General features: G+C 38.6%; 1 protein-coding gene across 1 annotated transcript; it reads left to right on the forward strand.

Annotated features, from left to right (window-relative positions):
• The first annotated feature begins 24,304 nt into the window (after positions 1-24,304).
• FBXO47 (F-box protein 47) lies at positions 24,305-41,564 on the forward strand. Its single transcript, XM_024746008.1, has 10 exons — positions 24,305-24,485; positions 24,917-25,087; positions 27,950-28,026; positions 29,347-29,424; positions 31,017-31,125; positions 35,720-35,896; positions 37,340-37,486; positions 38,166-38,308; positions 40,631-40,802; positions 41,455-41,564. The coding sequence occupies exons 1-10, from the start codon at positions 24,305-24,307 to the stop codon at positions 41,562-41,564; spliced, it is 1,365 nt and encodes a 454-aa protein (XP_024601776.1).
• Positions 41,565-54,621: the final 13,057 nt, after the last annotated feature.

Here is a 54,621-nt window from a genome sequence, read left to right on the forward strand (position 1 = left end):
TCTTCTTTGGAGAAATGTCTATTTAGGTCTTCTGCCCATTTTGGGATTGGGTTGTTTGTTTTTTTGATATTGAGCTGCATGAGCTGCTTGTATATTTTGGAGATTAATCCTTTGTCAGTTGCTTCTTTTGCAAATATTTTCTCCTGTTCTGAAGGCTGCCTTTTCATCTTGTTTATGGTTTCCTTTGCTATGCAAAAGCTTTTAAGTTTCATTAGGTCGTATTTTTTTATTTTTGTTTTTATTTCCATTTCTCTAGGAGGTGGGTCAAAAAGGATCTTGCTGTGATTTATTTCATAAAGTGTTCTGCCTATGTTTTCCTCTAAGAGTTTTATAGTGTCTTGCCCTACACTTAGGTCTTTAATCCATTTTGAGTTTATTTTTGTGTATGGTTTTAGGAAGTGTTCTAATTTCATTCTTTTACATGTAGCTGTCCAGTTTTCGCAGCACCACTTATTGAAGAGGATGTCTTTCTCCATTGTATATTCTTGCCTCCTTTATCAAAGATAAGGTGACCATACGTGCGTGGGTTTATCTCTGGGCTTTCTATCCTATTCCATTGAGCTATATTTCTGTTTTTGTGCCAGTACCATACTGTCTTGATTACTGTAGCTTTGTAGTATAGTCTGAAGTCAGGGAGCCTGATTCCTCCAGCTCCATTTTTCTTTCTCAAGATTGCTTTGGCTATTCAGGGTCTTTTGTGTTTCCATACAAATTGTGAAATGTTTTTGTTCTAGTTCTGTGAAAAATGCCATTGGTAGTTTGATAGGGATTGCATTGCATTCTTAGCTTTCTATAATTATCTTCAAAACACTAGCTCAGGCTTCCCTGGTGGCGCAGTGGTTGAGAATCTGCCTGCCAATGCAGTGGACACGGGTTCGAGCCCTGGTCTGGGAAGATCTCACATGCTGCGGAGCAAATAGGCCCATGAGCCACAACTACTGAGCCTGCACGTCTGGAGCCTGTGCTCCGCTACGAGAGGCCATGACAGTGAGAGGCCCATGCACCGCAATGAAGAGTGGCCCCCGCTCGCCGCAACTAGAGAAAACCCTTGTACAGAAATGAAGACCGAACACAGCCAAAAATAAATAAATAAATAAAATTTTAAAAACCCAAAGAAGACATACATCTTTAAGTTGAAAAAAAAAAAACACTAGCTCATTTTTATGTCCTTTAAGGGAAAAAAGGAATATGAGAAAGGGGTATTGCAGAAATCAAACCCTGGAAACTTCCCTCAGCGATTAATTCTGAAGGAAGGTCTCAGTACTCAAGGCTGACTGTTTTTTTAAGTGGACCAGATGAGGCACTGGGTTGAGTTTTCCATTTCCTTTTTTTTTTAATTTAACTTTTCTATTTCCTTTTAAACTTAAATTAGATTAATTGTTGCAATTCCTTTTTAAAAACAGGTTAATAGAGCACCTACAATGAATACTAACAGGCACTTTGCATATTTGTAGAAAAGATACATGTAGAACAAGACGCATGGCTCTTATCTGGAAACTCTTCTTTTCCTCACCTGAGAAATCCCTCTCAGGGATATTTTGATGGAAAGGAAAAAGGTGAAAAGACTTCCATATTATTTCAAAGCCTTGTCACACGAGGCCAAGACAAGCCCAGATGTGGCTCTCCTGCAGGCTTGTGCGTGCGGATGGGTAACAGGCCTGAGGAAGGGTGGGATGAATCCCCATGCCTGGCTGAAGAGGGAGCCTTTGATCTCTAGGCCCACGGAACAACCAGAAAACCCACATTTCTCCTCTTGCTTGCTTCCTCTCCTTCACGAGGGGAGACTGTTAAGTTCCCGGCAACCCTGGAAGCAGGACAATGGGTCAGTGGACATGGAAGCATTTCCCACTCACACAGGCCCCAGGGCTGGGTCTGCCAGTTTCTGGTTATTTGGGGGGAAAAGGCACACATTAACTCTCAGACCTCAGCACCCAAATATATGACTCATAGGCAGCCTGCTGCATAAAGAAAGGACACAAAATGAGGAAATGCAAAGTGTCAGAGACGTTTCTGGAACAAACTCCTTCCTGCCCAGGTCTTCCTAATCCAGATTTTCAATTTCTGGGGAAAATCGCTCTCTGCAGTGGAAACCCCCTAGCAGAGTAGGAGGCATGGAAGGGTTCATGGCCCCGGGCAGGTCAGAATCAAGTACCAAAGGGCTACAAAGGAATATCCCCTTTTCTGTGTTTATGAAGATTTACTGAAAAGTCCCTTTGAGGAAGTCATTCTGCCTCTCAGAGCTCAGAGAAGCAGAAAAGCTCCCATGGGCCTTCTATAAGTTTTCTCCTAGTTCTTCTACTTGGAAGTGATGGTTGAAGATATATCCACCACAGTGATTTCTGTTAGTTCCATGAGTTCCTTCTTTTCAGGCTGTAGATTTGACAACCAGCAATTATAAGAACCTAAATGAGTACAGCTCTCACAGCACTTGTATTTCCCTATGCTCTAATAAAACAAAGTTCCTCACCAGTTTGACATACAAGGGGCTCCCTCTCCCGCCTCCACTCTCACTCGTAATGAAAGGATCGCTCCTTTAGGGCTTTACAGATCTCAAAACACTTTCACTTATTCAAGTCATGCCACAGGGGCGTTGGGACCTCCTGATGCCATTCCTCCCCCCAGCCCAATGCCAAACAAGATGCCGAGTTCAGTACTAGAATAACCATACTTTATATTGATAGATCTTCTTAGTGTTCAAAACACTTTCTCAATATGGCATCTCATCTGAGCATACTAGTTCTCCTTTGAGATTAACAGGGTGGAAACCTACATCTCATACTAAGGATAAAGGAAACTGAAGCTCAGAGCACTGAATGATTTTCCCAGGCCCCACTGCCTCGGACCAGGAGATCACATCAGAACTTCAACTCCACCCACCACTAATAATATACCAGTGACAGCTAAAGTTTATGGAGCATATTTCGTAGTCCAAGCACTACTAAGCATCTCATAGGCATTTCAGCCAGAAAGTGGAAAGGAAGGCAGTGTGACCTTCACTCACTGCTGGATTCCCAAGGACATCAATCAAACTGCACTTTTTAGGCATCAACCTGGGCCCAGCAAAGCAGGAGCTTTAGAAATACAGAATATAGGGAATTCCCTGGAGGTCCAGTTGTTAGGACTCAGTGCTCTCACTGCCAGGGGCCGGGGTTCAATACCTAGTCAGGGAGCTAAGATCCCACAAGCTGTGTGGTGCAGCCACAAAAAAAAACAGAGCATAGGAGATAGTTGCCTTTATGGTACTCATGGTAGAGTCAGTCAGACAAGATAAGATCCTTCCAGACAGAAAACAATAAAATCTAATCCATATTTATGACCTAAATTGGTAAGCTGACTAAACTCTCAAAGTTATAGTAGCTCAAAGGAGAACTAAGATGGAAGATTTAGAGCTGCACTATTCAGTCTGGTAGCCACTAGCTACATGCTACTGTTGAGCACTTAAAATGTAGCTGGTCCAAACTGAGATGTACTATAAATTCAGTCTGCACTCTGGATCTTAAAAATTTAGTACCAAAAAAATTATTGTAAATATATCGCATTAATAGTTTTTAGGATTACACATCAACATTATAATGTTTTGTGTATGTTGGGTTAAATAAATTAATAAAATTAATTTCACTTTTTAAATGTGACTACTAGAAAATTTAAAATTACATATGAGACATGCATTATATCCTCTTTTTTTAATTCAAGTATCATTGATTTACAACATTCTGTTAGCTTCTTGTGTACAGCAAAGTGATTCAGTTATACATTATATATACATATTCTTTTCCATTACAGGTTATTACAAGATATTGAATATAATGCTGTATAGTAAGGCCCTGTTTATCTATTCTATATATAGTAGTTTGTATCTGCTAATCCCAAACTCCAAATTTATCCCTCCCATAAGTTTGTTTTCTAGTCTGTGAGTCTGTTTCTGTGCTGTAACATTGTGTCATATTTTAGAGTCCATATATAAGAGATATCATATGATATTTGTCTTTCTCTCTGACTTACTTCACTTAGTATGATCATGTCTAGGTCTATCCATGTTGCTGCAAACAGCATTATTTTATTCTTTTTATGGCTGAGTAGTATTCCATTGTGTGTGTATAGCTATACACACACACACAATGGAATATATATATATATATACCACATCTTCTTTATCCACTTATCTAAATGTCAATGACACTTAGGTTCCATGTCTTGGCTATTGTAAACAGTGCTGTTATAAACATTGAGGTGCCTGTGTCTTTTTTTTTAATTAATTTATTTATCTTTTATTTATTTATATTTGGCTGCATTGGGTCTTTCTTGCTGTGCGTGGGCTTTCTCTAGTGAGCGGGAAACACTCTTCATCTTCATCGCGGTGTGCGGGCCTCTCACTGACGTGGCCTCTCTTGTTGTGGAGCGAAAGCCCCTGACATGCAGGCTCAGTAGTTGTGGCTCACGGGCCTAGTTGCTCCATAGCATGTGGGACCTTCCCATACCAGGGCTCGAACCCGTGTCCCCTGCATTGGCAGGCAGATTCTCAACCACTGCGCCACCAGGGAAGCCCCTGCCTGTATCTTTTTGAATTAGAGTTTTCTCTGGATATATGCCCAGGTCCCATTTGTTTATTTTTGCTTTTATTTCTATTGCCTTGGGAGACTCACCTAAGAAAACATTGCTACAATTTATGTCAGAGAGTGTTTTGCCTATGTTCTCTTCCAGGAGTTTTATGGTGTTCTGTCTATATTTAAGTCGTTAAGCCATTTTGAGTTTATTTTTGTGTATGGTGTGAGGGAGTGTTTTAACTTCATTGGTTTACATGAGGCTGTCCAGATTTCCCAACACCACTTGCCAAAGAGACTGTCTTTTCTCCATTGTATTGAATATATTCTTGCCTCCTTTGTTGAAAGTTAATTGACTGTTGGTGTGTGGGTTTACTTTCAAGCTCTCTCTTCTGATCCATATGTTTGTTTCTGTGCCAATACCACACTGATTTGATTACTGTAGTTTTGTAGTATTGTCTGAAGTCTGGGAGTGTTATGCCTCCAGCTTTGGTTTTTTTTCCTCAGGATCGCCTTGGCAATTCTAGGTCTTTTTTGGTTCCATATACATTTTAGGATTATTTGTTCTAGTTCTGTTGAAAATGTCATGGGTAATTTGATAGGGATCACATTAAATCTGTAGATTGCTTTGGGTAGTATGGCCATTTTAACGATATTAATTCTTCCAATCCAAGAGCATGGTATATCTTTCTATTTCTTTAAATCATCTTCAATTTCCGTTATCAATGTTTTATAGTTCTCAGCATATAAGTCTTTCACCTCCTTGGTCAGGCTTATTCCTAAGTATTGTATTCTTTTTGATGCGATTTAAAAAAGGATTGTTTTTATACTTTCCGTTTCTGATATTTCATTGTTAGTGGAAAGAAATGCAACAGATTTCTGTATGCTAATCTTGTATTCTGCTACCTTACTGAATTCGTTTATCAGTTCTACTAGTTTTTGTGTGGAGCTTCACATTATATTCTATGGGACAGTGCTGGTTTCAAACAATGATTAGTCCTCATGTTTTAGATGCCTAACTAAATGCTAAGCACTTTATGTGCATTCCTTATTTAATCTTTTCATCATCTCCACAATTTCATTGTTATTCTATTGAATATTTTACAGAGGAGGAAGCCATGGCTTAAAGGAGTTAAGTATATAACTATGAAAAAGGGTAAGTTAAAACTAAATGTGGGACTTCCCTGCTGGTCCAGTGGCTAAGACTCTGTGCTCCCAATGCAGGGGGCCCAACTTCAATCCCTGGTCAAGAAATTAGATCCCGAAAAAAAAAAAAAAGGAATTAGATCCCGCATGCCGCAACTGCTGCAACTAAAAATCCCACATGCCGCAATGAAGATCCTGCGTGCCGCAACTAAGACCCGGTGCAGCCAAATAAATGAATTAAATAAATAAATATTTAAAACAAAACAAAAAAACTAAATGTATTTCAATGGAAAGTGTCCACAATAAATTGTGTTTGCTTTTTCTTTTAAACAGTGATCAACCATTATCAGAAAAATAAAATATGCTTATATCACTTATTTTAAATAAGACATTAAGTGACTTGCCCATGGCCATCTAATTGCAGGGCCAGGACTTGAATCCTGGGCCTGGGATGACTCCAAGTTCATGCTCTTATCCCCATGAGAACTCGTAGAGGTAAAAAGGCTTTGGAGGGCAGAGTAGCTAAACTCCCACCCATGACAGGTCTTCTCTCTGTAATATTCCTGGAAAGCAGCTAAGTAGTGCCTGCTTGAATAGCTATAGTAATGGGGAGTTCATTACCTTGCTAGGCAGCATGCCCCATTGTTGGCTACATGGTTATTAAGATTTTCCTCCATTAAATGAGGAGGAATCTGTTCATCCTAAGTTCTGTCCTTGAGTTTGGGATCCTCTTAGTGGAGGTGGCCTCCTTGAGCTAGGCTGAAAGGATGGGCTGGTTTGCACTGGTCTCTAAGGAGAGACCTCAGGAAAGGGTCCAGCAGGTTACCCACTGCTTCACAGGGAAGGGAGCCCAAACCTGGCTACACCCCTCCTCGCACCTCCGAGGCCCAGCACTTACTGCAGACTGACCCAGGTAAAACATGCCTGCTTGGTGTGCACCGCCTCCCTGATGTGGGACCACAGATGGAGCGAACACCTGAATTTCCATTCACGGTAGAGCCTCCATCCGCTGAAAGGATGATCATCTGCCTGCTGCTCTGACAGGGTCTCATCGGGTGAGGGCTGAATGCTGGGTCTTTAGAAAAGACACAAGAAACGGCAAGCTCCTGTCCTGGCTTTGGCAGCTTCCCTCAGCTACTCTAAAGGGAAGAAAAGAAATTGCTGGGGTAGAGGTTGGGGGTGGGAGTAGGCACAGAGAGGGAAGAAGAAGAAGAATTTGGGATGCTAATGAATTCCTTGTGATCTCACTTTTCTTCTTCCAGCGCAGGTCCCTCTGCAAAAATTGATGGGGCTGCTTTGCCAGCCAGAGCCTGAAAATGTGCCCAGGTAGACAGAACCCCAAGTCCCAGGACAGCCTGTGAAATGCTGGCTGCCTACAAACATATAAAAGGGCAGGACAGGGCTTCCCTGGTGGCGCAGTGGTTGAGAGTCCGCCTGCCGATGCAGGGGAACACCTACAGCCCATGCTCCGCAACAAGAGAAGCTACCACAATGCAAAGCCCGGGTACCGCAACGAAGAGTAGCCCTAGCTTGCCACAACTAGAGAAAGCCTGTGTGCAGCAATGAAGACCCAACGCAGCCAAAAATAAATAAATTTATATTTAAAAAAGAGAGAATTTAGCAAGCAAGTGTATTAGAAACAAAATCAATAAATGAAAATCAAGCGCATTTCTATACACCAGCTACTAATAGATTAAAAATATGAAATACCCAGGAATAAATCTAGCAAAAGGTGTACCAGATCTCTATCGGGAAAAATTATAAAGCTTTATTAAGAGATATTAAAGAATACCAAAATAAACAGAGGGCTTTGCTATGTTCATAGACTGTAAGATTTGCATTAATAAAAATGTCAGATGTCCTCAAATAGATCTATAGATTCAATGCAATCCCATTCCACAGATGAATTTAAACCTTTTTTTAAGAGGAAGGAAATTGTAACATATGTTACAACATGGATGAAGCTCAAAGACTTTATGTTAAATTAAATAATCCAGACACAAGAGGACAAATAATGTATGATTCCACTTACATAAGGCACTAGGGTAGTAAAATTCTCAGAGGAAGTGGAATCATGGCTTCCAGGATCTTGGGGGGAGGAGGGAATGAAGAGTTAGTATTAATGAGTACAGAGTTTCAGTTGGAAGATAAAAGAGTTCTGGAGATGGATGGTGGTGACGTTGCATGACAACAGTAACGCCCTTGATGCCACTGCGCCGTACACATAAGGGTAGTTAGAATGGGAACTATCATGTGTGTTTTACCGCAACAAAAAACGGTTAATCTAAAATTCCAGATAATATTCATCTCTGGGAGGAAGAGAGGAGATGCAGTTGGAGAGAAGTAGGCATGGGTCTTGACAGTGTTCTATCTGGGCCTGGTAATAGATTCACAGGTATTCATTGTTGTTGTTTAAACTACACATATATCTTTTCACACCTGATTTTGTATGCATGCCGTATTTCTCTTAAAATTTTAAGCGCATATATACATATAAATACGAGGAAAATAAATGTATGTGGTAAACCTGTAATGAAAAGCAAGGGAATTTATAAACACCAATTCAAGATAATGGTTCCCTCTGAGGGAGAGGGAAGGACAGGGATCTGGGAGGGGACCCTAGGGGACTTCAGAGGTCATGATGATGTTTTGTTTTGTTTCCTAAAACTGAGTGGTGAAGTATACACAGGAGTCTGTTGCATCACGATTCTTTTATCCTCACACATATTTTTCAAATATTCTTTTAAATTTATTCAGTGTTTAATAAATGTAATTTTTACCGAGATCCCTAACAATATATATTTTAGAGTTTTGGCTTTATTTGTAAGTTTGGCACAGTGTCAAACACCGAGGCCAGTTACTTGGCTAGATTTGTCTAGGCTACTTCTTTCCTAATACCTTTGTGGTTCCGTGGTCTAAAGAAGTACTTGTGATGTGATGAACAGACAACTTTAGTATATAATAAACCATAACTCTCCTTTATGCAAGTGGTTAAAAGGAGAACGTGCCCTCCTTTGGGGTATATTAAAATTTTGCTGCAGCTCCTCCAGTTCCTTGCAGGGTAGAAATTGGGCCACTATGTCCCTTGGCTGCATTCATCCCATTAGCTTTCTCTGCCTTTTTCCCCAGCATCAACAAAGGAATAATATATAAAATACAACCACATAAAAGATCCTGTCATTTTTGACAAAGGAAACATTTTTCCAGGATAAAGTACGAAGCATCTCTACTATTATATTAGAAAGTGAGTAAGGCTAATTATGGGGGCTCAGAGGGCTGTTTGGCAGAGCCCTCATAGCCACAAAGAACCCCAAATTTAGATCTTTGACCTCATCTCCAAATGAGATTACAATACAGTCACAAAGGCACACAAAAAAGACATTTGTTATGTAGTTTGAAGTGCATGTCCCAATACCAGACCATGATTCCTGTAGTGCCCTGTGAGTTGATATTTATTATAAGTCCCACCATTATCTTCTGACTAGCAGTTATATTGCAATATATTTCTTGGTTTAGCATTCTAACTTATTAAATGTAAATATGTTAAAATTTACCACTAATTGTATAACACTGCTTTGGTGTTTCTTCATTTTGTAATAAATCAGAAGCCTTTAAAAATTAGGGCTGCCAGGTTTAGCAAAGAAAAATACAGGATACCCAGTTTAATTTTAATTTCAGATAAACAACAAGTAATTTTTAGTATGAGTATGTCCCATGCAAAAACGGACACTTTTTTAGTGTATGTACGTCCCAGATTTTGCATGGGACATACACATACTAAAAAATTACTTGTCATTTACCTGAAATTAAAATTTAACTGGGTGTCCTGTATTTTACCTGGCAGCCCCGTTAATGGAAGTACCCAGCTTCTCCACCTCTGAGTGCCTCGGAGTGGGTAGAAAAAGGAGGTAATATTTATTGAGTGTCATATGTTATGAGCCAAGCGCATTGCAAGTGTGATCTCATTTAAACCTTGCAACAACCCTATGGGATAGTTATTATCACCCCATTTAAAAGTGAACAGTATAGCACAGGGAACTATACTCAATATTTTGTAATAACCTAGAAGGGAAAAGAATCTGAAGAAAAGTAGATATATATGTAGGTATAACTGAATCACTTTGCTGTACACCTGCAACTAATACAACATTGTAAATCAACTATACTTCAATTAAAAATTTGTTTAAATATATAAAATAATTTTAAAGGAAATTTTTAAAAAGTGAACACAAAGCTTGAATAATTTGTTCAAGGTGAGACAATAGAAATGAGATGGATGAAGAATCAAATTCAGGTTTGCTTCCCAAATCTGTACTTTTTCCCTGTCAGTGCACCTCCCATCAGAAAGCTTTCAGATGGCCCCTCTTTTTTTTTTTTAAGGTTTAATCAAAAAGGGAAATACTCCAAAAGCTTTTCTATCAAACCTTAATATTTCACGTGAAATATTATATTTTTCATATCTAATTAAATTTGTTTGCTTTGAGTATAATGTAATTATAAGTGAAATTTGCATAGCCTGATGTGTTTCGAGGAATTTATGTTAGCGAAGAGTTTTGCCTTAGGAAGGTCAGGTAATCTTTTGTAGCTCAGTTTCTTCATCTATAAACTGAAGGTGTTCTGTGACAACTAAAGCTCTTTCTAATTCCCCACCTTGAGGATTTCCACTCCTCATTTAAGAAAACTTTAAATTTTACACAGCTCTCTGCTGTCACCTGCTGGAAAATTAGAGAACCTATTTCTACTTGAAATGTACTCTATTCAGTAGCCAGTGAGCTCTCTAGATCCTGTGGCTTGTTTACTTAGTAATTTCAGTCATTAATGAGAATTATAGATTCCTGAGTTTCCCCAATTTCAGTGTTTTCCCAATTTCAGTGTTTTCAATTTCTAAAACATTCCAGATGAATCAAGCCATCTGAGTTGACCATCTGGAAATTAAGTTTTTAGCAGTTTTTTTCCCCCACAGGGGAGTATTTTCCATACTTGTCCCGTGTTTTGTAATGACTGTCCCCCCAAAACTACGCACACAAAATTTGCTTTAATAATCGCTGTTAGTGTCGCATTCATGAGATCTGATAAGAAGTACTTAATAGAACAGAAAAAAATTTAAGTATCTTTTAAAGATTTCTGCAACATTCAATTTTTGTCTTCTAAAAGACAAGGGTACAAATGCTCATCTACTTTCACACCCTCACACACAACCTGGAATGCAAGTACATTTTTTTTTTTTTTACCTGACTGCTTTATACCTGGAAAGTCTAGTTTTTTAACTGGGAAAGTGTTCCTGAATTAAAGACTAAGTGCTGGCCTTAACTTTTTAATTTTTTTTAGAGCAGCTTTAGGTTCACAGCAAAATTGAATGGAAAAGAGTTTCCATCTGCCCCCACCCCCCCATCCAACCCCCAGCATCAACATCCCGCACCAGAATGTTGCATTTGTTAAACTTGATAGACACAGTATTGTCACCCAAAGTCCAAAGTACATTAGGTTTCAGTTTTGGTGTTGTACATTCTAAGGGTTTTGACAACATATAACGACATGTATCCAGTATTACGGTATCATACAGAATAGTTTCCCTGCCCTAAAAATCCTCTGTGCTCTGCCTGTCCATTCCTTCCTCCTCCCTAGCCCCTGGCAACCACTGCTCTTTTTACCGTCCCCATAGTTTTGCCTTTTCCACATGTCATATAGTTGGAATCATACAGTATGTAGCCTTTTCAGATTGGCTTCTTTCACTTAGCAATATGCGTTTAAGGTTCCTCCATGTCTTTTTGTAGCTTGATAGCTCATTTCTTTTTAACACTGAATATTCCATTGTCTGGATATACCACAGTTTATTTATCTATCACCTACTGAAGGACTTGGTTGCTTCCAAGTTTTGGCAGTTATGAATAAAGCTGCTATAAACATCCATGTGCAGGTTTTTGTGTGGACATAAGTTTTCAACTCCTTTGGGTAAATACCAAGAAGCATGATTGCTGGATCATATGGTAAGAATATGTTCAGTTTTGTAAGGAATTGCCAAACTGTCTCCCAAAGTGGCTGTGCCATTTTGTGTTCCCACCAGCAATAAATGACAGTCCCTATTACTCCACATCCTCCCCAGCATGTGGTGTTGTCAGTGTTTTGGAATTTGGCCATTCTGATAGGTGTGTAACGGGATCTGAATGTTGTTTAAATTTGCGGTTCCCTGAAGACATATGATGCATGGCATCTTTCATATGTTTATTTTCCATTTGTATATCTTCTTGGGTATCTGTTCAGCTCATTGTTTAATTGGGTTGTTCATTTTCTTACAATTTTAAGAGTTTTTCGTATATTTGGGGTAACAATCCTTTATCAGACATGTCTTTTGCAAATATCTGCTCCCAGTTTGTGACTTATTGGCGTTAATTTTTTTTTTTTTTTTTGCGGTATGCGGCCCTCTCAGTGTTGTGGCCTCTTCCGTTGCGGAGCGCAGGCTCAGCGGCCATGGCTCACGGGCCCAGCCGCTCCGCGGCATGTGGGATCTTCCCGGACCGGGGCACGAACCCGTGTCCCTTGCATCGGCAGGGGGGGCCTCCACCACACCCCCCCCCCGGAAGCCCCGCCCTTCTTTTTTTTTTTTTTGCGGTATGCGGCCCTCTCAGTGTTGTGGCCTCTTCCGTTGCGGAGCGCAGGCTCAGCGGCCATGGCTCACGGGCCCAGCCGCTCCGCGGCATGTGGGATCTTCCCAGACCGCGGCACGAACCCATGTCCCCTGCATGGGCAGGCGGACTCGCAACCACCGCGCCACCAGGGAAGCCCCGGCCTTAATTTTTAAAACAAAAACATTTTCCAGAATTCTCAACACAATGCTAAAAGTACAGCCCAAATAATTCAATTATAAAATATAAAAGATGGGATTAAATTTATTGCCAGTTGGACATGAAAAGATGCTCAACATTGCTAATTATTAGAGAAACACAAGTCAAAATCACAGTGAGATATCACTTCACACAGGCCAGAATGGCTATCATCAGAAAGTCTACAAATAATAAATGCTGGAGAGGGTGTGGAGAAAAGGGAACCCTCCTACACTGTTGGTGGGAATGCAAATTGGTGCAGCCACTATGGAGAACAGTATGGAGGTTCCTTAAAAAACTAAAAAATATAGCTACCATATGATCCAGCGATCCTTCTCCTGGGCATATATCTGGAAAAGATGAAAACTCTAATTCAGGGAATTCCCTGCCTGTCCAGTGGTTAGGACTCCATGCTTCCACTGCAGGGGACACGGGTTTGAGATCCCTGGTCCGGGAATTAAGATCCCACAAGTCATGCGGCCAAACAACAACAACAAAAAACAACCTCTAATTCAAAAAGATCCATGCACCCCAATGTTCACAGTAGCACTATTTACAACAGCCAAGACACGGAAGCAGCCTAAGTGTCCATCAGCAGATGAATGGATATATACAATGGAATATTAGCCATAAAAAGAATGAAATAATGCCCTTTGCAGCAACATGGATGGATCTAGAGATTATCATACTAAGTGAAGTCAGACAGAGAAAGACAAATATTATATGTCATTTATATGTGGAATCTAAAAAATAATACAAATGAATTTATTTACAAAACAGAAACAGATTCACAGACATAGAGAACAAACTTATGGTTACCAAAGGGGAAAGCCGGGGGAGGGATAAATTAGGAGTATGGGATTAACAGATACACACCACTATATATAAAATAGATAAGCAACAAGGATTTACTGGATAGCACAGTGAGCTATATTCAATATCTTTTAATAACATATAATGGAAAATAATCTGAAAATATATATATAATTGAATCACTTAGCTGTACACCTGAAACTAACACAATATTATAAATCAACTATACTTCAATTTTTAAAAAATTTATTGCCGGTTGGGGTTGAGTTGGTTTCTGAGAGTGGGAGCCAATAGCCAGTCCCTTCATATCTGAATTCTCACTATCTCAGGGGTTTTTTTGTATAGCTGCCTGGAGCTTGATACAATCTAAGGGGTAATAAAATCAGAGTCCTGGGGAATTCCCTGGTGGTCCAGTGGTTAGGACTCTGTGCTCTCACTGCCCAGACTAACATCCCACAAGCCATTAGGCCAAAAAAAAAAATTCAGAATCCTACACCTTTCTAAAAACTAATCTTGAGGGAGGGCTCCTTTTGAAAGGAGATCAGAAAAAGATTTTGGGAAAAGGGCATAGTGCCCACTAACTGCTGTGCTATTTGTTCCTTGGCCTCATAATTTCCCAGACAGAGCTATCAACTGGCTTAAATATTTGAGTACATTTATTTATTGCTATATTTCAGTTTATGACAATACTCGTTTAGAAATATCCAAAACACCTTTTCAACCCTTCTCCATCTCTTCCATTTGTGCTACAGTAATATACAACAGTGTACATTTTAAATATTTTTTCTAATAATGCAAATAATATGGACTCAATACAGAGAATTTGGGAAATCCCGAAATGCACACAAAAAAGAACTTACTTAAATCTCCCTTAATATTGCCATGCAAAAATAACTACTGCTGGGCTTCCCTGGTGGCACAGTGGTTGGGAGTCCGCCTGCCCATGCAGGGGACACGGGTTCATGCTCCGGTCCGGGAAGATCCCACGTGCCGCGGAGCGACTGGGCCTATGAGCCATGGCCGCGGAGCCTGTGCGTCCGGAGCTTGTGTTCCGCAACGGGAGAGGCCACGGCAGTGAGAGGCCCGTGTACCACACAAAAAACAAAAAACTACTGCAGACATATTACTAGTGTCATTCCTCCTGTTACCTGAAAACTGGGTTCGCCTCTTAGTGGGTGTTGAGTCAAAAGACACACCCAGGCCAAAGATAGGGAGAAAGAGGGATTTATTACTTGCAGCAAGTGGAGAGCACTAGGGATCTTTCCCAAAGCAGTATCTCCCCAAACAGCAAAATTGGGTAAGAGTTTAAGCTAAGGGTACATGCATATTCATGAAGGGGTCTGAGCAGAGAAGTCAGCATAGAATAGGGACAAAGGTCAACAGAGTTCAAGCTTTAGTTGATTAAAGCCAAGAGGGTCAGAAGATGTCAACATCATCATCCCTTAAGATTCCAGTTGATCTGATGAGCGCTTGACGGGGGAGGGTGGGGGGCGTGGGGGTGGTTTGAATTCGGGGTTTGAATTCTGCAAAACAGCTCAAGAAAGTGCTTCAGGCCAATCTTTACCTTTGAAACAGAACCTGGAGTATTTACAACTGATTTATTATCTTTAATATTGCTACTTATCTTGCCTGATAACAGTTTGTTCTTTTGTTCCCTTAAGATCATTATTACCGAGACCTGTTCAAGGGCAAGCACTGTGACCAGACTTAGATCGCAAAATGACTTAAGCCTCAAAGGGCTTCTCGTGTCAAAAGGCTGTATCTGGTTCTCTTTCTCTGGGGACCCCCCTACCCTATCAGCTTACACTTCCAGTATTTTATATACTTATATATACATTTTTTTATTTTAAAATAGTATAATACCACACGCATTACTTTAAAATAGACTTTTCTTTTCTCTCTTTTTTTTTCCTTCTTTTTATATAGTAGACTTTTTAACATAGCACTTTTCCAGGCAAAATTTGACATGACCCAAACGTAATCACTAAAACTGGCTTCATGCCGGGAAGGACACTGGAGTTGAAAATCTTGGGAAAGACACAACTTGTTGGGCCTTGGTGTCCTTGTCTGAAAAGTGAAGAATTTCTTGCTATTCTCCTGCCAAAGCCTTTTACTGGATGAAATCTTGTCACCATGTTACATCCTAAGGACTCTATGTAACAGTCCCTGGTTCCACATACCCTTAGTTTATACATCTTTTTATTCTCGTTTGTATATTTTTCTCTGACTGCCCTATAAAATCACTTGAATCTGCCTTATTATTCTGGCTGGCAATTTTTGTGATTCAGCTGACTAGTCTTTAAACATGAAGAGTCAAAAAAGAAAATACCCATCTTTTCCATAAAAAAAAAATGAGGACAAAAGAGAAGATAAAAAGTCCTCAGTCTGTGGGCTTTACTCTTAGTATTTAAAGAAATAAATGCACAAAAGTAAAGGACAAATAAGACAAATAACTAATTCAATTCAACCAATTATGATTTAGTCAGAAGAAAAGGTAACAGACTTAGGGACCAAAATAAAGCAGCATCAAGAGAAGATGAGAAATATATCAGAAGGATGGAATAGGATTTGGAAATGCCAAGGAAATCAAATTAGAAAGGAAATTACTTCGTCTAAAGAAGGGAATTTAGGGCTTCCCTGGTGGCGCAGTGGTTGAGAGTCCACCTGCCAATGCAGGGGACACGGGTTCGTCCCCTGGTCTGGGAAGATCCCACATGCCGTGGAGCGGCTGGGGCCGTGAGCCATGGCCGCTGAGCCTGCGCGTCCGGAGCCTGTGCTCCACAACGGGAGAGGCCACAATAGTGAGAGGCCCGCGTACCACAAAAAAAAAAAAAAAAAAAAGAAGGGAATTTAGAAGTAGCTTTAGTTATTTTCAATTATATAAAAGATATAAGCCAACTATGTGTTTTCTCTATCAAGAACCAACAGGAAATTGATTTAGCCTCTTAGATTAATTTGGACATTAAAAAACTGTTCACTAAGGATTGGGAAATCAGAAAGTAAAATGTGGAAAATGTGCTGACTTTTTGTACAGGGACTGCTGTTGTACTCTGATATCTGCTCTTCCCTTCTTATATAGTAATAGAATCCCCTATTTTTAAGCTGGGCACAGGGCCCTCCAAAATATTTCTCAGTTAGGACTGACTAATTCTGGCCAAATCCATGTCAATGGAAGAGTCTCTGAAGTGTCAGGGAGAAGTCCCTTCTACCCCCTTTCCTCCTTCCTGCTGACTGGAATGTGAATATGATAGCTTGAACTCAAGCAGCCATCTTGGGCCATGAGGTGGCAGCCACAGGTTGAGGATGTGGAGCAACAAGATAGAAGGAGCCTGGGTTCCAGATGATTGTAGAGCTGCCACACCAGTCCTGATTACTTATCTCAAAACGTTGTTTATATAAGAAAAATAAACTTCTATCTTGTTTAAGCTACTGTAGTTTGGAGTTTTCTATCACTTGAAGCTTATCCTAATTTTAAGTGCTATCTTCTTAAAACCAGAATCTGAGGAAGTTTATCCTCAGATGAATATACAAAGTGCTCCTTGCAGCACTGTTTAATATTAAAAAATTGGAAACAAACTAGTGATGCTGAACCAATTAAACAAATGTACGTTATATCTTTATAGTGAAATACCATGTAACTAGTAAAAGGGGTGATATAGATCTATATTTATTGGCCAGGAAAGATTCCAACAGGAAGGAGATGTACCAAAGTGATATCAGTGTTTATCTCCAGGTAGAAGTGTTAGGTTGATTTTGGGGGGTGGGGGGGAAATATGTATATTTTTACATTTTTCTGCAATAAACATTGATTTCTTGTAGGAATTTAAAATTAATATTTTTAAGGAAAAGAAACCTGTATATTGTTTTAATCAAAGAAATTTGTGGAATTTCGTTACCTAAAATTTTTGTGTAATGTTACAAGTAACGAGCTGTTTTTGAATAATTTAGATCAGCTCTCCTACTCTGGAATTCAGGGATGAAGATATAATTTGATCACTCAGCAGCAGTCAAAGGTAAAGGGAATGATATTTTAGGCTTTCATAACATAAAATAATAGTTAAATGCTCATTTTATTAAGTAAAAATAATTGCAACAGATTTTCCCTCCCACACATGGCACATTTGAGAGTCAATTTACATATGGATCCTTGCAAAATTCTGAGAAACAACTAAAACAGCACTAGCACCACCTAGGTTTGGGTAGGTTTACATGTGTATATGGGGATGTAGAAGGGCAGCGAGAGAAAGACCAAGTCAACTAACTCATCCCTAAATTGAGTTCCACTGTTACAGCCTTCAGAGAGCTCACAATCTAACAGGAAAACTAAGAGTTGTATAAAATTAACCATGATTCAAGGCCGAATGAAGTGACCATAGAGAAGTACCAGCAAAGAATGAAGAAGGTTCAAAAGAGGAAAAACGTTTCTCACTTTAGGGATTTTAAAGGGTTGAAAAGTAGGAGGTGGCCCTCGAAATGGCCTAAGTCAGTATATCTCAACCTCGACTGTGGATTTTGTTAAAATACTGTTTCTGATTCAGTAGGTCTGGGGCTGCATTTGAGTTTCTGCATTTCTAACAAGCTCTCGGGTCACTTGGTTCATCCAGGGACCTCTCTTCCAGGAGCAAGGGCCTAAAGGCTATCTTAGGAAGTCAAAAGGTAGAGTTGGAAGAGACCTCTCCGAGCAGAGAAATCAGTATGGGCAACAATACCAAGGTGACAGCAAGGGGTTCAGTTTGGGGGAAATAAGGCTGGAGACATAGAATTTGGCCACATGTAAGCAGTCCTTGAAGGCCAGGTTGGGAAACTTTTATTTAATTAAAGGCAATAAGGAGCCACTGAAGGCTTTTGTGCAAGGGAATTATATAAGCAGTAACTACAGTTCTCATATAGAGCCCTAGAAATAAAACAAGCTTAATAAATCAACAAATATTTGAAGTTAGCAAATTCAGAGACCATCAGTAAATACGTCTTCAATTTTCACCCACTGTTTATGAATACAAAATTAAGTATGGGGCCTTGGAAGGGACCTATGCAAGTAGGAGGCTCTGAAGCTTAATTTTCCAAAGGCCCATGGTAGCTCCATCTCTGTGTCTGTTGTTCTTTCATGTGTGAAGGATACAAAAGAGATATACGGCATCTCAAGAAGTTTACAGCCTGGTTTAGGAGAGAAAGCATACTTATTGAAGAAACAAGCTTTATGCAGGGTGTCCATCTTAAAGTGGGTCCTGGAGGAAGATTTAGAAAGAAAGGAAGTCATTTTTGATGGAAGGTTCAGCACAAAGAGTGGGGGTGAATCTGCTGAAGAAGAGACACCTCCTCCCATCCCTCTCCCCCTTCCCCCCCATCCTCGCTGAAATAGCAGATTTGATTCCTGCTACATGTTACTCCAGGATGGGAGCTTGTGACCATGAGCCACAAGAAGACAGAATCCGTACTTACCCTGCAATTAACACGGGGCTTGGCAGAAAATGAGCATGGATCATAAATAATGAATGAACCAATAGAGGAGGAATAGATTATAGAGGACATTGAAGAAATGGCAGAGGGATTTGAGTTTGATGTGGCTGACAAGGCAAAGTCACCATAGGTTCCTGAGATGGGGAATGACAAGGTGGACACACAGTACTTCTACCTAAATTAGATTGTTAGTCCAGCAGACACCTGGCTGAAATCAGCAGCACTGGGCCCAGCTGACCACTCTCGTTCTTGAAGCACTCCCTTTCAAGCCTTCTCTGTGACTACATTCTCTCCTGGTTTTCTCCAGTTTACTCCACTAGATACTCCTTTTCAATCTCCTTGGAGAACTTGTCTTCCTTTTCCCAATCTCTGAAGGTCACTATTCTTCTATTGCAGAAAACTCTTAAATTTATATATCCAGCCAAGATTTTTTTCCTCCAACCTCCAGATGTAGTTCAACTGCCTCCTTGACATCTCCCTTGGATGTCTCATAGACATATCAAATTTACCATCTGCAAAATTAAACTTTTAATTTTCGGCTAAAAAATCTCCTCCCCACTGGCATATCACAGTAAATGGGATTACCATCCACTCACTTATTAAAGTTAGAAGCCTGGGAATCATCCCTATCTCCTTCCTTCCCCTCCCTCCCATATCCAATACATCAGCAAATTCAGTTACTTTTAATCCCCAAAATATATCTCAAACCTGTCTCTCCAAGGCCACCACTCCAGCCCTGCACAACATCCTAACATATCTTACCTCTTCTACTCTCACCCACCTCGTTCATTCTCCACATAAAAGCCAGAGCAATCTTTAAGTGTAAATCAGATTGTATCACTGCTTAAAACTCCTCCATGACTTTCCATGACACTCTGAATAAAATCCAAACTTCTCATCACTCTGTACCTTGGTATCCACTAGGCACTCATAGCCCACAGCATAGGGGCTGAGACCTTGTCACAGACCTAATAAAAAATGCTTGAGACAGGGGAGAAAAAAAGGAACTGGCTCCAAAAAACCTTTGTAAGTCAAAATTAATGAATATTTGTAACTGCATGATATATGTCAATTAATCCTAAATTTCATCTCAACCTTTATGAAGTTATTTATATATTTTATTTTACTGAGGGGTGTGGGTACATATTAATTTCTTGGATATAATGTGGAGTGGGTCCCCAAAAGCAGGAGTATAGAGAGCCTTCCGGGGGTCGAAAATGGCCCTCATTTAAGGTCCTGCACATCCCCATCTATGCTGCCTTCTCCACGGTCTCCATGAGGTCACTCCTAATTGCTCACTAAACTCAACCAGCCAGCCTTGCAAATGCCTAGAACATACCAAGATCCTTCCTGCTGTTCCATTTTCTCCCAGCCCTTCTCCTGACTGGCTCCTTCTCCTCCATTAGTTCTCAAATTAAATGTAACCTCCTGAAAGGGACTTTTCTGACCAGTCCATCTAACATAGGTGCACACTCCCTACCCCCAACCTTCTCATTTTCTGTTGCCTTATTTCCTCCAAAACACTGCTCTCCATCTGCAGTTTATTTTGCCTGTTTATTCTATATTTCCCATTAGATTAATGAGCTCCATCAAGGCAGGAAACTTATATATCTTGTTCTCTGTTGTATCTTTAGGGCCTACTCCAGTGACTGACCCAGAGCAGGTTTCAACAAATAGCTACTGAATAAATAAATGATTGAGAACTTAATCTTTAAGGGAGGAGGACCATGCAAGGAAGATTTGTCTTGGACCCCATCTTGAGATGCCGGAGGCACTCACCCTCCTTTGATTCTAGGCACCCAGATAGGTTTAAAAAGGAACGTTTGGAGGTTTTTCCCAACAGAAGTTTTCATGAAAGCTCTTGTAACCTACCCTCTTCTGGGTCGGGGGGGTCGGGGTGGGGGGAGGAATTAAACACCGGCGAAAAACTAGGTTAAAGGGAAAGGAAGTGGTTTGGAGCAGATGTGTGCTGCGCCGGGTTGGGGCTCTTCGTTTTGCACCCTCCCCTCCGCGTCTCTAACGGCTCCTACCCTTCCAGACGGCTCCTACCCTTCCTCTCATCAGCCTGAAGCAAAAGATGGCTTTGGGCTAAGCTCAGGCTCCCAAGGCCTCATCCTCGTTAATTATTCATGGTGTAGGCGGGCACTGTGGGTGTCGTTCTTTTAAATATTCATGAGAGGCGGGGCCGCCCGGCCGCTGTGGCTCCTGGGAGGGTTCTAAAATATCCCTGAGGAAGGAGGGTACTATGGGAGCCGAGGTTCTTGCTATTCATGAGGGGGCGGGGCCTCCTTCCCGAAGGGGCTCCTGGGAGGATTCTAAAATATTCTCGAGGCCAAGGGGGCGCCTGGGAGGCTGGAGCTGACACGAGCCGGAGCTTCCCTCTTCACGGCGGCAAAACCTTGAGGAAATATTTTTTTTAAACATTAAGAAATTTGAGGATGGTAGGGCAAAACGATTAAGTCCCATTTTCCTGTGACCCTTTAGCCGAAAAACTGTCAAAATCTGTGGTAAAAAGAGATTTTTTTCCCCCAATGCTTTCTGGAGATAGTTTCATCTTTACATGGGCTGAAGAGGGTCAAAAATGCACCACAGTGTGGTTTGACTCTTCTATTGACCAGTTTCTCTTTTATGGCCTCCCTAGTTTACCTCTTTGGAGATGTTTCGGGCTACTTCCCGAGCAGATGGGGGTGGGTCTCTTCAAAGGATTTTCTTAGGTTAAAACAAAGTAGAAATCCTAGTGAATTGCTGTTGGACGGTTTTCTCTGAAAAGGGGGGAAAAGTTCATCCAAGAGGGCCCTCAAAGCCTTTCATACGTGGACAAGAATGAGTGGGGTGGAGTAGAAACATCATCTTTTTTTTTTTTTTTTTAAAGCAGAGGTCTTCTTAGAAGCCCATATGATTTAAATTTACTTATTTATGGCTGTGTTGGGTCTTCGTTTCTGTGCGAGGGCTTTCTCTAGCTGTGGTGAGCGGGGGCCACTCTTCATCGCGGTGCGGGTGCCTCTCTCTACCGCGGCCTCTCTTGTTGCGGAGCACAGGCTCCAGACGCGCAGGCTCAGCGGCCATGGCTCTCGGGGCCCAGTTGCTCCGCGGCATGTGGGATACCCCCAGACCAAGGTTCGAACCCGTGTCGCCTGCTGGCAGGCAGATTCTCAACCACTGCGCCACCAGGGAAGCCCGAAACATCATCTTATTAGGATTATTTGGGCTCGTGATTCTCATTCTCTAGAGGGCTGAGAGGAAACCAGAAATAATTTGGAATTACACCTTTAGGGTTTTCAGGAAAGCCTGCTATCTCCCCCAAAACGTTCAGATCTGAGGAAAATAAAGAATTGTAAGAGGAGAGTTCAGTTTTAGAAGAATTTGGGTTATTGTGTTTTAATCCTCTCAGAGGTTTAAAAATATATATAGTGTGTAGTTGACACACTAAAGTCCCCTGGGTATCGGGTGTCAGTGAGTCTCTGAAGAGCCCACAGGCCCCCACCCAAGTCCCAGGTTACCTGGTCCTCAGAGAAACAGAACAAATCCTAGGCCAGATGTATATTTTCCTATAATGAAAATGATTTAAAATGCCTACTGTGAAAAGTTAAAAACAATCTTATGGATTAAATAAATTAAGATTCTTCCATTTGATGGAATCCCATGCAGTTCTTAAAATATCAGTACATGTGCTTGCAGAAGTGTATCTATTGGCATGGAAAAAAATTACAATTCTAATTACAGTTAAAACTGAAAAAGCAGATTACAAAATAGTGTGAACAGAGATTCCCTCTTTTTTTGTAAAAATGAAATGTATATGTAAAATTCTGAATGATAAACCAAAGTGCTTAATTTTAAATGTTAAAAACCAAATGAATTTAATTTTCTTCTTTTTGTTTTGCTGTATTTTGTAAAATTTTGACAATGCACATGTTACTTGTGTAATTTTAATGATTATTTTAAAATACCTGCTAAATTCAATGCTCGTTGAATGCTGAAGCAGAGCGCTATGTATAGTATGGTTTTAAAGGAGGTTCACAGTATGCTTTTCACTAAGCACTAAGTTTCTTGGCCACATTTTCAAATATATAGCTGATTTTAAATTGATATAAGTTGACATGTAACCTTTTAGATGAATAAGTAACAATGTGATTTTTAGAAATTTTCTGACAAAAGGAGAAAATGTATTTTCGTCAGATATATTTGTAACTCTTTGATGAGATGTCTTAGTGGTTCCTTCAGAAACAAGGAGCCTTAGATTGGAGTTGTACTTATGCATATGTACCTATTCATGCATATATACAAAGGACAGTGTTTTCCAAATTGTAGGAGGAGTGACACAAAGTCACTGTGTGTGATGAATAACATTTTTTAAAAGAATTATTGTTTCGTGTAAGTAAATTATCAGTAATTTTAACAAAGTTCCTTCTAGGAAATACTCATTTTGAAATAAGTCGTGTAGGCCCTTCCTAAGACTTATTTAGTATCTACTATTAACCAGAAGTGGAATTGAAGGAGCAATTATTAATTTATTTTAGTCTTATTAGTTGTACAAAACTTTGATTTCATTGCACATAATTGGTAATCATAATGCAATCATCTTAATCTGTTAGAGCTAGTAAATTTTAAAAGCTGTAAACTAAAATCTCTACTTTTTAATCTCTTTTGTCTTTATTGTTTTAACAAAACATGTCAGTACTCAGTTTTAAAGAAATAGAGAAACATTACTACAAATTTTTAATATTACAGTAATACTTAGATTTTTTTAAGAATGTAAAGATTGTAAAAGCAACATACTAATTGACAAATATTGAATATTAAATTTGTTATTTTTTGTGTTAAATCTTTTACTTTTTAAAAATATCACATTTCTATTTTTAAATTTTATTTTGTTTATTTATTTATTTTTGGCTGCATTGGATCTTCGTTGCTGCGCGCGGGCTTTCTCTAGTTGCGGCGAGCAGGGGCTACTCTTTGTTGCGGTGCTCAGGCTTCTCATTGCGGTGGCTTCTCTTGTTGCAGAGCAAGGGCTCTAGGCGCGTGGGCTTCAGTAGTTGTAGCACGCAGGCGCAATATTTGTGGCACACGGGCTTAGTTGCTCTGCGGCATATGGGATCCTCCCAGACCAGGGCTCAAACCCATGTCCCCTGCATTGGCAGGTGGATTCTTAACCACTGTGCCACCAGGGAAGCCCCTTTAAAAATATCACATAAAAATGTCACATTTCTTTTCTTAGAATATAGCTCATCCAAATACACATCTCATTTTCTGCTAAAGCTCTATCTAAAATATTTGGCTAAGAGGGAAAAGATTTTTAAGTATTTCATATCATGCTGAGATAAATAAATAGACTCTACTGGTTGGAACTCCATAAATTGGACATCACATTAAAAGTTTTGTAAATACAAAGAGGCAGCTGTTGCCCTTCAATGTATGAACCTCTCCATTTTAAAAAACAACAGCTCTTCACCGTTTTGATTTCCTTTCTTCATTGTCTCTTTTACTTTGTTTTTCTAATCAGGATAAATTCATGAGATAAGAAAAAAAATGGCATCTAGAGTAAATACCAGTTTCACTTTGATTCCCACCCAGAAATACAGACGTCGTAATCATCGATCCAGCCGTTTTTCCAACATCCTTGACCCAGATTCTCAGCCCTTATCAACGCTTGGAAATTTTAAAGCCTTGCCATTGGAAATATTCCAAATAATCTTAAGATGTTTGTCAGGTGAGGTTTGGGGACTGAGTAGGCTACACGGACAATTGAATGTTTTATTTTCCCCAAGAACTAGTTTGTCATCTTAGGCCCTGCTAGAATGTTAATGGTGTTCACACTGTTTATTTTTAAAATTTCATCAGTGTTAGGTAGGTGGTACTCAAAGAAAATATGATACTCAAATGCTTTAAAACATGCTTCTAATTATAATGACATGGTAATTTGACTGTTACATCCCCAATGTTTCTAATTCATTGAGAACTAGATTTAAAACAATTTTAAGATTTTCCTTTTCCCCCACTTTTATTATTTATTTATTTAGTATTAATATTATTGTTATTAATCTATTATAAATAAATAGATTGTGCTAATAGTGATGTTCTTGTATTTAAGCCGTTGATATATGTGTGTGTGTGTGTATATATATATGTTTCTTTTGATAGTGAAGGATATCAGCGTGCTAAGCATGGTGTCCAAAACAGTCAGCCAGCACATTATTAATTATATCTCAACCTCATCAGGAAGCAAAAGACTTTTACTACAGGACTTTCATAACCTTGAGCTGCCTGACAGGAGACAAGACTCCACTATATTGGAACACTACAGATCTCTAGGTAATTTATGTAATGTAATGAGAATTGTAACAAGTAAAGAACTATACTTAATTAAGGGGATTTTATTATACAATTCTGTAAGGCCCGTGCGAAATGGAATACTTCCTATTTCTATGATGCTTTTACTCTTCAGTGTAAGGACTTTCCCTTAATAACAGTCCCTTACACTTATATTTAAAGATGAGAGAATGCACTTTAAAGTGTCAGTCCTTGTGATTTCATGTGGATACAATGTCACCTGTGCTTATTGTCTAGGTGGCTTGCCAGTTTAGGAAATTGATGTATTTTCTATGCTTTACTTCCTGTGAATCTAATGAGTTTTATTTCTGTACTGCTTTTCCCTTTCAACCATAATCTAATTAAAATAGAAATTTAAGCATATTATTGTGAAAAATCACTTATTCTCTTATCAGAAACAGTGGTTTTCTTTTTTTTTTAAAGCACTGTGCATATTTACTAATAAATCATAATGCTATTATTAAATTAACCTTATCAGAAGAAATTCTGGACAATTTCTTCCCTTGATTTGTAATCATTTATGTCTTTTACCCCATTCATTGATTTCATTCTCCCTAAGAGTGCTGAAAAAAAATTCTAATTTTGACTTGACTAATGACACCAGTTTAATTATGAAGCTACTTATAATTAACCAAAACATGGCAATAAAATTAAATATCAGAGTGATGTTGAGATGTAAATAAAGCCATAAGAGTAAGTTACCTTTTAGTAGCTCAAGGATGCCTAGCTTTAAGATAATAAAATAAGACTATATAGATATGTAAATACATCAAAGTGTATTTGACAAGTATACTTAGTAAGGCTAAGTGAAAGGTCTGTAATCTGGTTACAATGTTATTGGTTTCAGTATTTATGATTAGGCTTTGTGAAGCCTGTAACAGAATACGGCAACTACTTTTTGCTTCTTGTCATTGTGAATATCTTTTTTCCAATATCATCGGATGCTGAGGAAGGCTACTTGGGAAAAACTTATTCTTTAGTTTTAATTTGAATGAATTTTTTCTCCCTGACCAGGTTCAATTGCATAAACAAACAAAATAGCATTAAGACAATTATGTGGATAATTCAGTTAAAAATACAAATATGTATTGATCTCAAAAGCTAGCTTTTAAAAATGGTTTTACTCATGTAATGATTTCAACCTTCCATTTAAATTTTGTGCAGACACCTAGCTTATGACTAATTCTTTAGACAAATGTTTGATGTACTTACCATTTCCTATGTTGCCATTTCTATCTGATCTGTTCTTGTTTTCCGACATTAAAATAACATTTTCAGAATTCTCCATTCTAAGGATTATAAATTTTAATTTGCTTCTTCATACAAAACAGAGCAGATGGTCAGTGTAGAAAGAACGTTACATCTGACTCTATTTTAGTGGGAAGAAATTAAAGAAGTTAGTCTCTAAAGGGTATAGCAGAGCACCTGTGTTAAAAGAATAAATAAGTCAGCCAGTATTGTTTTTTGGGTTTTTTTTTTTGCCGTACACGGGCCTCTCACTGTTGTGGCCTCTCCCGTTGCGGAGCACAGGCTCCGAACACGCAGGCTCGTTGGCCATGGCTCACGGGCCTAACTGCTTCGCGGCATGTGGGATCTTTTCGGACTGGGGCACGAACCCGCATCCCCTGCTTAGGCAGACGGACTCTCAACCACTGTGCCACCAGGGAAGCCCAGCCAGAATTGGTTTTTATGGTAAATTGAAACCCTTAAAAATAGGCGTTCTACATTAGAAAAAGCAACCAACATACAATTATAGCTTACAATTCCCCAGCTATGATATGCCATGGGACTGGATGCCAAAACATGAAAGGAAGAGAACTCAGCCTGAAAACTAAACACTGAAAATGTCTTTTTATGTACAATAATAAGGAGGGCTTATGTTTAAAACTCAATTCTGGTCATGTGTTGCCCAAACATAGCAACTTCTAAAAATAGATTCAATTCCCATAGAGTCTACAGAATTATATATAAAGTAGTTATTATATTATGTAAAAAAGTAAATGCAGAGAAGATGAAAACTGAAGAAAGTCATGATATTCAGATATATATTTTCCTACCATGTATCTTATTTTTAGTTTGAGGACATTTGGCCTTATAGGAATGTTAACAATGTATTGCCATTTTAGGAAAACAGAACACTTAGAGGAAATAAATCATAACCATACACTTCCTGTCACTGTAGTTCAAGTTACATATCTCACTGGGAAATTGAAGGGTTTTTTTTCTTTTTTAAATATCTAAACACAAAATTCTATACATTCTTAACATGCAAGCCCCATAAAAGGATATCTCTGAAGGAAGAGATAAATATTTCATCCAAACTGGATACTTTCTGTGAGAGAAAAACCGACTTCTAATCTCTGAAATTTTAAATACTTACGACTTCAAGTTTTTGTATTTGGAGAAAGGAGTACAAAATCTCTTTTCTCATTCTTTGCATTAGCAACTCTTAAAACATTTTTCATGGTGGACATGAGCTTAATTTTAAGAAGTATTGGAATATGTTTTCTATGAAATAAAGACAGCAGAGTTTCCCTGTTGTGTTTTGTGTTTGGTTATTGTATCTTTTAAAATCTGAATACTTTCTCATATCTGTACTATACCATCAATTTCACAATTTTTTGTAAGATTTTATGCCATAGCCTCTTGGGTGGACACCAGAGTCACTTGGTAAACACCATATATGTGTTTTGCACCCTTCCTCCCAAACTTCCTCTTAAAAACTCTATCAGCTCACAATCCACTATCGTATACTTGACTTTCAGGAAACATTATTCTGTGAGTTATAGATATTCTTAAGTTAATTACATTGTCATTTTTTCATATGTCTCTTTACTTTCTCAGGTCTACTGTTTAAAAGATGTACATTGCTGCTACCCACAAAGGAAAGACTGAAGTACATTCACAAGATACTTGCAGAAGTAAGATCATACTTCTGAATTAGCTCACAGTCTTGATTTCCAGTAAATATATTTTATTATTAATGTCTTATACTCATTTTAAATCTATCTTTAATTAGTGGAATTTCATGAATTGGTACTAAAAAGTTGGTTGATGATAATCTAATACTTTACCAAGTGCTCAGAGATTATAAAACACCAAAATGTAGTATAGGAGTATTTTACTTATTATAAAATAATTTTTACATATAACTAAGTACATCATTCAAGTTTATTAGGTTTATCAGAGTAGTAAAAGTATTTTTACCTCATGTGGGAATTCTGAGGTTGTTTTAAAGAGGTGATTTAGATATTTTATTAAAATGAAAATTATTTCCAAATGTTAACATTTTACTATTTAAATATTTGTGTTAAAACTATTTTTAATATATAAAACGACAAACCTTTTATGATAATTTATGCCTTGGAAATGTGTATCAATATGTTTGGGCATAATCTCTGTTAGACATCGAGTTTTACTATATAAACCCAATATATATCTAATACTGCTGATTCAGTTTTACACTCAATAGTATGCAAACTGTTTCTGATCCACTGGCTTTTTTCATGTCAGTGTTTGCATTGAGTTCAGCTGTATGTTATTGCAGCAGCTTCCAAGATGATCTTTCTGCCATTCACTTCTTCACTTCCCAAGACATTCTAAATGCTGAATCACTTACATCAAATTAATTTTCTTGCTTTTAAAAATATTTCCGTGGCTACTCAGTTTCATCAAGATAAGGTCCAAAGTCCACAGGTGGTATTTAGGGTTCCCCCGACAGTGCAGCCTTACTTTCTACTACTTTGAGCCTCATTAAGCTGCTCATATCTTTCTGTCCAAATGAATATTTAAAATTTTTACCTCTATACCATTTTGCCCTTATTGTTTCCCTCACCAATACTATCTATTGATTATATTTGAATCTTACTTAAAGACATTGCTTGTTTCACATCCTTCATAAGCTTTTTTAATCATTCTCAAAATTATCCTTTCCCTGCTTTCATTGTATCTGATATGTTTATTTGGTCATTTTAGCATTTATACATACTTTATCCTGAAATATAAAATTAATTTCATGTATGTATATCTTATTGTTCTAAATAAAGTGTGAGCTCCTTGAGGAGCTTGTTTTATGTTTCATAATCCCCACCTATATAACATGTGACTAATCAGTTGTTTAGTGTTTTAGTTATTTTCAGTTTAGACTGAAAACAATCCTTGCGTATTTCCATTAAATTTGAATGTCACATCATTGCACAGTTGCAGTGAAAAGGAGGAATTAACAGTTGTTCTCTTTACAGGTTTCCTGTTTTAAATTTAACGGCTGTGTAACTCCATTGCAATGTTTAGGATTACCATGTTACGGCATGTTTTTACAGGTACATTTTTTTTAGTGAAAGAAGAAAAGGAATTCTTTTTGAACTGTTATCAAGTAGAGCATGTAATCTGTCTTTCTATAGGATAATAAAAGTAATAATGATCTAAAAAGAAAACAAAATAACATTGTAAATGTTTGAGGATGTGTTAATCCAATAATATGTTTGCCACCTCAGATTTTCTTCTTGGATTTCTCACTGGTAAGAAATGTTTAACACTTATTTGCTCTATACCAATGTCCTTGAAGTTTCCAGCCAATTGTAATGACTAGAAATATTGTGGGGTAGAGGGTGTGTGTGTGCAATGAGTTTTAAGTCTTGGGCTAGTTATTTAAGATGTGACCTTAGAAATGAACTGTATAAAAAAATAGTAACTATAGGAAATGATATGGATAACTAACCTTTTTGTGGTAATTATTTTGCTATATATATATAATTACTATGTTATATGTCTTTAACTTATACAATGTTATACATCAATTATATCTCAGTAAACCTGGGAGGGGGGAAGAAATCAACTGCATGATTTTAAGAACACTTTTTACTATTTTATTATAAACATTATAATAATAACATTATTATTAATGCTGTTCAATATATTATTACTATATTGCACTGTTCTAAGCAGTTTACATGTATTAACTTACATAAATATTACAGCAACCTTATGAGGTTTACAACAATCTTACAACAGCCTTGCTTATAACCCATCCTGCCAGCCAGCCACCATCTGCATGTACAGGTTCCAGGGGCATAGGCCCTCCTTCTAGCCCTCTTCCAAGATAGATAGATTTCTGCTTTTTCTTTTTCCCTTTGGAACAGGTAATATGAGCACATGTATTCATATAAAATTCAAAAGGTACAAAATGGTATAAAGTGAATATTAAGTCTCCTCCCAGGCCTGTTCCTTGTTCACAGAGTTCCCTTCAACAGAAGTAACCACTGTTAGAAGTTTCTATTATGTCCTTCCAAAGAGAATAAGATTCATTTTTAAACTACTGAAATATAGTTCAACTATTTTAAGAAAAATTGATATGATCAATCAACTTTTTCAAAATCTACATATAGTTGAATACCATTTGAATTTTTCATATATGTTTAACTGTACATTCTGGTCTCCTCAAAGATAATTACTATATTTGGTCCTAATAAAAATTGTTTTTTGTTCACACCCAAATGTTGTAAATAAATGCTCATAATTGTCACATTAAAATGAGATCATTATCATTTGTAAGCCATATCATAACTGATAGCTAGAGGGGACCAAAAGGGTTCTACTGTAGTCTAAAACTAAGCCACAGTATGGTTGTGAGTCAGATGTCTAAAGTTGTATCTATACTGTCAGAGTTCAGGATTCAGTACCATTTAGTTCCCTGAAAAGATACTCCCTATGCAACCAAAAAGAAACTGGATTTTGGAGCATTTCTAGGTTTTGTTTATATAAAATTTCCTACGAATTTGAACAGTTCCATAGTGGATAAAAATTGCACATTGCCTCGATTTTATGCTACAGCAGTTATGGTCATAAGGCAATAGTGACTTATGTTTTGATTTGATGGTTTGAACATCTGAAATGTTTCCTTTATCATCCTCAGACCTTAACAGCAGGATGGGATGAACTTGAGTGCCATCGTGTTTATAACTTCTTATGTGAGCTGACTAATCTCTCCCGCAACATGCAGACAGTTGTCTGCAGCAAACCAGGTAAAGAACTAAAATTCAGAGATAACCTTATACAGAGATTAAAATAGAAAAAAAAAAGTATAGTTCTAAAGTGTATTTCAAAATAAATTGTGGCATTCGTTTGTAGTAAAAAGACAAAGAGATGCAAGGGAATGATAAACACTGAATCAGATAGTGAGGCAGAAGTGGCCTGTGATTAGAGAAGGAGAAGCTCTCAGAGGGCTTCAACCACATTAATAATATTTTATTCCTTAAGCTGGTGGAGGATACAAAGGTGTTCATTATAGTATTTTTTAAACTTCTATATATACCTGAAATAGTTCATATTTTAAAAATTATAAGAGGGACTTTCCTGGCAGTCCAGTGGTTGGGACTCCATGCTTCCACTGTGTGTGATCCCTGGTTGGGGAACTAAGATCCTGCATGCTGCACGGTGCAGCCAAAAAAAAAAAATTAAAAGAACCCTACAATTTAGCAGTTTCATTCTGAGAAACTCCCACAGTATGCACAAGGAGGCGTATAAGAATGAGCATTGCAGCATGTAACCAGGGAAAGCTGCAAACAAAGTAATGCCTGTTGTCAGGAGAATGGATAAATGAATTATGGCATATTTATACAATTAAAACCATTAGTAGTGGGCTTCCCTGGTGGTGCAGTGGTTGAGAATCTGCCTGCCAATGCAGGGGACATGGGTTCGAGCCCTGGTCCCGGAAGATCCCACACGCCACGGAGTAACTAAGCTCGTGTGCCACAACTATTGAGCCTATGCTCTAGAGCCTGCAAGCCACAACTACTGAGCCCACGTGCCACAACTGCTGAAGCCCATGCACCTAGAGCCCGTGCTCCGCAACAAGAGAAGCCACCACAATGAGAAGCCTGCGCACCGCAACGAAGGGTAGCCCCCGCTCGCTGCAACTAGAGAGAAGCCCATGCGCGGCAACGAAGACCCAATGCAGCCAAAAATAAAAATAAATTTATTAAAAAAAAAAACATTAGTAGTTAAAATGAATTAACTAGAGCCATGTGTCTTACTATGGATAAATCTCAAAATATAATTTGAGAAAAAAAGGTTACCAAGCAATGCTTTTAATATACCATTTATATACATATTAAAAACATGCAAAACAATTCTATAGATTCTTTATGGTTATATACATATGTAAAAAAGTATAAAAACATAGTTGGGAGGTATGATAGTTAATTTTGGGTGTCAACTTGGGTAGGCCACAGTACCCAGATATTTGGTCAAACATTATTCTAGATGTTTCTTTGAAGTTATTTTTTAGATGAGATTAACATTTAACTCAGTAGATTTTGAGTAAAGTAGATTACCCTCCATAATGTGAGTGGGCCTCATCCAATCACTTGAAGGCCTTAACAGAAAAAGACTCCCCTCCCCAAACAAGAAAGAATTCTACCAACAGACTGCCTTTGGACTTGAACTAGAACTCTTCTCTTGTCTGCAGCCACCCACCCTACCCTGCAGATTATGGACTTGCCAAGCTTCCAGAATCCTCATGAGCAAATTCCTCAAAATAAATCCTTCTCTATGTATATACACACATCCTGTTCGTTTCGTTTCTCTAGAGAAAGCTGACTAATACAGGAGGGATAAAACCCAATTCAAGATGGTGATTACCTCTGGGGAGGAAGGTGATTGGGACTGATACACAAGAAGTTTTAACTATATCAGAATGTTTTATTTATTTTTAAAAATCTGAAGCAAATATAGCAAAAAAATAAAGATTTGACAAAGCTAGCTGATCAGTACACAGTGTTTGTTATAGTATCTCTGCTTTTCTGCCAGCTTGAAATATTTCATTATGAAACAAATCATGGCAGATTTTAATTTTAAAGGCAGACATAGAAGCCCAATGAAACAATAACAAAATTAATTTATCATGTCTCTCTCTTGATCAAAAAGTTTTATTAGCTTCCTTATATCTTCAAAATAAAGCCCAAACTGTTTATATCGGCCTTCATATTCTAATCCTAACTTACTTTTTCAAAATTATTGCCCGCTACTTCTGTATCAGTTTGACATAGGCATATTGCTCTACTCACTGTATCTCAGACCCGTCTTACACATTTCTACCTCATACCTTTTATTCATTCTCTCTTTTTCCTGAAATACCATCTCTCCTTTTTAAGACCCAATTTACCTGACCTCCTTTAAGACCCAATTTACCTGACCTCCTCTGTAAAACCTTTCCTGATCTTCCCAGACCTGCAATTATCTCTCTCCTCTAAACTTCTGTGTTACTTGACTTAACACATCAGGAGACACTTACATATGGCCTTAGTGCATTGGCAGACTTTCCATTTACACTTGTCTTATCTACAAGTAAGTAGAACATAAATGGTATAAAAATATAAAATGTAAAATGGTACCACCACCAGGGAAAACAATTTGGACATTCCTCAAAAAGCTAAAGGTGGAGTTATCATATGACTCAGCAATTGCACTCCTAGGTACATAACTAAGGAAATTGAGAGCAGGAACAAGGACAAATACTTGTGCACCAGGGTTCACTGAAGCATTATTTTCAGTAGCCAAAAACTGGAAACAACCCAAGTGTTCATCAATAGATGAATGAATAGACAAAATGTGGCATATACATACAATGGAATATTATTCACTCATAAAAAGGGGTGAAGTTTTGATACAGGCCACAACATGGATGAACACTGAAAATATATGCTAAGGGGCTTACCTGGTGGCACAGTGGTTAAGAGTATGCCTGCCAGTGCAGGGGACACAGGTTTGAGCCCTGGTCCGAGAAGATCCCACATGCCATGGAACAGCTAAGCCTGTGTCCCACAACTACTGAGCCTGCGCTCTAGAGCCTGCGAGCCACAACTGCTGAGTCCATGTACCACAGCTACTGAAGTCCATGCGCTTAGAGCCCATGCTCCACAGCAAGAGAAGCCACCGCAATGAGAAGCCTGCGCACCACAACGAAGAGTAGTCCCCACTCGCTGCAACTAGAGAAAGCCCATGCGCGGCAATGAAGACCCAACGCAGCCAAAAATAAAATAAAATTAATTAATTAAAAAAAAGAAAATATATGCTAAGTGAAATAAGTCAGACACAAAAGACAAATATTGTATGATTCCACTTATGTGAGGTACCTAGAACAGGCAAATTCATAAAAACAGAAGGTAGATTAGAGGTTACCAGGATGTGGGAAGATAGGGAATGCAGAGTTATTGCTTAATGGTTACAGAGTTTCTGTTTGAGATGAAAAATTTTAGTGTAAGACAGTGGTGATGGTTGAACAACACTGTGACTGTAATTGATGCCACTGCATTGTATAGTTTAAAAATGGTTAAAATAGCAAATTTTATATCATATATATTTACCACAATTTAGGAAAATAATGTAATATATCAAAAACTGTTGAATTATATACATTAAAGGGTAAGGTATACAGTATGTAAATTATATATATTTCAATAAAGCTGTTTAAAGAAAACCATGAGATACCACTTCATACCCACTAGGATGGCTAGAACCAAAAAGTCAGATAACAAGCGTTGGTGAGAATGTGGGGAATTTGGAGCCCTCATACATTGCTGGTGGGAATGCAAAATGGTGCAGTCACTTTGGAAACAATCTGGTAGTTATTCAATAATTAAATATAGAGTTACCGTATGACCCAACAATCCCATTCCTAGGTATATCCTCAAGAGAAATGAAAACATATGTCCATACAGAAACTTGTACATGAATGTTAATAGCAACATTGTTCATAATAGCCAAAAGGTGAGACAACCCAAATATCCATCAATTGGTGAATCGATAAAAAATGTGGTATATCTATACAATGGAATATTATTTGGCCATAAAAAGGAAATGAAGTATTGATACTTACCATAACATGGATATACCTTGAAAACATACTAAGGGGACTTCCCTGGTGGTCCAGTGGTTAAGAATCCGCCTTCCAATGCAGGCAACGTGGGTTCCATCCCTGGTTGGGGAACTAAGATCCCACATGCCACGGGGCAACTAAGCCCACAAGTACTGAACCCACGCACTCTGGAACACACGTGCCGCAACTAGAGAAGCTCATGCACTGCAATGTAAAGATCCCGCATGCCACAACTAAGACCCAACACAGCCAAATAAATAAATAGAAAATAAGTATTAAAAAAAAAATGCTAAGGAAAGAAGTCAGTCACAAAAAACCACCTACTACGTGACTTCATTCATATGAAGAATAGGAAAATCTACAGAGACGGCAAGTAGTGCTTAGTGCTGGGTGTGGTAAAGGGCAGAAGGATAGGAGAGTGATAGCTAAAAGAGCAGGGTTTCTTTTTGAGGTAATCAAGATGTTCTAAAATTTACTTGGTAATGGGCGCATATATCTGTGAATATACTTTAAAAAAACGTTGAATTGTACACTTTAAATTGGTAAATTTTATGGGATGTGAATTGTATCCCAATAAAGTTGTTTTTAAAAAAGTAGTTCCTTGATAATCTCAAATTTTTACAGAGTAAAATGAAGTAACACTCTCAGTACAAAGCATTTAATGATGTATGTCTTGACCTATCCAATATGCATATCAATCTTTCTAAGAAGAATTGTTTACAGTGCTTTTGTCTTCATAGGAGTTGCCACAAAACTGGAGTTATGGATCAGACTGTTCTGTAGGAACGTTTTTCTTGATCGTTGGACCCATCAAAGCGATTCTGCATTTTGGTTGACGTGCATATTAAAACCATGGCCAATGGTGAATCAGGCAAGATTACTGTATATCATCTTTGGACCAGTAGCTCCTCAAGATGGTGAGCATCCATTTCTTTGGGATGTATGTTACAAAATTGGTTAATTACTTTCAGTTTAGGAAACATATCTTTTTGTACCTGCTTAGTTTCATCATTCCTAATAAGTAAACCATGTTTCATAAATGTATATACTACATTGACTTGTATATAACTTAAGCATCAAGACAGAAATTGTTCTGCTGCAGGCCATTTCCAAATATATTCTCATCATCTCTGATTTACCCAAAATAACTGCATTTCGGACTTCCCTGGTGGCGCAGTGGTTGAGAGTCCGCCTGCCGATGCAGGGCACACGGGTTCGTGCCCCGGTCCGGGAAGATCTCACATGCCACGGAGCGGCTAGGCCCGTGAGCCATGGCCGCTGAGCCTGCGCGTCCGGAGCCTGTGCTCCACAACGGGAGAGGCCACAACAGTGAGAGGCCCACGTACCACAAACAAACAAACAAACATTATTTTTATTTTTTTAAATATATTTATTTATTTATTTTGTCTGTGTTGGGTCTTCGTTGCTGAGTGGGATCCTCCCAGACCGGAGCACGAACCCGCGTCCCCTGCATCGGCAGGCGGACTCTCAACCACTGTGCCACCAGGGAAGCCCGGTTTAGTTGCTTTGAGGCATGTGGGATCTTCCTGGGCCAGGGCTCAAACCCGTGTCTCCTGCATTGGCAGGTGGATTCCCAACCACTGTGCCACCAGGGAAACCCTTTAAGCATTATCTTAACTCAAGATTATATTTGCTGCTGTAGGGGACTAATAATGCAAGGGAAGCAATGTGGTAGTCAGAACTGATGTTTTACTTAATTTGGGGTGCATCATATTATTTTTTGCAATTTTTTGGCCTTTCTAATTAAGTTTTGCTTGGATGAATGTTAAAATTAGCATGTATTTAGTTCACACTGCCTTATATCAGGAGTTAACTAGTTTAAAGTGTGTTGAGTAGCAGCAGGAAGCCAATCTGGGATCAAATTTTGTTTGTGTAATTCACAAAGAGAAATTGGTCATAGGTAAATAATAAAAAATTGACTGGATTACTCTGTTTTGATGTAAATGTCTGGAAAATTCTCAGATACAGCATGCTCTCTTTTTGGAAGTCTATCACTAGGTTTTATTTCATTTTAGTAAGATTACATCAATTGTTTATTTTAATTTCTGTTATGGGGTAGCATTATCTTTGAACCAGAAACAGTGTTTTGCTTGGTGAAACTACCTTTTCTTTTCCTCATTTAGCTATTGTTGCTGTGCTTCATCACATCAGTCAGAGACATTAAAATTTATACTGTTATCAGAATTGACCTTTCATTATGAAAGTTAAAATGAAAGTAGCATATATAAGTAATGGATTCCATTATGCAATCCAATTTCCTTTTTAAACAATCTGTGTAGTCTTTGTCACAAAGCCAACTATTCTGTCATAGCCTAGCTTTTGTTTCAATTATCATTCAGGACAGGTGGTTTGGCAGAAAATGATAGAAGGACCTGCAGATGAACCCAGTCTGAAAGGTTTGGCTGATGCCATTAAATTACTGTATGATACAGGCACCAAAGAATGGACAGCAGATGATGTTATCAGTCTTGTAGATGAACTATCAGGTAAAAGGAATTATTTACCACATACAGTAATAGAAATTTGTTATTAGAATACAGTTATAAAATTGTAAGGACAACTCTATAGGTAACAAAAGAACTGCCTATTGGAAATCACTAAATGCTTTAAAATATTTAAAGTTTGTCTTTATGTTTGAAGAGAATGCATATAATCAACTTACTTTCCTTCTATTTTCCTTGCCAATTTTATAAATATGTATTTATTGCTATTATTTGAAAGCTTCATAATTTAATTAGCTTAATTATTCCCATTCTGAAGTTCTCAGAAACACGTCCAAATGTTGGGTAAGAGGAAGGCCCTTTCCTGTTGGTACTGGCTTGATGAAACAATGTTTCCCATTCCTGCATAATCCTTTAGATTCTAAAGTTTACAAGATTTCTTTCTTTAGCAGGATTACACCACCTTGTCTGTTGACCTATGTGTAGGAGAAATGCGTTGACTGTATTACTAGTATATTTGTAAGAGTCGCTGCGACTTGGCAATAAATAATCTCTGTCCCCGGTTGAATGCTGTAATCGGAAAACTAAAGCATTTTTTCTGAGATTCTCCCTTGGCACTGATTGTATTTCCAATAAAGTAATATAATATTGCATGTATTTAATGATGTTTACTATAGCTATTGTGTAATTTCTCATTAAATAACTGTTCTTTCTTTAATAAAAGTGGTTCCCCGTGAGTGGCTTCTAGAGAATAATGCACATCTCCTAATCCTAAGTGGGAATAGCGTCTGTTTCACTTTCATGGCTAGTAAAGCTATGAATGGACGGGCCATTGAACTGGCAAGGCTGATAGTCTTTTTGGCTTTGGTAAGTATAAAATAAGTTTTTTCTAGCAAATTGTTTAACATTATAGTTGACCTACTAGGGAGCTGCCCTGAAGGAACTGAAATATGTACGAAACATTTTGAAAGAATAAGTATTTAAGTATATATTTTTATATATACTTTATATATTTAAAAAAATTTTTTAAATTTATATAATAAACTATCATATCTGGAATCATTCCTTGTGTTAACCTCTCCCCACTTAATATCTGGATTGTCATTATACAGCTCTGCCAAGTTATATTCTTTTTTTTCCCTTAAATTCCATTTAAAAATAAAGCATCCCTTATGATTTGCTCCAGGATAATCCCTGGGCAGCAGGGAGAGAATGTGTAAGTGAGTGGTGGTAGAAGTGAAACAAGATTAGTAATTGTTGAAGCTAGGGAATGGATACTAGGGGTTCATAATACTACTCTCTTTACTTTTATATAGTTAAAATGTTTTTCAAAATAAAAACATTTAAAAATGTATTTAATATTCATTCATTTAACACAAATTGAGTGTTTACTATGGGTCATACCTGTGAGAGATTTTAGGACTGTGGAAATTAATAGAACAAATCCCTGACCAAAAGCTGCTTACAGTCTTCTAAGCAATATCAAAGTATATATAAATAAATTCAGTGTGATAAGTGCAAAAATATGTAAAAAAAGATACAAAGGTATCAGAGAGGAGTCAATATTGGGTGGGCATAGAGTACAGAGAGGGCTTCCCCAATTCCAGTAGATATAAGTTTTTTAAATGAATAGGAAGTGTTCACCAGACCAGAGGGGTTCGATTATTCAAGCATGTACCTGCATGTGTTGCATAGATATCTCATTTATTTGGCTTCCATCACAGATGCCAGCCCAACCAGTGCTTCAAAAGCAATGGAATAATCTTCAGCTGGCTGTTGTGAGGAATAATTGAATGTAATCCATTTTCTACATAATGGAGACAGGATCTTCACCAACTCAACTGCTTAAAACATGAATGAAATCTCTGTGGCTCTTTTAAAATGTGAAGAAAGCTATTAAATTAATTGTATTCTAAATGTAAATGTTTATTTTAATAAGCAGAGGCCCTCAAAACAAAACAAAAAAAAGGAAAGAGAGAATTGGAACTGCATGACTGTATCAGGGAACTATAAGCAGTTCAGTATTATTTCTGAAGGGAAAAATGTGTAGAAGAGGAGGAGATGGTAAGTTTAGATAGGAAGGGAGAGGCTAGGTAAGGCAGGGCCTGGTAGACCATTCTGTGGAGCTTGAACCACAGGAGCCACACTGCTGACAAGTTTTAGGAAGCAGGGAGACATTGTCAGTTTTACGTTTTTGGAAGGTGAGTTTGGCCACACTGTAGTAAAAGGAATGGAGAGGAAACCGCTAGGGGTGGAGAAACCTTCTCCGGAAAGCCTTCTCTGTTTAACATCTCAACTCTGGTCACATTAATTTTCTCTAAATGGCCTCAGATTTGTCTTCTCTTTATCTTCATTTACCAGTGGTGTTCTAAGGCCACTGTATGTGTGGGGTAAGTCATCTCCCAAAATAGATTGCAAACTCTTTGAAATCCAGGACTATGCCACTTATTTCTTTCATAGTGCCTTGTACAGTGCTTTACACATAATAAGTAGGCAATATATCTTTCTTGTCAGGTTAACATTATTTAGTTACAGTACTATATAGTTTATTTTCATGCTCTATGTTATTTGGCTATGTGAGTTAAATTGACCATTTAAGATATTAGTAAATAAACCTTTTTCCTTTCAGTCAGTTTTACCTATAAACATGTAATTTTCACTTTATCTATGTTTTAAATAATAGAGAAATATTCCCTACTACTCTCAAGATGGAAAGTTGGTGTCACCATAGGGCTCTCTTGCCTGTTGAAATTGTCTGTCTGTCACCCTCATTGGACTCCTTGAAAATAGAGACCATGTCTTTATGGCTTACCATTGTATCCCCAGCTCTTAGCATGTGCTCAATAAACACTTATTGAATGAATGAGCAGGAGCCTTATTTTTCATATGTTTAACAATTGTTTTCAATATTATTTCTTATATTAATAAACAAATATTCTATGATAATCTTTTTTTCTATGATAATCTTGAACCAGGCTTTTTTTACTTCACACTTTTCCCCACTAAATTTATACCATTTGAGAGCAAAGAAGTGTTAGATAGAAGAGCATTTCCCATTTATAGACTCAGCATGATGTTATATGTATTAAATTCTGTAAAATTATAAACGGTCATTGTTAATACCATTTTCAAATTCTACCGCTTTCTTCAAATAAAGATTTACCATAATGCTTTGTATGTCTAAATCAGGTATGTGAGAAAGAACTATACTGCATGGATTGGGCAGTTAAAATGATGCAAAAAGTCTGTAAAGTCTTTAGCACTCCAGTGGAAAGAAATAACTTCCTGCAGAGTGTGGCAAATGCATTTGCGTATGTGATAATGGAAATGCTACAATCAGTTCTGTCTGGTGAGTATGCATGTAGATGGTGCTCAGTTGTGAGTAAAGTGCATTCTAGTCACCCCTTAAGACATAGATAATTCTGTGTAGACTTTTATATCCAAGCTAAAAATAGAAAAATCAGACATTGTTTTTCCATGAGATATATTTAGTTCCTGGTTTCGTCACTTTTTAAATCTGGTATTAGTTTTAATGGAAAATGTAAAGTTGAAGAGTCTGCTCTGAAAGGAACTAATTTCAATTCTGCACAGCAAAAAATTTTAACTTGCTTACTTAACCAACTATCATAATCATCATAATATTCTTTATTTGTATAGTTTACACGTATAGATTTTTATAGTTTTATTAGGTGCCCAACAGGATAATTAACCCTATTTTACAGATGGGAAAACTAAGGCTTAGAGAAATTACCTGACTTGCCCAAGGTCATGAAGTTAGAAGCAATAAAGCATGGACCAGCATCTTTTTCTTCTGATTTCTAATTCAGAGCTCTAAATATAATTCCATGATTTCAATGGTTAACGTCTGACTTAGGGAAAATCACTAACTAGTCTTCTGTTACATATTATTAGGGAAATTGGAACATCTTATGTTTCAAAGAAATCATATATTTAGAAACTTAACTGTCATTTTCTTTTCCCTACTGTCTATTCCTGTGTATGGCATATGGAAGACCATGATGAAGACAACAGAAGCTTTCTGGATTTGTTCCATCTTGTGCATGCTCAGGCCAACTTCCATAAGGAGGTCCTGTATTTGACCGTGAACGCTCTCTCTGCCTAAATACTCAGAAAGCCTTGCGTTTAGAGAATAACTGAGTGAGCTAACTATTAGAAGAGTGCTAATTTTCCACACTCAGAGAATAGCATCCATGGGCCTTTTTATCACCTAAGTAACCTAAGAATTCAAAAGCTGCATAAAAATTTACAAGCAACTGCTTATACCATTATTAATATAAAACTTTCAGGCAAACCCAAGAATGTATTAAGATTTCTCTAGAAAACAAGCTGCTCTAGATTTTGGTAAACCTAACACCAAGCTAAAATGGAACATTAGTGTTCAAGAATCTGGGGCCAGCCAACCTGTATGTGTGGGTCTTCAAAGCAAGAGAAAATTCTGATGCATAGTTAGAACAGACCCAAATTCACTAAATGGTGTGTATCTGTTCACTTTGCTTAGGTTGTGTAAACATAGCGTAGAATGTTTTGTGAAGATTTGCAGTATGATGTTTTGGAATGTGCAGATATAAATCACATTTTTTTTACCACCTTCTTGGCATATGATTACAAAGAACATTTTATTTGCTTCATGTTTTGCAGATCAAAAACCAAAGGAAGTATGTGTGTGTGTACATATATATCCATACGTGTATGTATATATATATATATATATATACACATACATGCACACACACATATATTTCCTTCTCTAAGACAATCTTAAAAGTATATAAATAGAGGAAGGCATATATTGTCTTAATACAATCAAATCATCTTTTATTCTTTCCTGGGGATTAGAGTAAAATGTTGCAAGTAAGGAGAAATATAAAATGAAAGAAAGTAGCTATTCTGCTCCTAAAGCTTTTCTCCCTATCTTAAAAAATAGGACTTGAAGGAAACTGAAAGCATGGGTGGTTCGAGCAGCCCATGAGAGAATGGGGTGTATCTTCACTCAAGTAAATGGATTCCAAGAAGCTCCAGGACTATTTCAGTTTGACTAGCTTCTGCCACTGCCACTCTTACTATTAAAATAGAAAAAATAGTGCCTAACAAGCTGAAATAATGCTGGAGCCCTCCTGGATCTCCTATTTTCTTCTTGGGTTTAATCACTTTACTTCTGCTGAAGACACACCCCTTCCCACTGGACTTCTCAGAGGCTGACTTTTTGTTTTCCTAAGCCCTTGACTTAACTCACCTCTGTAGTTGAGGAAGGGAAGAAGAACTAGAAGACATAGAAATTACCCACAGGAGTAGGGTACAAATTGTGGGAAATTCTCAAGTTTGGCAAAAAGATGATTTTTACTTCCACTAATAACAATCTAATGACACACCTTAATAGGATTGAGAAAGAGTGAAAATTATGGAGACGATATGAATTGTAATAACAAGGTTTTACTATATTTTAGTAGCAAAAGGACTTACCTCGATTTTTGGAGGGTCAGAAATTAACTGTCTTTCTTTGATGGATTGTCCAACTGTAATTCCATCAGTGGCAGGAATTTTTTCTCCAGAGTTTAGTATTTACATATTTATGTACAAAATTCTTGCTTTTATCCTGGTTTCATTTTCTTCTTTTCAATTTAAGGATTCACCCACAACTAAATTATAAAGATTAAAAGTTGGCAGATACCAGAATACAAAAATAACACTTTAATTATCTTTTTCTTTTCCCTCTTTCACCCTTTTTTCCATATGTGCTTTGGAAAGCCTAATCCATTTCTTTGTCAAAACACTGGTGACTCCAAATTGAGAAAATTATATGGGGGAAAATAGAAAAATAAAGGAAAGAAGTAAAATTTTTCATATAAATAGTGACTAATTTAAATATTTTGCTAAATAAATGTTAAGTTTCATTCCCTTAGAGAAAGAAATTTGGCATCATGAAATCTCCTTGAACCTTGAACTATCCAAGTCTCCACACCAGTTATTTTCAGCAGGTTTACAAAAGAAGCATGGTTTAATTTAAAACATTGATTATCTGGATTGTGAATCACATCACACACTTCAATTGACATGACTGCTGCTGTAAATTTTTTAAAAACTCGCCTTATTTCATTATTCTTAATAATTGTGAGATTATTATCTCACCCTCCCCAGAAATTTGGAACATAAGAAAATCTGATTCATTTTTTGGGTACAGTAGATAAATGATATCATCTTGCTACCACTAAAAAATAAACTGACAAATTCTTCATTCAATTATTAATAGATAAAATAACCTTTGAGACCAAATTGGAAGTTTCCTCAGTTTGGCAGTTTTTTGCTGAATACATTTATCATCAGGAACAAAGTGTGAATCAATTTTTAAGGTGGGAAATTAACTTGCACAAGTATATATTATCATTAGTATTGATGTTTAAGTGATGGTAGAGGCAGTCATATTGCCACAAAAAAGGGAGCATTTGCAAAATAAATAAGCTAAAAACACTGGGAGACTGTCCACTTCTAATTCATTCTAGAACAGTCATAAAATGACGATGTAAACTACCAACAGGTCAGATAATTTATCTCACCTGTACGTCTTTCTAAACTAGGAGATTAACCTGGGCTTCTAGCTTTTCTCCCCTTTTGATAATGATATCCTCAGTCTCTTTTGACCTTGATTTGTAGGATGATTTTTACTTCCACTAGAAGCAAGCTCAACAGCACATCATTATATTTATTTTTACTATTGTTTCTAAATACACACACCACACCACAATAGCACTAATAACAATCTAATGACACGCCTTAGAAACTGAAGTTTGTATATTGTGATAAATACTCTATACCTTATGGAACTATAGAATGTGTATCGTTAATACTTTTTTGGATAATTCCTTCTCATGCCCTGCTGACCCCTCAACTATATCATCTTCATGATGCAGGCAGTACATTACTGTACTTGGGAAGCCATTCAAGCATTCAGGAAGCTCAAGCAGTTGTTTATCAGGCCCGCTCCCCATAGCATTAACAATAGGCACCTTATTTCACCTTTATCCATCCCTTCATGGCTTAGTTGGTGCTTCCAGTTCTTCTGTTAATAACAAAGATTTTATTGCCAGGATAATTATTCACCTTTGCAGATTAGAGCAAGCATGAGGAATCCATCAAAAAAGTGCAACTGGAAGAACCACCTTATATCAGTAAAAAGCAAACATGAGCCTCTTTGTGTGATGATTCCTCAAGAGTTAACCCCTTTAAGTGAATAGTACTCAATTATATGATTACAGATTTTCATGTCAATAAATATTGTGAAGGGTAAAAACACAATGCTACCACAAAAGCCTCTTTGGTTATTGGACACCTTACTAGCAATGTGACTTCTTTACCAATTCCACTAGCAGGTAGCTCTGAAACCTGTAAGAAATCAGGCGATGGAAATATGCTCCTTGGCTTATTGAGACATCACTAAGGTAGGAAAGATGACCTGAAAGACAGCTGTATTGGACAGTCTTCTCTAGGTTAAAAAAAAAAAATGCCAAAGGACTAAGAACATATTTTTTTTTCATCAAGAAAGAAAATACAACTCCAGAAAATTCCTCAAGTAACTAGACTTAAAAACAAAAACTTAGTTTAGCCCTTGAAAGGGTTTTATATTTAAAAAAATTAATAATTGTACATATTCTAAGATCACTGCTTTCTTAAAGGTGCACAAAACTGAAAAGTATTCATTGTTATTTTTAAAGAATTGTATTTAAAAAAAAAAAAAAAAAGAATTGTATTTCTGGTGAACTGTCTTTGATACCTAAATATTTAAAATATTTGCTAATTTTATTTAATTTGTTATTTATTCATGTTAATAAAATAAAATTAAAATTGTAAACATTGCTAACTTGTTCAGAGCTTGTCATGATGCAAATCATTGAGCATGTAATTCTTTTAAATTTTTTTGTATTTTTAAAAATTAAATGTTTAAAATTGAAGTATAGTTGTTGTATAATATTATATAAATTACAGATTCACAATTTTTAAAGGTTATACTCCATTTATAGTTATTATAAAATATTTGCTATGTAATTCCTTTAAATTATTTCTTGTGGAAGAACTTATTTTTATTTAAGCTGTTAATTATAGCCCTACCATGATCAAAAAACTAAATGTCTTAATACAAAATAATGTTTCAATTAGCTATATATTTATGTATATTTTTATGCTTAATTTTTTAGTGTATAAATAAATAATTTCATTTACTAGCAACAACTGTTAAATTGAACAATAAATCTATAAGCAGAACAGTATTCTATACTATTCTGTTATTTAATTCAGAGACCAAACTCCCAAGCAATTAATATTCTGATTGCTGCTAATATACTACAATTGTCATAGTTTAACACCAGTTTCAAAAAACAAAATATGTGATTAAGTATTGTGGATTACCTGCAATTTCCCATGACTACAAGATCTTACAGTGTATTTCTATGAACAGAGTTCTTAAATATTTCTAAAAAATGTCTGCCTTAGCAGATTTTTTTTTTAGTTTATAATGGAAGTTGTGTCAGTGATTTTTTCTGTTTCCCCCTTTATATATGACTTTGCTTTTATTTTTACTTAAAATAGATGGAAATAAAACTAACTTAGAAGAAGCCATTCTAGGCTTAGTAAGCATTTGGTCTGTGATAAAGCCAAAGCATGTAATTTACAAAGACAATTTTTCCACTTCAACTATGTTTAAGTCCTTTATTAAGGGACATTCGCATTATTTTTTAATAATTTGAAGTTAAAATGATACTGTTAAGGGATTTTGAAGTTTGAACAATGCTAATTTTAAGCCTTTTAAAATAAAAGAAATTTTCCGAAATTTAATAAATCACGTCATGCCAAGTTTCAAACTCAAAGTTTGGATTTGATTCCATATAAAGTACCCAAACAATGAGTTTTAGGTGGCTCCAACTTAGTAACATTTATCTTCCCATTATTTAACTGTTTCCCAAAATACATTCTTTTTCTCCTAACATAAAATACATCCTTGGGGATTCCCTGGTGGCGCAGTGGTTGAGAGTCCACCTGCCGATGCAGGGGACACGGGTTCGTGCCCCTGTCCGGGAGAATCCCACATGTGGAGCGGCTGGGCCGCTGAGCCTGCGCGTCCAGAGCCTGCGCGTCCGGAGCCTGTGCTCCGCAATGGGAGAGGCCACAACAGTGAGAGGCCCGCATAACGCTAAAGAAAAAAAAAAATCCTTTTTCCACCCAAACCCCTTATTTTTTTTAACCAAGAAAGCAGATATTAATACGATTCTTAGCATTATGCCACATTAATTTTTTTCTAAGTAATCTGCAATTATTTAGAGATGTTTTTACTACATTGATGTGGGCCAAGTACAATCCTCATTTTTATAGGACATGATTGCCCTATGACACAGATTTATAAAATTTACACAAAACTTTATAATATTGATACAAAAGTAATTTTTTCAGTGTTTTATTATATTTTAGGATGGCAATACACAAATAGTTTAAATGTGAAATTTAGAAAATTTTATCGAAATGAACCCAGTAAAACTCTGTTATAAACTGGCATATTGGGACTTCCCTGGTGATCCAGTGGCTAAGACCCCATGCTCCCAACGCAGGGGGTCTGGGTTCCCTGGTCGGGGAGCTAGATCCCACGTACCACAACTAAAGATCCTACATGCCGCAACCAAAAGATCCCACATGCAGCAACTAAAAGATTCCGCACACCGCAACTAAAAAAAAAAAAGAGATCCTGCATGCTTCAACTAAGACCCAATGCAGCCAAATAAATAAATATAAAAAGAAATAAAAAATAAACTGGCATATTATAGCATGGATATAGGCACAAAGTCATAAAGTTTCTTCCAAAATGTAACTTTATTTTTTAAAACCATAATATTTCACAATTGAAAATAAGGGTATCTGTCTTTATATTGTGCCCAATACCAGTGGTACATATCACTGGTGGATAACTGAAATTGGCTGATTGTTTTCATTGAATTGATTAGTTGTTTCAACTTTGTATGGATACAGACTGAAGAGCCTTGACCTCATAAAAGACTTCAGAGGGAGCTCGGTTAGAGACTATACCACAAAGATCTACACCACCATAATTAACTGTGTAACTTGGATCCCTCCAAAATACTGACACTTGCCCTAATTACCTAGGTAAGGACATAGAGCTGCTCTCTTGACTTGAAGTACAAAATTTTAGTCTGAAACACAAGTTATACCAAAGAGTTAAGAGGAATGTTTTAGTGGGAAATGTTACGTCACGGACTCCACAGAAAACAGAAGATCATCCCTGAATGTATTAATGTTCCGAGCCATGCTTCTTGCATTAGTGTATCTGTCAGATTACCCCTTTTTGTTATATACCACCATGTAGTGTTGTACTTGTTAATATTCCCTAAGCAGCTTAGACAAATGATCACTGATATATGTTTGGGGTAAATAAATATTTTCATTTTCTCCTCACAATGTGGCGGTTGGTACCCAAAAAGACTTTGAAGTTGAGTTTTCATTATACAGTGTCATTTGGGGAGAGCAGAAAAGCGGACTACTGGTAAACTGTTAAAGAGTTTGTTCCTGGGAATTCTGTTCTCAAAGATGTAGTTTTCATCCTAGAATTATAGAATTTTGAAATGGAAAGAGACATTAACAATTTTCTAACAATTTTCTGTCCAACCATTACATTTGTCAGAATAAACTGAAGCCCTGAATGTTAAATCACTTATTGAAAGCCACATAATTTGTTGCCTAGACAAGCTCCTAGAACAGTATTTTTTCTTGGCCAGTATTTTAAAATGAAAGTTTTCCATCTTAAGTTTGACATATACTGCCTCAATTTTTCTTTTTAAAACATGGAAATTGAACACAATGTTATAAATAATAACTATTAAGTTAATCTTTCTCCTTGTTTATTTTTAAGCTAGAAATAAAAATCAATGTAGAACAATCAAGACAGACTTTTCAAAGGAATAGATACCACAGATTTGGGGCCCAAGTCTACTCTGGACCCTCAAATATGTGGTTTCTTCAACCCTACTTGGAGAGAGAAATATGTTGAAAGTTTTTTGTTTTGTTTTGCTTTTAAGAAAAGGAACATATGACCATATAAAAAACATTTATTTGAGGGTAAGAGAGAGATTTTCCCCAAATAACAAGTAAGGTAAGCGTAGCCATCTTATTTCAATAATTTATAGTTCAGCTATTCAGAAAGAATGAGGACTATATAACTGTTTCTTTTTTTAAATGAGAAGCTGGAGCACAAGGGGTATGGAGTGGGGAAGATATGATAAATCTTAAAAACTCAAATGACAACTTCCTTCTAGAGAGTGAGACATGGGAAATCACACAACCCCAGATTGTGCAATCTCTAAAGAAGTGATAAAGTGACTACTTCATAGACGAAGATAGACAACATGCTCTTGGACCTACAAGGGAACCCCCTCGTGTGAGAAAGGAAAGAACATACTTTAGCATAATATGCAGTTGCATTTAGACCTAAGGAAAGGCTATCAAATAAATTTTTGAGCAGCTCTCCATAGTAACTTTAATGAGTCTACATTTCAGTTCTCAACACCTCTGTCTACAGCTCAAACGCACGCAGCAGCTGCCAGCCATGCCCGTGAATTCCTGATGTCCCAGCCGAGTGCCTGTGCCTCTGAGCTCAAAAAGCCCCTTGCTTGACAGGGGTTAACCATATCCGGAAGGCTCTGGAAGAGGTCTGCTGGGCAGCAGGACTGCTGTTGATGAGAGGCTTCTTGTTGGACTTGAGTCCAGGACCTGTGGGAAACCCAGAAACAGCAAGGCTCAGATGGGAATAGCAGCAAAGGTATCAGCTTCCGATACTGGTCACGGACTAAGACAAGAATTAGGAGTTCTCGCCACTCCGCCAAAGCCCACAGTTGGGAAAGAACTGACATCTCCCGCAAAACCCACTCCCAAGTAAATTTGATTTGCTATATCATCCTCAAGTTAGAATGAGTCACTAGTTATTTAATTAATGCAATTATGCAAGCATAATTGTAAGCCACCCTGCTGACATATAAAGATGTTTTTTATCTTTAATTACCAGGAGAAAATGGACAAATTGGAGTTCGAGCACCTAACTTGAAGAAAAAACTAGGAAATATAGTCTCTCCCACCATGCACACCACTCCCAACACATTCTACTTAAAAATCCTTCGCATTGTGGGCTTTACTTTTCATTTTTAAAATTGTTACTTTAAATTAGGTCTCAAAGAAAGAAGTTGGCATTTCTTATTCTTTTCAGAGTGGTCTGGGAAATGCTACATCAGTGCATCTGAGAAAAAAAATAGGAAAACAAGATCTCTTGTAATTTTGTTTTTGAATCAATACCCGAAATAATGACCAGAAGCAAAAATCCACCGGTGCGTCAGCAAGCAGGATGCTCGGCCAGTCAGCTTCATCCTTCCCCCCTGAGCTGTAGGCTCCACGCCGCCGCTGCGGGCCCCTAGAGCAGATAGATAATGTAGGACAGAATGACCAGACCTATGATGGCAAAGAACATCAGGATGAAAATATCCAGCATTGTGGAGTCCTTGGCCGAGGAGGCCTCTGGGTCCCGGGGAAATGTGAGCTGTGAGCACGGAGGTTGCAGTCAGTGGAGAGAAATGGCTCCCTCTTCCCTCCACTGCTCAGCCCTCCTTTCCCCTCCCCCTCCCAGGGCCTGAGACTAAGGGATGCTGCATCTCCATCAGCAGCTTACTCTCCCCCCTCACCCCACAGCCAACCAATCACAAAGCCCGGGAGCGGGTAACCAAGGAACTGCTCGATTTCGACCAGGCAGAAGCGAAGAGGCTCAATTTCTCCCCAGGAACCCAATCCTACCCCTTTGTATCTAAATGGAGTCTGAATGTTATGGAAGTAGGAAGAGATCTGATCTGTATCCAGGTGCCCAAGGAATGAATACTCCTGAGTGCCTTTCTTCTCCTTTTTCCCTCCCATCATCCTTGGCAAATAAGCTCAGAAAATAATGGTTGGGAGCTGGGTGGGCCACTGGCACATTGTAAAGTCACGTTATGGCGGGACATGGATGAAGTTCTCACGTGAGTCTCAGATGACATGTCTGGGGATGGAGCTAACACTTATGGGATTTCTATACTGTGTCAGATACTGCACACGTGGTGTAATTTCAACCTCCCTACAAGTCTTTTATAGATGAGGCTCAGAGATGGTCAGGAACTTGCCTAATGTTTCACTGGAAAGGGTAGAGACCAAGATTCAAAACTAGGCTTGTCCACTCCGGAGTCCATGTTCTTCTCTCGCTCCAGACTGGCCCACCCTGTTAGTCTGAAATGCCCCCTCAGCCCCACCTGCACTTCTCAGTTTGCGATGCGTGTCGCTCAGATCCCTCCGACTACAGTGTGAGCCCCAGAGGTCTCTCCTCCATTGATTCCTTATCTCTTCGTGGTCATTTCCCACATCCTTGTCCCTCTTATATCCTCTTCAGAACTCATTGCAGTGTTATACCCAGAGAGGGCACTAAAGAACTCTCGGTAAGGCCCATCCCTCTGCAGCAGGTGTCTAGAAATGCAACTCAAGTGACTGTTTTAATTGAAGTACAGTTGATTCACTAGGTTGTGTTAATTTCTGCTGTACAGCAATGTGACTCAATTATACATATAGATATATTCTTTTTCCTATTCTTCAAGTGGCTTCTTCTGAGGGGAAAGGAGAATTGGTGTTTTATAGTTTAAGCTGGGTGGCGGGTAGTCAGTTATGTCTCATGTAATTTTTATGCCTTTTGTCTTATTTCCTACTAAAAACAAAAAACAAAAACTCCCTGTGTCACCTCTGAGGCCTAGTGTCCTTGGCTCCACCCCTTCTTTTGAAGGACCCAGGACGAGGACATTAGCAAGCCCTTCATCATGCTAAACCTCAGGAACTTAGGCCATTTCTAGAAGGGGGTCCAGAAACTCCCCGCATGGGTTCCAGCGGGCAGGGAACAGAGCTGTTAGGGAGTGGAGCCTTGGCGCTGGTTCCCTCCCAAGCAGACCATCCCTGAAATCACTCTGGAGGTGACTGAAGCTCCTGGGAAGAAGATGCTCCACAGACAACAGGGTGCAGGCCAACGGAGGCAAGAGTTGCCAACTCATTCCCCGCTGTTGGGGCAATATTAGGGCAGCCTGCCCCTTCGGAAGGGGAGCAGGTGTCAGTACTGACTTTAATTATCCTACCCAGTACTGCCTCACCACCCACTACACCGCTGCAGCCTGGCAGCCGCCTCATCCCCTAATTACAAAGGCTTACTCTGGGGAAAGGCCTTTCCTCTCCAGCCTGCTGCTACCCGGAAGCCAGGGAAAGCCTTAATTCTGAGCCCGAGTGGGCAATGCTCCTCTCCACAAGGCCTGACTGGTGGGCCCGCGCTGGGGTTGAAGGATCTGGATTCCTTCTCTACCACTGTCCCTTTCCCAACCCTGCAGAAGAGGGGAAGCTGGCTGGCGTGCCTGGTCAGAGGTCAGACCCAGGTCACCTGGAGCAAAGAATGGAGCATGGGAGATACTGCCGGGAGAGGGGCAAAGGTCATGTGGCAAGGTCATAGCGGAAGGCTGGGAGCATCACACTGGGGTCCTAACACCTCCAGCCCTGCCACCAGCTGTGTGACTCCCACCAAACATTTCTGCATTTCTGGGCTTCAGTGAACCCCATATGTAAGATGGACATCACAGTAGTTACTTCTCTCACAGAGCTGGTAATAATGTCAAAGGGAAAAAAATGTGTGTTTAAGATCCATTCATCAGACATCGTGAGTGCTGCTTCGGGTTGCCAGAGCACCTTGTGGATGGCTTCACGCATGTCATCCCGCTGCGGACTGTCCCAGGCCATCTGTCATTTCATTCCTCAAACACGTGCTGAGTTCCTCCTTTGTGTCAGGCAGAGGCAAAATTGCCCCCACCCCCAAGCTGAGCTCATTCAATAATTCAGCAAACATTTGCTGAGCAGCTATGTGCCCAGCCCTGGGCAAGCAGCGGGGTTGGAAAGATGAATTAGCCCCATTACCTGCCCTGACAGTACACTGGCTAGTGGGGAGACAGGTGCAGAACAAAGGAAGTAAGACAGTTAAGACGAGAATATCGGACCTCAAAGAAACTTCTGGGAGTGTCACCAAGCTGGGCAGAGGGATGTAGCCAGGAGCTAGCCGGTGAGTTCTCCACAAGGAGGAAGTAGGTGCCCAGGCCCCCGTCAGAGCAGACACACCACTGCTCCCTTCCTCCCAGGGTGACAGCTTCCAGGCTGGTCATTCTCCCCCTGAAGGGCAGCAGAGGTCCCAGGAGGGTGATGGGCCAATGCCCCCCAAGCAGACGGGACACACAGACACAGCAGCACCTCAGAGCCAGAGAGATAACCAAGGCTGCAGGTAAAAATTATACTTTTATTTGAGTCACCAGGAGAAAGAGTCACTTGTGGTCCAAGTCAAATGTTCAAAATCATAACAGCCCAAAAAGATTTGATCCCAAGCACAAGCCCACGAGGGAGGGGACCAAAACAGACCAAGGAAAGACAACCACCCCATATAAAAAGATGAACGGACGGCTACACACACACACACACACACACACACACACACACGGATGAAATGTTTGGACAGAGGCAAATTTCACACGGTCATTTCTGTTTCTTTTTAAATACAGGTCTGTGGGGTGGTATTTTTTTTTCCAGCTATTAAAAAAAAAAAAAAGGCCCAGAAGTGCATATGTGAGGGGGAAAAGGTGGAAATTAAGCAATAATTTTCCCTGGAGGGACATGAGGAAGAAAACAGGAAGCAATATTGAGAGAATTCACTTTTCTCACCATTGGGCTTCTTGCATTTATTATTGGTCCACTAAAGTTATATTCACATTCTAGCTTTGCTTTCCTGGGATTAGATCAGCTAAAAAAACCTGTGAAATGTAAAAAAAGACCAGGACTTGGCCCAGCCCTCAGGTTCTGTGCTCTTCTAGGGATGGATGGTTCTGGAAAGGAATAAGGACTCCCAGCAGCCCCTGGGTCCCTCAGCACCAGTGTGACAGTCCCTCCTCTCTCTGGGGGTGTGTAAGAAAAGGTCCCCTATTTTTAGGATGGGAGGAGCAGAGGGCTGGCAGCAAGATTCCAGCGGCTGGCTTGCCTTATTTTGGAAGGAAATTTAAGCCGAGTGAAAAGAGGCTACTTCTTGCTCCCCCAGGTCCTCCTCCCACCCTCTCACCGCCCTGCCAACCGCAGGTTCTCCAACAGGATGTGTCTCTGACCTTTGGTCCCAGAATCCACATTGTGCTTTGAGATCAAGAGGTAACAAAATGGACCAGCGCCTGCCTCAAGGCTCCCAAAATTGTTCCCTCTCTGCCTCCCTCATCCCCCAAATTGCCCAACATAAGACACTCCACCTGCCTTCACCTTGGTTCTGGCCAAGGGGGAAAGGGATTGGTCAGGCAGGGGCTCAAGCCTCTGATTTGGGGTAAATATTCCCAAGTCAACTCACAAGCAGTGAGGACTTGATGCTAAATATGCCTGCAGGGCACAAGGAGGCAAGGATGTCAACCTGTGGGGCCTGAGTCAGTGGACTCGGGGTGAAGATGGGAGGGGTGACCCAGAAGAGTGACAAGAAAGCCCAGAGATGAATAAAGCCAGGCAAGGGTCGTCACAGCCACCAACGAGCAAGAGAAGGGACTTGGAGATAGCACCATCTTTCCCTTCCTCATCCTGGGTCTGTGCTTCCAGTTTTGTAGCCCTGGGACCCTCTCCTCTGCAAGGAGGCTTTAAGTAAATGGGGAGCTAGCCTGGGCAGGGTGGCGGGGGAGACAGTGCGGGTGACACAGGGTCCCCTGGCCCCCTATTCTGCGGCCCAGGACACAGAGATGGGGGAGAGAATATGCCTGGAGCCACAAAGCCTTCCCCCCACCCCTCCCCCACCAAGCACGCGCACACACACACACACACACACACACACACACACACACACCTTACTTCCGCCTGGCACATTGGAAAGGGGGTGGGTGGGCTTCCTCCATTGGGGATAGAAGGAGGGATTTTTCACTCCAAAGAAAACGTAAGTAATTCCTCTCCCCCAGCGTCCTCCCCTCTCACTGTGGGTTTTGAGGAAAACATCGGGGAGGACAGCTCTGCACACACAGCCCGCACCCCGCCCGCTTCTCTCACGCTCACACTCACCCTCGCCTGTCACG

The sequence above is a fragment of the Neophocaena asiaeorientalis genome, unplaced genomic scaffold (genome assembly GCF_003031525.2).
Source record: "Neophocaena asiaeorientalis asiaeorientalis breed wild unplaced genomic scaffold, Neophocaena_asiaeorientalis_V1.1 scaffold1, whole genome shotgun sequence".
Classification (NCBI taxonomy): Eukaryota; Metazoa; Chordata; class Mammalia; order Artiodactyla; family Phocoenidae; genus Neophocaena; species Neophocaena asiaeorientalis.

Bases quoted from the DNA above. Each gene is read 5' to 3' on its own strand.
- FBXO47 (XM_024746008.1), top strand. From the start codon at position 24,305: ATGGCATCTAGAGTAAATACCAGTTTCACTTTGATTCCCACCCAGAAA. The intron at 28,027-29,346 runs GTAAGATCATAC...TTCTCTTTACAG, and splicing joins TTCACAAGATACTTGCAGAA to GTTTCCTGTTTTAAATTTAA. The intron at 35,897-37,339 runs GTGAGCATCCAT...ATTATCATTCAG, and splicing joins ACCAGTAGCTCCTCAAGATG to GACAGGTGGTTTGGCAGAAA.